This window comes from Furipterus horrens, unplaced genomic scaffold (assembly GCF_987537825.1).
Source record: "Furipterus horrens unplaced genomic scaffold, mFurHor1.1.pri manual_scaffold_2, whole genome shotgun sequence".
Taxonomy (NCBI): domain Eukaryota; kingdom Metazoa; phylum Chordata; class Mammalia; order Chiroptera; family Furipteridae; genus Furipterus; species Furipterus horrens.
In genome coordinates, this window is record NW_028327172.1 from 41,504,728 (window position 1) to 41,575,662 (window position 70,935).

Consider the following 70,935-nt stretch of genomic DNA (forward strand, 5'->3'; position numbering starts at 1 on the left):
CAGGAAACTAATGAACAATATAAACACATGAACAAAATTGAACCAGAGCCATGTAAACAAGGAACAAACTAATAGTTACTAGGGGGGAGGGGGGAGGAAGAAAAGGGGTGGTAAGGAGGGAAAGGGTTTAATAAAGAAACTAGTATAAATAACCCATGGACATATACAATGAGGTGGGGATTGACTGTGGGAGAAGGGGTAGGCTGGGGGAAAAGTGGTACAACTGTAATAGAAAAATAATAAATAAATCAAAATTTTAAAAAAAATTCAAAGCAAGAATAGTAAAAAGAATTCCAGTATGCCTTCAACCAAGTTTCCCAATTGTTAACATCTGATATATTTTTCTCTCTCTCTGTGTGTGTGTGTGTGTGTGTGTGTGTGTGTGTGTGTGTGTAGGCACTGTTTTTGGTTGTTTTTTTTTTTCTAAATTAGTTGAGAATAAGTTTCCAACCTGATGACCCATCACTGCTCTTTCCTAAAGAAAACGATACTCTCCCACATAACTACAAAACTGAGAAAATTAACACTGAGATCATATAATCCAGAAACCCTACTCAAATTTCACAAATTGTCCCAATAATGAACTTTATAGGAAAGGAAAGCACAAAGATCTCTGGCTCAAGATCCATCTGGGGACCAAGTGCTACACTACACTGTCATTTCTATTTTTAGTCTGGAACGCTTTCTCCATTTGTGATCTTGATGTTTTTGAAAAGAACAAGACAGTTATTTTGTAGAATTCCCTTCAATTTGATTTTACTCATATTTCCTCAATATTAGATCCAGGTTATACATTTTGGGCAGGAATGTCACTGAAGTGATGTGCTGTTCTTCTCAGGGTATCTTAGCAAGAACACAATGTTGATCTGCAACATTCCTAGTGATGTTAACTTTTATCACTGCTGTTAAGGTGGTACCTATCAAAGTTCTTCACTATTAAGTTAGCTTTCCCTTTGTAATTATTAAGTATCTGTGTGGAGATCCTTTGAGATTACATTACTATCCTGTTTCTCATCAAATTTTTACACAATAGTTTAATACTCTATTGATGACTCTTGATGAAATAATTACTATGTTTGCGAATGATAACTTCCTAACTCTATCATTCTTTCTACATTTATTCATTAGGATTATACTGTAAGAAACAGCTTTTCCTTTTCCTGTTTATTCACTCATTCATTTATAGGCTCATCGATCCATATTTAATCAATAGGTTCTAATCCATTATAGTCATTACTTATGTTGATGATGAATTCAGTGTGTGATCTATTGAGCCTGAATTGCCTACTGGAAGTAAGATGCTGAACACTAAGATGCTGAGCAATATAGGCTTTGATCATTGAACAAGACTGAAGATAAATCTCTGAGAGTGGAATGGACAATAATAGATCATACAACCTAGGAATGTTTGTTCTATGAAAAGAGATGTCAATGACAGAGCCTGGAAACAAAAACATCCAAGGGCTACTTGGAAGTAGGACTTGTGAAAGGGCCTCTCTGGCCTTTTTATTTCCCTTTTGCTGCCTCTTTCAACCTCATTATATTCTCTGCTCCTTTCTTCTGTCCCACTATGCGTCCTTATATTTACGCTGGTCTTTATCCAATAATGCTACTATCTCCCTCACTTTATTCTTATCCCACCAAAATTTCTATTTGCTCCTTCATTTGGGATCAACTTAACATGAGAAAAGCAAGCTGGGTAAATCAAGCCACACACATGTGTTAGCATCTAAGAGGCAATTTATGCTGGGGTGTTTGTTCATTCAAACTCTTTGGAAAGAGGTTTTCCTTAAATCACACCAACTGGCATCACCATGCAAGACCAGGCTTGTGGGCTAAGTCATGTCCAAGAGGACAGATTACCAAAACCCTCAAACTTCCCCTGAAATAGGAAGGCATTGCTCTTTCTCTCAAATTTCTCCTTCTCTAATCACTTTTTAAAAATCCCAGTCATTCAGAAAGAGGATGTGAGGGTTACAGAGATTGTAGCTTACAGACCCCAAAACTGGACAGTGTCATAATGACACAAAACATTTGAAAATGTGACTCTCTCAGAAAATTCTAGAACTCTGCAATGTGAAAAATTCAACAGAAGTTCAGGCCCAGTTCAGGAATTACCTGCGCATTTATTAAAAAGTTATTCTGTCTTCTTAACATTGGTTTTCTTATCCCATACAAATCTTTCAAAGGGTGACTAGAATAATTAAGTCCTCAAAGTTCCATATAATGTAAAATCCAGATCAACTCCCCAACCCTTTACAAATAGTATTGCGTTAAATGTTTACAAGAATCTATGTGCTAGGTGCTATTTCTTACTACAACTTTATAGATGAGAAAACAGACAGGAAGTTTCAGTAATTTATTCAGGGTCACACAGCTTAGATTTGTAGAACTCAGGCAGTCTGACTGCAGAGCCTGCAATTTTTAACCACTACATAATTCTATTTCCAGTAGAGTATAATATAGTATTCTTTTTGGACCCAATGCAAATGACCATCAATTTTCAGCATGATAAGCATGATCATCTTGAGGGCAGAGCTTACATCAGATTTATCTTTGTATCCTTCCCAACACCACCCAACCTTGTGCTATGATACTCAGTTTATTTTAGTTATACAAATAAAACACGAACTCAATAGTAAGTGGTAAATGGTTTTGAATGGAGAAACGTAGACCTTGGTCACTATAATAATCATTAAAGGCACATGATTTTAAGTAATAAATATGCCAAAAAATAATATTCAAGCTAAATGTTCTGTTCAACTCTTCCATCAAAAGCTCAGAATTCACCAATCTTAAAGCACAGATCCCTAGTAAGACTGGAGTTCAAACTAAGAAAGTCTGTGATTTGCTCTAATTATTCTTTAAAAGCACGGAGCCAATTATAGTGAAATATTTGCTCTTGGCCTCATTCTGTCTTATTATTCTAAAAAAATGGAAGACAATATAAAGGAATTGACACTTTATTTTTATGTAGTTCTAAAAATGTTCCAGGACAACATACAAAGTGTCCTGCCATCAAATCCTGTCTCAGACCTAGGCAGCTTGATGTGTCTCATTCAAAGCAATGCACAGTACCTACATGGTGTTGCAGTTCACAAGAATTAAACTTGCCATCATTCTGTCAGCCACCTGGAGGACATTCTGTGGTGGTGTGGTAACTCTTATTCTGTAGACAGTGTGGAGAAAGTCAGAGGTGACCAATCCATCTATACAGCAGAATTTTGTAATGTGGATTCCATTCCAGAATAGGTATCTACTTTCCCATAAGCCCAGAAGACCAATAAGAACACTAATTTCTGACCTAGAACTTATATTGTAGGACTCAGAAACAGTTATGAGACTTGAAAAGATTACTATGTGTGATAGTTAAACTTGTCTTCTGTTTCCAGAATTATCTTTCCCAAGGGAGTTTTCAGTACGTTCATCTTGGTGATGCTACAGACATTCCTTAAATATCTGATGATTCACAGTTGCCCACTTATATTTAATAATAAGGGAATAAGATTAACTAGAAGCTCTATAGATGTGGGTAGAATTTAACAATTGACAGGCTTCAAATCTCTTCAAATATATTAAATCATTTGTTCATGAGCGAACTTGGGACTCACATAGTGATTTATATTTTATAAATTATATTGCAGTTAATTTAAAAGTGGGTTATTACACAAAAATGATACTCTGGCTTCTTTTGAAAAATAGAGACTATCTAGCAGCAATAGGGCCACATTCCCAAATTCCAGTTGGCCAAGAATTGGTGGTTTTTCTGTTTGCAACCCACTTTACACATGTGTGTGTGACCTATTTGGTTCCTATTCACATTGGAACTTAATTATTTGAGAGTGAGCAGGTAAGAGGAGGCTGGACCTTCTTCTGGAGAATTCTTACGTATTCCAATAAAGAGGATTTTATGATGACATATCAGACCACACTAGCTGCCCCTGCTCTTTCTGGACAGACCATTTGTTTGTTTGTTTCTTTAAGATAAAAAATAAACCCCAGGTGCAGAGAGTTGAGTTAATTATGCTCCACATGTTATTATCATTTTGTGCAAAGCCCTGCTCTTGTTCTAGTTTATTCTATTGTTTGTTTCTTAATATCCTGTCCTCCCTCCCATTCCATTTTCTTTCATGGACACCCAGTCAAATGTCTTCTGTAAGGTCTTGAACAAGTATTGTATGGAAATTATCATATTGCCTGCAAGTAACATGTCAGACTTACAGGAGAATAGGAGAATTATACCAGGCTTACCTAACCCTAACACCTAAACTAGAAAAGAAAAACAAACTACAGACTAGACTCACTTTTTAACACAGACAAAAAATTATAAATAAATATTAGACACTGAATCCAGCAGTGCATTAGAAAAATATAAATCATGACTATGAAGGGTTTATCTGAAGATACTTATACATTAGAAGTTTAAAGGAAAACATACACTTGTTAATGTTCAACAAACATTCCTGGTTAAAACGATCAAATGAAACCCCACTACTTTTTGCAAACTAGGAAAAAAGTAAGCCCCACAGCAAATACTATGTCTCATGTTAAATGTTAGAAGCAAGCCAAACAACTGCAGAAAAGTGAAGGAGGACTCTCATTATCACTGCTACTAGTGGAAAATGTATTGAGTTGTATCCATTTCAATAAGATAAGAAATATAAATAGATACAATATTAGGGGAGAAAGGACAAAAAGTGCTATATTGCAAACTATATAACTCTCTCCTTGGAATATATACCAGAAGCAACAGAAAAACTACTAGAAGTTGTGAGTGTTAAGTTGGTCCTAAATGAGAGAAGTCTACAAAGATCAATAACCTTCTGTACCACCCAGTAATAATAATTAGGAAAGATTGAGAAGGAAAAACATTCACTGAAGGAAGTAAAATTATTAAATACATTGGAATAAACCTAACAAAGTTTATATGAAGAAAATGACTCAATTTTACCTATCTGAAAAAAACTTTCTTAAATAGAAAAGTAAACTACATACATTCTTGGATGAGAAAACTTGTATTATCTGCAAGTAGTTTAAAAATACCAGTTCATACCTAATTTATAATTCAGGTGCATTCTAAATTAAAACAGAAAATAATTTTTTAAGGAATCTGACAAGTTGATTTCCAATTTTATCATTCATGGGACAACCCCACAAGACTTCAGAGATAAGGAAATAAAGACAAATTTGGCTGTGAAGGGAGGGAAAGTCATAGGGTGATAGCTAGAAAAGGTCTGGTGATCAGGAGAGTTTTTCTTTTAGAGACTTGAGCACAGTTAAATGCTGACGGGATAGCCAGTAGAAAGAGAGAACTTGAAATTGAAAAAAATAATAGCACAAAGTTTCCTAAATAGCTGAGAGGTATGGTACATTATCAATAAAATTATAACAAAAGTAAGATTTACACACTGAATTCTTGTTCAGGGTGGCATCATGAACATACTAGTTTAAATTCTATTTCTAATCCCTTCTAAATTCTCATTGAAAGGACCAAAAAGATGTAATGAAGGGAAATCAGTGAAGACACTATGGAACTGTATTTTACCTGTCAGTTACACTGAAAATATATTGAAAGACATTATGGGTATAAGATAAGAAAAAATTTTTACCAAACTGTAATTTCCTGCAAGAGACAGAAAAGCCTTTCTGGGAATAAGTGGAAAGCAATTCCAAAGTAATTCCTAATTAATCACAGCTGTTCCCTAGTCACCTCCCTGTGCTTTGATTTGACGCTGAAAGGAAGGCAAACTGGAGTCTTCACAGGAAAAGAGGCCTATTTATAACTGACTGGAAAATAAAGGGAAATGACATTGTCAAAACAAAGAATCCAGGCCCACCGCACAGATTACCAGCTAATTAAGATGAAGGTTCTGCTGTTGTGATATTTTTAAAAGGCAATCTCAAGTTATCAGAGGAAAAAAGTGTAGCCTTAAGGCTATTTGAACCCACCCAATATGCTCTACAGAGATTAGAGAAAAAAAAAACTCAAACATTTTGATATATATATATATATATATATATATATATATATATATATATATATATAACGAAAATAAACCTTAAATGCATCAAAGGTCTGCCAAAATAGTAAGAAATTACCAGGCCAAAATATAAGTGAAGAAACTTTTCCTAGGACATATACCAAATTCTCTGCACTTTTAACAGTAGTTCCCAAGGCTTGCTTTGTCTTGGGAAACAAGACCAAATCCAGAGTGCGTCTGGATGAGGATTCTACAGGGAGAGCCTCCCTCCAAAGAGCTATACCTCAGTATATGGGCAAGATGGACATAATGCTGCCTCCCCTACCTCACATACCCAGGGGATTGCTTTGGTAGAGTCAAGCAGCCATCAAAATGACTGGTAAGTGAATGTGATCGTATCCAGAGTTGAAAGGAGGTGAAAAAAACAGATATTCACAAACATGACTAGGTAAGCCATATATTGAGGCCATGGCATTTGAAATGCAATTTTGCATTATTTAATCAACACTCTAGATCTGGAGATACAAGGATGTTGAGAGCAGCACTGTTCAAAATTGTCCCAAGATGGGTGAATTATGGCTACTCATACAGCTGAATGAAACTTAAGACAGCAATGAAAATTAACAAACTACTACCTCATTCAAGTACATTGATAAATCTTACAAATATGATAGAAATCTTACAAATACAATATTGAGCCCCGGCTGGGAGGCTCAGTCAGTTGGAGCATTGTCCAGTGCACCAAAAGGTTGTGGGTTCGAGTCCCAGTCGGGACACATACCTAGGTTTCTGGTTCGAACCCTCATTGGGGCATGAACGGAAAGCAACCGACCCATGTTTCTCTCTTACACTGATGTTTCTCTCTGTCTTTCTCTGTCTCTCTCTTCCCCCTTGCCTCTCTTTCTAAAATCAATAAACATATCCCTGGGTGAGAATTCTAAAAATATGATAGTGAGTGAAAGAAGGAAGTAACAAAAGAAAACATACAGTATTAACTCCTTTCATAGAAAATAAAATCAGCCAAAATACACCATATTATTTAAGAATATAGTTAGGTTATTAAAATATAAATAAAATCAAGAATGTAATTATTCAAAAGTCAAGGAAGTGGTTACTGCCAGGAAGGAAGAGGAGTTATATTTGGGGAGATGCGATGGGGGCCTGACCTCTTGTGTGCTGCCTTATCTAGTAATAATGTGTGTGTTCACTTTACAATTTTTCTCTAAACTATACAAATAATTATCACTCTTTTCTGCATGTATATTTTGCAATAGACATTTAAAAAGGAAACCAAGACAAAAAAATAAATAAAACTAAGAGAAGAGGGGAAGGATGACAGCAGAGGAGGAGGAAACAAAGAGGAACAATGAAGGCATGGGCTCTCTAACTGGAAGTGTCAAAATAAACAAGGAATCCTGTCATTTCAGCACGAAGACATGCTCCTTTTTTGGCTGCTCCTAGCTCTATAGTTTTAATTTTCATTATAGGTTTCTGGATCCTTAAAATGGCAAAGTAAAACCTGAGAAAATCTAACATGTCTCCTTCTGTTTGTTGGTGTTTCAAGTATTTGAAAGGAACTAACAGTCTCCCTGCCTCCCTGCCTCCCTGCTGCGAGAACAGAGACATCCGTCAGCAGACAAAATGAAAAAGAACAAAGATAACTGGACTATGAAAATACTTATCAGTGAAAAAGAGGGACCAAGCTGACAAATCCAAACAATGCCACACCTATTGGCCACCCAAGTAAACTGACTTCTTAGTCTAAAAAGGAAAAATCATTAGAAAACCTCCAACTCACATACTCAGCAAGATTTTAGAGTACATTATGATTTATGAAAATAGAATATAAAATTATAAGAGAAGCACAATATAAATTAGGAGATATTTTTCCAGGTCTGAAAACCATAATTGCTGAAATTTTTAAATGGAGTTAGCAAACAAGAGATTTGCCATGAGAAAATAAAACTGAGAGAAAGAAAATGCGTGCTTAAGAGAAGTTCTTAAACTTCAAAAAAAAACAAAGGCCCAATATAGATAGAACTGACTAGAGAAAATATTGAATACATGGAGGACAAATCAAGCAATCACATGAAACATGCATATAAAAAGCATTCTCAAAAGAGCTTGTATCACAAATGGATACTGAAATTTTATTAATGCTTCATGAAACCTATGGATATAATCATGTGACCTTTTCTTTTGATCTACTAATATAAAAAATTATATTAACAGATTTTATAAAGCTACATTCCTATTTGCTCACAGTGTAGTATTCTTAAATGTGTTGTGTGGTTCAAAGTCAATGAAATAAAAGCAAAACATGCCTTGAACTAAAGAACTACTTGAATTTCCAGGCTGAAATATTTCATTTTACTCACAAGTAAATATGGGAAAAAAATGGTAGATCCACATAAAACTTGTGAATTATAAGGATTAAAAAGTAAATTCAAACCAATATTTAAGTAAAAAGAAAAGATAAACCACAATGGAAAAATAGAATCCTGGTGACTTCACGTTTATGTTCCATAACAATAAATGCCAGAAAATTAATTTAGCATTAGCTATAGAATCTTGAAAACCATAGACACACCAACCTTTTCTATCTGGTCCCGCAAGTATTCATTTGACAATTCACTGAAAGACATTCCCAATCATGTAAGAATTCAGAAAATGTACTCACTACATTTCCATCCTTAAAAGCTATTTCAGATTCTACTTTAGCGGACCACAATATAAATTTAAATTTTTTAAAAAGTTAATAAAAGAGAGGATAGTGTAAAAATTGGCAGTTAATATTAAAAACAAATAAAACTTAAACTAAATAATTTTAAAATACCCTAGGGAAGTTAAATGAAATCATCAGTAATTATTTTTGACAGAACAGCTACAAAAACAATAAATTATAAAAATCTAAAATCCCAATAATTTCACTCTAAACTGCAGTGGGAGATAATCAGAAATTAGAGAGGAGAAACATTCTAATTTTCTCTTTTGGAAAAACGGAGGCAGGGACAGTCAAAAATACTGTTTCATTCTTGACATTGAAAGTATTTCTCCTCCCTCACTTATAAACAGTTAATTGTAAAATAATCATGCTATCAGCATGTATTTAATTCCTTTTAATTAGCTTTTTTAAATCTGCTGACATTCTAGACTAATATTGAGTAAAGGCAATGACAGGTAACATCCTCATCTTATTTCTTGCTTCATTGGATTCCTGCAGTTTTAGTGTTAGGAATGTTGTTAGCTGATATCTTGAAGTACATTTTATCACATAATATTTTTGGTTTACTAAGAGATGTATCAAAAATGGATATTGAGTTTTTATTAATGCTTCACTGGAATCTATGGAGACAGTTGTGACTTCTTCTTCTTTTGGTCTACTATATAAAAGATTAATAGATTTTATAAAACTACATTCCTATTTGTTGATTGTGTATTATTCTTTAAATGTTGTGTGGTGCAGTTTACCATTACTGAGAATATGTTTTTATCTACATTTACAGGTAACGATGCCTGTAATTTTTCTATTTTTGTATTTTTGTCACCTTTTGATAGCAAGTTTACACTGGCTAGTAAAATGAACTTAGACACTGCCAACTTTTTAAAATATCCTTTAATGATTTATATAGTATGAGAATTATTTCTTTAATAATTCTGAGCAAAACAAGTGTGCTCTGAGAGTTCATTCTTTCTCAGATTTTAAATTGCTTCCATGCTTATTAGCCTATTTACATATTCTATGTATTTTGAATCTATTTCTATAACATGTTTTTCTATTAAAACACCTATTTTACTGACAGCAGAGAGGGGAATTCAGGCAGAGCCTGGCCTTGACTAAGCCGTAAATTGAGGATACAGAGACAACTGTCCAGAGAAGGGAACAAGGCCACTACGATGTACAGGGCAGAGGAGCAGAAGAAGAGTATGGCACAAAGACCGAACTATGGACATCTGCAGAGCATCTACTTAGAGTATCCACCAAATACTACACAGGTCATTGTGTGTAAAGAAATTGGGGCTGGGGAAAGCACCATCCAAAAGGATTAGGAAGGAACACTACCAGGCCCTCACACCAGGCCAGGAATAGTGTTGCCACTATTGGATTAGCCTTTGACTGAGTACTGCTCCACTGCTATTCTTAATTTTGTAGTTATTGTTCTGGTTAGCAAACAGTTACACCCTACGGAGCTGAGGTCTGGTTAATTTCATCTCTCCTAGGTTGCAGTTTGGGTCTATTAACATGGTTGTTTACAAACATGTATAAAATCTGATGAGTGTTTCAAGACAGCACATCCCTCCCCCAAAGTTCATAAATCTAGTTTTGTTACTAATCCTTACCAGAGCAAATGAATCACAGAGGAATTAATCCAGATATATTAGTTACGTGTACAGTGTTTTCTCCACTGGAAATAATAAAAATAAAAGTGTTATTATTGAGGCCAGAAAACCCATTTGGTGAGAACTAATCTTCTTAGTTTGTTATTTTAGTATTACCAAAATGTTATTAATATTTATGACTTCCTTATATAATAGAAGTGATATTTCTTCAAATCAACTTTAAATTCACTGTTATGATATATTTTTGGTGTTCTGTCAATATTTCACTGGATATAAAAGAGGAAACACATAGCGGCTTTATCCAGACCCTACTTTCCTTTAGCCTTTTATTTAAGTTCATTTCTGGTCTTCATTTTTCCTTCTGTTCCAAAGCAAAAGCTTGTTTTCCATTGCTAGTTTGAAGTGTTTCCATTTGTACTCTAAGCGAGAGTTATGTTGCAATTGCTGCTTTATGTTTTTCTTTTCCATTGGACTGGCTGAGAGATAAATAATCAAAGAAAGAGACCATAATCGGTGTCACATATTGACATTTCCACCTTTCAGAACCATGCTCGGCCAGGAGGAAGTATTGAATTAATCTGTACTACATGAGTGACAGGAATGCTGAGCAAATTGGTTCCTTTTACATGCCCTGTGTCCCTTCATTCTTCTCCAGTGGTTTGGACATCTTCTGGGAAACCACTGAGCATCTAAAAGGTGGAATTGCATTTCCAGGCTGTGTAAATGCCCAGAGTGATTACTATCCAAGATCACCGCCCCACCCCCCAATTAAATAGCATACAAATGGTTCTTTTTCCCAGGTCTCTAACTTTGGTGGAAACAGCCATCATAATATCAACTATGGAAGATACAGAGGTTCACCCAAACACAGAGGTCTGGAGAAAAAGGCTTATAACAAATGTTCAATCTTCCAGTCAGGGCACATCAGAGAAGGAAAACTCTGATTCCAAAAAACCTCTGCTGCCTTGCGGCATACCTCTTCAGGGGAAAGGCTAAGGGAGTAAACCCCGACAGAAAATCCGGAGCCGGAGTCCCTAAGGCGGTTTGACGTTGTAGTCAACACCGGCAACTCCTGCGGCGCACCTGAAGCCAAGCGGTATTGACTCTGTCTTTCCCCTTGGATCCTTCAGCTGCGAAGAGAGGGGGGGGTCTGCTGCATGCGCAACAGCTGGCCCTCCATATCACCCTGCCCAGGCTTTGTAGCTTCACTGGAGAGGACACGCCAGCGTCATTGCAAGATGTCGACTCAACATGGGAGGAGACAGATACCGGTTATAAGCTCATCCGATTGGCGAAGGAAACGAGCGCCAGGGGTCTCCTCTGACAGTGGGAGAGATCATCGCACCTCACTGGACAGCTACCGCCCGCCTCAAGCTGGGCAGCCCCCAGCCAATTAGGTGCCGTCTCACCATGGCTGGCCTGCCCCATTGGGTGCGTGGGGATCAGAGAGGCGTCTCTCGAAAAGTGGGCCACAAAACACTCGCATCAGGCAATTCCAAGCAAAAAACAAGAAAGAAGCCTCCAGCTCTTCGCCTCTCTAGCTGGAACATCAGGACCATGTGTCCCGGACTTACTGCAGACCTTCCGTGGATCAATGATGCCAGGAAAACCGCCGTCATCGACAGGGAACTGGCACGACTAAACATCGACATTGCGGCTCTACAGGAGACCCGGTTGGCCGACAACGGAACTATCAGAGAAACCAACTACACCTTCTACTGGCAAGGGAAGTCTCCGGACCAACCAAGACAGCACGGTGTTGGGTTCGCTGTGAAGAACACGCTTGTTAACTCCATAGAGCCACCCACAGGAGGCACAGAGAGATTACTTACCCTCCGATTGTCAACAACTTTCGGCCCAGTCAGCATTCTTAGCGCGTACGCCCCAACCCTCTGCGCCACCACCGAAGAGAAAGAACAGTTCTACCATGCACTGGACGAAGCGTTATCCAAGATCCCCAGAAGTAACGCTCTTTATCTCCTTGGAGACTTCAACGCAAGAGTAGGAGCCGACCACATGGCCTGGCCCACCTGCCTCAGAAACTTTGGGAGAGGAAAGATCAATGAGAATGGTCAGCGACTGCTTGAGCTTTCGTGTCACCACGGCCTGTGCGTGACAAACACATTCTTCAAGTGCAAAGAGATCCACCAGGTGTCATGGAGGCACCCCCCCTCCCGCCACTGGCCCCAGCTTGACCTTGTCATCACCAGAAGAACGGATATTGGCAGCACCCTCCTCACCCGCAGCTACCACAGTGCAGACTGCGACACGGACCATGCCCTCGTGGTAAGCAAGGTGCGCATAACGTCGAAGAGGTTGCACCACTCCAAGATGAAGGGTCGCCCACGCATCAACACCAGTTGTGCCAGCAACCCAGTTAAGACCCAGCAATTCATCAACAGGATGGAAGATGCACTCGGCGAGGGAATGGCGGCAGATGACATTATCGAATCCAATTGGTCACGTCTCCGCGACGCCATATACAACTCCGCCATTATTGCTTACGGGAAGAAAGAGCGGAAGAACGCTGACTGGTACGAGGCTCACTGGGAAGAAATGGAACCTGTGATCGAGGCTAAGAGGAAGGCCCTACTGGCTTACAAGGCCACGCCCACTCCCAGTACACTTCAAGCTCTACGGGCTGCCAGGAACAAAGTCCAGAAGACCATCCGCCACTGTGCCAACACCTATTGGCTAAACCTGTGCAGAAGCATCCAGGAAGCCGCCAATATAGGCAACGCACGAGGAATGTATGAGGGTATCAAGAAGGCAATAGGCCCAATCCCCTCCAAGATCGCCCCCCTTAAGTCCAAGACAGGTGAGGTCATCACTGACCAGGAACAGCAAATGCGGCGGTGGACCGAGCACTACCTCGAGCTGTACGCGACGAGGAACACCGTAACAGACACTGCTCTTAACGCCATCCCAGACCTACCAGTCATGGAGGAGCTAGACACCCCACCTACTGCGGCAGAGCTCGGCAAAGCCATCGACCGCCTCGCTTGCGGGAAAGCACCAGGAAGCGACGGAATCCCTCCAGAAATCCTAAAGAGCGGGAAACCAGTCCTGCTACAGCCGCTCCACCATCTACTCTGTCTCTGCTGGAAGGAGGGTTACATCCCCCAGGATATGAGAGACGCCAACATTATCACCATGTACAAGAACAAAGGAGACCGCAGCGACTGCAACAACTACCGGGGCATCTCTCTCCTCAGCGTTGTCGGCAAAGTATTCGCCCGGGTCGCTCTTGCCCGCCTGCAGACCCTTGCTTCCCGCGTCTACCCAGAGTCCCAGTGTGGCTTCAGAGCTGACCGATCAACAGTGGACATGATCTTCTCCCTACGCCAGCTGCAGGAGAAGTGTCACGAGCAGCATAAACCACTCTACCTCGCCTTTATCGACCTCATGAAAGCGTTTGATCTGGTCAGTCGAAGCGGACTCTTCAGCTTGCTACGAAAGATTGGCTGTCCACCACATCTGCTTGCTGTGGTCATGTCCTTTCACGACAACATGCACAGCATGGTGTCCTACAACGGCGCAACCTCTGAGGCCTTCCCAGTCAGCAGCGGAGTAAAGCAGGGCTGCGTCCTCGCACCTACGCTGTTCGGAATCTTCTTCTCCATGCTCCTCCAATACGCCTTTAAGGACTGCAGCGAGGGTGTCTTCATTCACACCAGATCCGATGGCAAGCTCTACAACCTGGCCCGTCTACGAGCCAAGACCAAAGTCAAAGAGGTGCTCATCCGTGAGATGCTCTTCGCCGACGCCACAGCCTTGACATCACACTCCGAAGAGGGACTCCAGCAGTTAGTCACTTGCCTTTCCCACGCATGCAAGGAGTTCGGACTAGCCATCAGCCTGACGAAGACGAAAGTTATGGCTCAAGGCACGGGGACTCCCCCATGCATCACCATCGATGGATACACCCTAGAGGTTGTCAATGATTTCACTTACCTCGGGTCCACCATCTCAAGCTCTCTGTCAGTCAACTTGGAGGTCAATCGGAGAATCGCCAGGGCAGCCACAGTTATGGCCAAACTGAACCGGCGAGCGTGGAACAATTCCAGCCTCACTGAGAAAACCAGACTGCGCATCTACCAAGCCTGCGTACTCAGCACTCTCCTCTATGGCAGCGAGACGTGGACCACCTACGCAAGGCACGAAAGGAAACTCAACAGCTTCCACATGAGGTGCCTGCGACGCGTCCTGCATGTCGCCTGGCAGGATAAGGTCCCCAACACCGAGGTGCTGAAGCGAGCCAACATGAGCAGTTTGCATGCAGTTCTTAGTGAGAGACGCCTCAGGTGGCTCGGCCATGTCAAAAGAATGGATGCAGGCCGTATTTCCAAAGACCTCCTCTACGGCGAGCTAGCAGAAGGCCAGAGGATGACAGGGCGCCCAAAACTGCGGTTCAAAGACATCTGCAAAAAGGACATGACACAATGCTCCATCAATCTCAACACATGGGAAGTTCAAGCAGACGACCGCCTAGCCTGGAGGCTCGCGGTCAGGCAAGGTACGTCAAGCGCAGAGGCTGCGCGCAACGAGGAGGCGGTCCAGAAAAGATCGAGGTGGAAGCAGCGTCAACAGCAGCAACAACAGCCATCTGCCTTCACCTGTAACAAGTGCGGCAGGGATTGTCACTCCCGAGTCGGACTGCACAGCCATTCTCGGCGGTGCAGATAGACTCTCAAGAAGCTACGCCATCGTCTCTCGAGACGGACGGCTGCCGACGACATGAGTGACAGGAATGCTGAGCAAATTGGTTCCTTTTACATGCCCTGTGTCCCTTCATTCTTCTCCAGTGGTTTGGACATCTTCTGGGAAACCACTGAGCATCTAAAAGGTGGAATTGCATTTCCAGGCTGTGTAAATGCCCAGAGTGATTACTATCCAAGATCACCGCCCCGCCCCCCAATTAAATAGCATACAAATGGTTCTTTTTCCCAGGTCTCTAACTTTGGTGGAAACAGCCATCATAATATCAACTATGGAAGATACAGAGGTTCACCCAAACACAGAGGTCTGGAGAAAAAGGCTTATAACAAATGTTCATGCTAAAAGGAAGGTTAGAACCATCTGCTACACTACTCTGTGTGGCCTCAATAATAAAATAAAACACTAAGAAAACAAGAATGTTGTAATGGCATTAGAGACAGGAGATAGACTCTTACTATGTAACTTGATGTTATTGGAAAAATAAAGGCAGACAATAACAAAATGTAATGGGGGAAATTAGGCCATCTAAGAGTTTACAATCTCAAACCAAACAAGAGTCAGTGAGTTGCTGTCTCTGAAGTAGCTGGAGAATTTGGGTGAGGGCATGATTGAGGTAAGGAATCAAATACTGAGAATGGTTTATCTCAAGTTACATCCACAGAATTGCCACCAAAAAGCTGTCAAAATGAAAGTAGTATGTGTCCCAAGATTCTAACAAAGCTGCACTTGACTGGATTGGATACCAAAAATAATTATAGGGTTTTAAAATATATACACATTATCAATCCCAATTTAATATTCATTGTGAGATTTCTTAGTTCAAAACAGCTGTCACGAATGAGGAATACAGTGCTAATTGTAAAATGTTAATGATTAAAGGTAATTAAGAATAGGTAGTAGCCAGCAGAATGCCACAGCAGCCAACCAAGATGTCTTCCTGCTCTATCCTTATATTGTTTTCCATGAAGGAAGTGTGACATATGAGTTATAAAATTATATTAACACACTGGGTCAAACTGGGGATTGAGTGGGGCCTTTTATCTTTGTTAAGAAATCTACGTCCTAATTTTTAATATATTTCTTCTCATTAAATATTTTCTATAATTCTGAAGTACAAATGCTTATTAAATAAGAGGTAGAACATTCCCCACTTAGTAATTTTACCTAGAACTTCAGAGGCACTTGGATTGGCAACATAGAGATTTTGGCTCATGCGATGGCCTAACTGGCACAGGTAACTTTTTTTCATGTAGTATACCCTAGAAAGTAAAACCTTGGGCTCTAGAGGCAACTGAATTGGATTAAAAATACTACTCCATCAAGCTTCTATTTCTGTAACCTTCAGCAAATGACTTACCTACTGTAGGCCTCAGTTTCCTTATCTGTAATATGGGCATCTGTAATAAAAAGGCATCTACTTCATAGGGTCATTATAAAGACTAAATGAGGTAAATTAACTCCATGCCTGCTCAAAGAAATCACTCAAAAACATTAGTTATTTCTGTTACTATCATTAAAGCTAGGAAGAAAACTTAGAAATCACATAGGTAAAAATTATCTTAACCTCTCTCAACCCTTTATTTTTGAATTTGAAGACTATTATGCTGAACAAACTAAATGTTTACATAATTTCTACTAATAATATATGTACATGAAAACTCTTTTCTTAACTGTATAGTTTCCTTTTAGCTCTAAGTTCCAACATGAAATTAGACTTTAAGTTTATTTTAAAATAAAATACAATTGTAGTCTAATACATTACTTAACAAAGCCCCACAAACCTCTATTCTCATCCAATTGTTAGTATCTTCTTAAAACCCATATCTCATGTTCCCTCCAAGTGATAAACATATATACGAGGTATTCCTTTGATTAGGTTTCATTATGTGGCAAAGATGATGAAATGTCACCTCCATGGTTATGGAGAAGCTACACAAATATTTCCTAAGGCTAATGTTCTGTTTTGTTTAGTTGTTACAAGAGTCTTCATTAGCAGCCTGGAGAGACTCTCTCTTGCAGGCTTTGAAAAAATAAGCTGCCATGTTAGGCAAGGGCCCATGAGAGGGTCACATGGCAAGGAATCTGGGGATGGTCACGGCGGTCCCTGGCTGACAACCAGCAAGGAAACAGGGACCTCAGTGTTATAGCTCTCTAACCATATGAAAATGAATTCTGCCAGGAGAATAAATGTATGTGTATAAATATATATAATAAATTATTAAGTTTATTTAGTTATTTAGAAATAAAGTTTTTGCCTTTATGGAATCAAATAACTTTTGATAGTCTGCTGCTAGGCCCAAAAAAATCTTCCCAAATTCAAGATTATATATATAAACACATCTATACCTTCTTCTAAGCTTTTTGCAACTTCTGTTTTTTACATTTAAAAGGTTAATCCACTATTTAACAAGATGAAGACAGTTGTGTGGACAGATGGTGATGATAGTAGGACAACAGTGTGAATGTACTTAATGCCACTAAACTCATGGTACTGTTAAAAATCAGTAAGATGGGAAACCTTAAAATTGTATTTCATCACTATTTCAAAAGTTTATAAAACCTTACCCAAAAAAGTTAATCTGGAATTTACTTTGAAGTGTAATAATAAGAATATATATATATATATATATATATATATATATATATATATATATATATATTTTTTTTTTTTTTTTTTTTCCCCCTCAATGGACTTAGCCAGTGAATCAACATTACTCGTTGAATTATTCTTATCTACCAGTCTGAATACTTGTACACACTTGGATATGCTTCTAGTCTTTCCAACTATACACAATTCTCAGCATCTGATTACATGAATATTTCCTCTCGCCTCTATTTCATTTTCATCATATACCAAAGGAATGGCAGGCATGACCTAGCCATAAAACCGGGCCCTGGAGCTCAAGTTCTAGGTGGCAGGTAAACGGCAGGAAACGCGAAGCCACAATCCTTAAGCTTTTGGTGCCATCTAGTGGACATTTTCATAAGTTAACCTCTGTTCAAAGTCAGGAAATTGAATAAAACCTCTGTTCTCAATTATCTCCCATCTTGAACAATTTGGTTCTCGACCAAGTTGTTCATGGAAAAAAATTTCTTGGTTGTCGAACAAAACTTTGGTTCTCAATCTAACAACCCTTTCATGATGATACCTGTATGATCAGTCACATGTCTCTCAGGCGACAAAGGAGAGAATGAGTATGATTGGGTTTTGAATAAATTGCTTCTTCGAACAGCCTTCCAGAATGAATTACGTTCGAAAACTGAGGTTCCACTGTACGTTCCTCCAACCAGGTTCTTACTCGCTAGGGCAATTTTGAATATAAAAAAACGGAAGCTTTATCATGTACAGGATGGCCTTCTACAGAGCTACACCCTTTCTCTGTGGTCTATATTTCAGATGCTAGGGCTATAATAATAGTCAAGTGCAGCTCAGATCACCCCTCCTAAATTCAGAAGTTTAAATGGCTTCTAATTGGCAATGGAATAAAGTACATGTAAATTAATAAAGAGGGAAGTAAAATCAACAAAGATGAGGGCAATCCTAAAATTAATTACAAATATAAACGAAAGGATCTATCTGTATTTAAAATGGATAACAAACACAAACTAAAGATGAGTTTCCTTGTTTGGGAGGAAACCTTGAAATCCACATCCTCTGGAAACCCTTTCTCTAGTCAGAACGCATTTGTTCCCTTAGCACAGTGCACAGGCCTATCTCATGGCACTTATCTCTCCCTGTTTTGCATTATAGGTAGTTTGATGCAGAACAATCTGTCACTCACACTACATACTGAGTGCCTTGAGGATAAAGACAGCATCTGGTTCATCTCAAATAGCTCTGACACCTTTAGGAAGGTGACTCAGGCTTTAAAGGGAGTATCAGTGAATATGCAATTCATTCCAGAACATTAACTCAGACAACTCATGCCTGTTTCTCAGTTTCTACCTTTTACCTAATAATTTTTTCCTATTTGTTTGACCTCATACTGATCTCATATTTTTTCTTATTTATTGATTCACATTTTGGAGTTCCTCATTTTTGCTCTCCTGGTAATCAGCCTCAAGGTCGTCGTCGGCAGCCGTCCGTCTCGAGAGACGATGGTGTAGCTTCTTAAGAGTCTATCTGCACCGCCGAGAATGGCTGTGCAGACCGACTCGGGAGTGACACGGTATCTGTCTCCTCCCGTGTTGAATCAACATCTTGCGATGACGCTGAAGCTACAGAGCCTGGGCAGGGTAATATGGAGGGTCTGCTGTTGCCCATGCAGCAGACCCCCCCTCTCTTCGCAGCTGAAGGCTCCAAGGGAAAGACGGAGTCAATACAGCTTGGCTTCAGGTGCGCCGCAGGAGTTGCCGGTGTTGACTACAACATCAAACCGCCTTAGGGACTCCGGCTCCGGATTTTCTGTCCGGGTTTACTCCCTTAGCCTTTCCCCTGAAGAGGTATGCCGCAAGGCAGCGGAGGTTTTTTGGAGTCAGAGTTTTCCTTCTCTGATGTACCCTGACTGGAAGATCGAACCAGCGACACTTAGCTCGCAGGCCGACGCTCAATCCACTGAGCTAAACCAGCCAGGGTTTCAGCCTCAAGGTATTCCTTCTTTAATTAATATGTTAGTGAGTCACCTATGATCCTTCACCATTATCTATACAGCTTAAACTTCCTGCAAAAACTTTCTTGATGTCAGAAAATAATAGCAATTAAAACACCACAGCCTCTATTTTCTGAATTTACTATGTGCTACATGCTTTAATATATGGCCTCACTTAATTTACACAGCAATCTAGTTTTTACTTATCCTTTAGATCTTAATTCAATCATTACTTCCTTAAAGATGCATTCTCTGACATCCTAAACTATACTACACCTTTATTAATATATAGTATCTCATAGCACTATACTTTTATGCTTTTCTTAAAATTTCACATTTTTAACCAAAATCTAGCTTCTCTTTTGAAAAGTGATCCCTCTGAGGAGTAAGAATGTCTACTTTTGTGCATAACAATTTCTCCACTACTTAACTGAGAGAGAAGAATTAACTTGTCCAAAATTAACCCCCAGCAGAGTGGCCTCTCAGAAAAACACTGGCCTCATACAAAGTTCATAGAAACTGGTTAAAACTCTGTCTTTAAGGCAATCAACTGTGTCAGCTGCACAGTCCAGGCCCTACAGCTATGATGTTAGAACAGGGCTAATGCTTCCCCAGTCATAAATGCTGATGCAGCAAATCCTGCCACCGGTTGGCTATGTCATAGGGCTTCAACTGCAGGACTTTGACCCCAGCCCCCACACCACCTTAAAAGACATGTTATTCAGGGTAACATCTCTGCCACCCCCATTTATATTCTAATTTTACCAATTCTATTGTCTCTGCCTCCTCCAGTTCTTGATAACTGGGCTGGCCAAAAACTTCCACAAGGAGTCTCATTTGTCCCACTCAAACTTGTCCCAGTTTTGATAAGTTTGAAGTATTACAAATTTCATTATCAATGCCTAACTCCTTCAAATACTAACCATGAGCACTGAGTCACAAAACGGTTAGAGCTAAGGCTCAGTTATGATCTACTACTAACCCCTAATAGTTCCGGGGTGGGGCTGGCACTTCCTGTATTATGCAACTCAGAAACCCCATATCCCAAATGCAGTTCTGTCCAAAAGCTGATGTCCGATCCTGCATCTCTGTACGTTTCCCTGGAATGCATCTGGGCCACCACCAACTGCTACTGCTCTGTCTCTGTGAATCTGTCTTAATGAACATGAATTCAGCAGCCAAGTATGTGTGCTACTTTGCAGTTTGCCTTGTTGGCATGGCATCAGCACAGTGCCTGACATACAGTGGGTACTACATATGCTCAACATTGGATCTAATTAGTAAACAGTTAAGTGTACAGCCAACCACATGAGGTGAGCATCCTTGTCTCTATTTTATAAGGGAAACAAAGCAGAGAATGATTAAGTAACCTGACCAAGATCACCAGTGAATTGGTGGTGCAGGATTTGAACTCAGGTCTACCAGATCCCACACTACTTACTCCAGATCACTACACTCTACTGTAACTCAGGGGCTTCCCTAGGTGCAGCAGGCCCTAGTTCAACTGTAAAAAACAATAACAACAGTAGTAGCCTCACTTTTAAAAATCCAGGCACTATATTCAGTACTTTATTTATGGGGTAAAGTGAATTCCCTCTAAGCCAATTATGCCAGAGTAATAATTCTAAACCCTACAAGATTTGAAGGACTCAAGGTCTTGACAATGACATCTATCTACTTCATCTCAGACTCGTTAGGACTGAGGCACTGAGTCTGCTGGTGGAAATTTTGGGTCACCCTAGGTGTCAAGTAGAGAAGGCGGCATCAGCAATAGCAGAATATGAATGAGGGCTGTAAAGAGTCAAATATGTCTCCAAGATTTCAAGCTGGGTGAATACAGATTGAATTAGTGCAGTAAAACTTTCAACTGAACTTTTCCAAGTACATAAGCTATTTTACTGGTAAGTGGGAAAGATAAATTCCAAAGGAAAGTCTCGCTAGTGCTGTGTGTAGAATGCTGTGGTACTACCATTCAATAATCCCACTGCATTCCAGGTACTATGATATGCTCTATATTCTTTATCTTATTTTTAACTTTCGCAAGTTTTAGGAGATGATCATCACCATCACACATGAAAAAACAAGGTCAAAATTTTTAAGAAAATTTCCCAAGCCACATAACAGAATGAGGACTCAAGCACATGACTGAAAGATCACCTTTCTACTATAATAAGCAGCCTTAAACATTATGGGGAAGCCTCAATACTTTTTCATCAATATTTTTTCCTAAAAACTTCATAATACTCATATTTTTAATTCTCCTGGGGTATTTTAATAAATGATAATGGAACACATTCGAAGAGGTCATCATTGCTCTGTACTTCCCCCAGAATTAAGCTTTTGCCCTTGATACTCATGTTCAATGTCACTCACCAAATATTAAGATTCAGAATAATTTTTAAAGAGCTCTTCAGTGTGCTACACTGCAAGAGAAATTAGCTTCAGAAGAAATGTCACCACCAACAGAACACAGGTTCTGAAAGGAATTCCCACTACCACTTGGTTCCAAGCGTGCACAACACAAGCAACATAGTCTGATTCTGCTTGGTGAGTTCTTAAAATATGTCCAAAGAGAAAGACGTAGTAACTGTCCCCAAAAAGGGAATTTTTTGTGGAGGAAGAAGAAAATCATATTACCTTTAAGGTAAAGGCTAAAAGGAAGGCACATGGACCTAACATAATCTAATGGCTGAGAAATTAAGAAGCCCTGGGTACGAGGAATGCAGGCAGAAAAGTCTTCCCATACTACCTGGCCTGAGGCAAGGGAAAAGGGGAAGCTAAGGAAAAAAGGAAGAAAGAAGTCTACCTCCAGCTTTTAAAGAGAGCCCTAGGACCCACAGGTTGCAGTCATAGATAGAAGATGCTCAGGCCTCACCTGGTGGGGAAATATTCAGTAATGCTGTCAGTTGTGTATGGACAGTTTGGATGCTCCTGGAACCCTGTTTTGGATAGAAGGAATGTGAAGACAGTAGTCTCAGGTGTAAGCTGAGTAGGTAAGCTAAAGAACATAAAGGTTTTGATTATAAGATGTACATTTCTTAAATTATACCCAAGGGTTAAGTCCTGCAAAACACCTGATTTGGACTCCACCTCTCTTGCTCATCATTATGAAAGCAATATAAACAAGAGTTCTCAATTAACTAGATCTCTTTAACATTTTCCTACAAAGATAGATTTAATGATTAATATTCAGTAAAGAAATATTGGGGCTGTAATTTATGTACATGATAAATTCACAGCCTCTGTATGCAGTGATCTTTTGAACTCATCTAACCTCTGGGTCTTTATTTCCAAATGTTTACACCTCAGTTATTTTTAAAATTATTAATAGCTACTAGTTTCAATATTCAGATTACTCTTCAGAAATAGCTATTGTTTCAAAAAGAATGTCAAAAAGTACAATTTCTAATATTTCTCTCTTATATTTGTAATTTCTACCCTTGAGGTTATGGTGAGATAAATACAACAGTAGTCTAGGATAGGAAAGTTCTATAAACTGAGTCAAATAGAATAAGGCACCACCCATAACTGATGAGAGAATAAGGCTAGGAGAATCACTGTCAACATTAAGAGTGTTGCAACTGAGAAAGTTGCAGAATAACACTTTTTTGAGTAGTCATTACATACTGGTGCTTTGCTAAGCTCTATTTTTCATATTAAAATTTGTGTTATGAAGTATTTTTAAATTATAGAGTAACAATGAGATGCCAATGTATAGACCACAGAAATTTAAGGTGTTAACATTATCATTTTTGCTTCAAATCCCTTAAGAAACAGAACATTACAGATTCAGCTAAAATCCACTACTCCTCCCATCTTCCCTTCCTCCTTACACAAAATATCCTTGTGTGTCACTCCAATCATATATCTGTACTTTTGTTAATTATACCTGTACTTACGCAACTTGCCTTTTTCCTCCAAACAAATATTTTGATATTTACCTGTGTTGAAGTATTTGGGTCTGGTTGATTCACATTAGCTTCTACATGAAACTCCATTACAAGAATAAACCTCAGTTGATCCTCTCCAGGTAGGCTGTTTCTATTTTTTAAACATTCAAAGAATGCTATAAAGCCCAATCTTGTGTATATCTCCTTGTGTACAGGTGAACATTTCTCTAGATTCTCTCCTTGAAGTGAAATTTCTGGATCATAGGGTATGCACCCTCCAACAATACCAAGGCACTGCCACAATTATTTTTCTTGCTGTTGTTTCTTAAGTTGATTTCTAAGCATTCTTTTGGAAGTTATTTCAATGCAAATAAATTCTCCCAATCTATGGTTTTATATTTCACTTTAAGTGTCTTTTATCATAAAAATCTTAATAAGGTGGAAGAATATAGCAATGTTTTTCTTCGAGGTTTGTGCTTATGTCTTAAACAGAAATTCACTACCCCAGTGTGATACATTTCTTCTTTATTTTCTTCTAAGTATTTAAAAACTTTCCTCTTCATATTTACATGTTCAAACCATCTAGAATATATTATGGTGAATGCTGTAAGTTAGAGAATCTCATTGTATCTTTTTGCAAAGAGATAGGCATTTAAAAGATCCATCCTTTCACCAATACCTTTTAAAGCTATCTCTGTCATATACCATGTTTTCATATCCAAGTGGGCCTGTTTCTAGGCTCACTATTTTGGTCTACTGGTCTTTGTTGATAATACACAGCTTAAATTACTAGAACTTTGCAGCAAATCAAAGGGTATGCATGCTCCAACAGCACTAGACATTGCCAAAATTATTTTTCTTGGTTTTTTTCTTAAACTGATTTCTAAGCATTCTTTTGGAAGAATGAATAAGTAAAGTGAGTCCTTTCTAATTGTTTTTCAGAATTGCTTTGGCTCTTCTTGCTCTCTCTCACCACAGAAGTTTTAGGAATAGCTAAATTTCCCATTAGCCTTTTTTTTTTTTTCTTTACCTGTTTCTTAATAATTTGTTGACAGTGAAATGAAGCTATATATATATGTTTTTTTTAGTTTTGTGCTTGGTTGGCCAAATCTTTTACTTAGTATTCCATCGTTGATCAATAAAAATAAGTGATGTTATTAGGAAAGAGGGGAGGAAGCTGTGTGGAAAAAAAAATCACATAATTTCATTTGAAGTTGTATTGATTTTCCAAATTAATTTTGTGAGGTTGAGAGTAGTTATGATAAAAAGTCTTCCCAACCAAATCATGACATGACTCTCCACTTATTTAGCCTTCTGTTATGTCCTTTAATAAACATTAATTGTTTCCATAAAGGTTTTACCCATTTTTGCTAGATTAACTCCAGGGTTTTGGGGGTTTTTTGTTGTTGTTGTTGTTATTTTTTGTTTGTTTTTTGAGCTATTTCTCACATTTGTCTTCTGGGCCACTAACGCAGCCTTTCCTGTAATTCACCTACTTTATTATTTTGTCAGAAAAATCATGGTTTTATAGTTGTGTATGTCAATGTGTTACATTCAGATCAATAAGTATTTTGTTGTTCAGGTATTCGTCTGTTTCCTCCAGTAATTATGATGCTGAACATGGATCCTAACATTTTAACCTAATCTTTCTTTCTCTGGTTGCTAGAGTCCTTTGACTGTAAAATTACCTTATTTCAGATATATAAGGGGATTCCACAGGTGTTGAGTGGAAAGGTATTTCTTACCCTGAGCTTGAGATGAAAAAAGGAGACTGTTTCTATCACTCCTAAGTTACCCTGGAGGAAGCCTCTCTGATCTTTGCTCAAGCCCTTTCCCCACCTTAAGATATAGAACACTCAACGATCCCCTCCTTGCTTTTGTGGATAGGAAGACCCAAGTCTCACACCAGGTTGCGATCCTCAGACGTTGAATTGCCAGGCTTTCTCAGGGATTCTCTGAGCTTCTGATGCTGCTCACATTTAATTCCTCCACCCTTAGGGGAATAAGCCCAGTTCTTTCCACAGAAGCCTGCAGCTGGCTCTAGAGCCAAGGGCAAGTAGCTTTGGAGTTAGGAATAGAAGACATTAAGGTCTCCAAATCCACCATTGGTATATTTTCTATTTGTTTCTTAATTTGGTGGTGGTGGTGGTGAAGATAAATGCTATTAAATGATGTTGTCTGCTCTTAGTTTTGCACCTTTGTGGTTAGTTGGCCAAATCTTTTATTTAGTATTCCATCCTTGCCCAACACATATGAATGGTATTTGGGGGAGCAAGGAGACAAGAAATTCTGCAAACGCCCCACGACAAGGCCAGCATTATCCATTTGCTTTTTTTGATTTATGGATATAACTTTCTTTACATAAGCCTCTGGTTTAAGTGGTTTTTGTTCTTGCTGGTCGTTTGTTTTTTAATACTGGCAACACTGAGATTCAGTTTCAAAGATCCCCTGAAATCTTAAAGAGTTGCATACACCAATCCCTCCCACCCACCCATCCCACCACCCCCCCAAAACCTAGTTGATTTGGACAGAATGATCCATATTCCACTTAGGTGGGCAGATATTTAGATCTTAGAACTATTTGCCTCATTTACCAGGAAAAATTGAGAAGAGAGGAAGACTTTAGTAGAATTTCTACTTGGAAATATAAGAATACCAGTACGCAGATTCAAGTTATGCTTTTAAACTGAGCTTGTTGAAACAAACGTTAACAATTTCAAAACGAAATTAAATGAATTTTAACTTTTTCCTCTCAAAAGCACAAAAATTACGGGAGAGGGAGTTAACAGAAAGTCTCAAAAGGTGAAAACAACTCTTCCTCGTACTAGTCCTTGGGTAGTTACCATAGAACAGGATCTTCTTTTCATGAAGACGAATTTTGGTCCCAAGTCCAGTCGAGCTTAGTATCTGCTCCGGCCTCCCCCTCTCTCCGGGCGGCTTCCTAGGCGGCCTCCACCTCCGGGAGCCCGGCGGCCCGACCGGCTGTAAGAATCGCGCGGCGGAGGGCACCCCCTTTCCAGGGACTGGGGTAGCCCACGAGCGGCTCGGTCGACTCGGTCGCGGCCCCTCGAATAGCGGTCGCTGCGGCCGCCGCCGTAACTGTCGCGGCCGCCGTAGGCGTCGGGAGAGCAGCCCCTATACTCGTCGTAGCGGCCTCTGCTGCTGTAAGATGGCGGGGGGCCCCGCGCCGGGTTGCTGCTGCGCTGGTCCCCGTAGCTCTCGAAGGGGTCTCGGTAGGAGCCTCCACTCGGGTGATCCCCGTAATCACGGCCGCGACCCCCGTAATCATCTCGGTCGCCATAGCCTCTCGATGGGAAGTCGTCGCGGGAACCGGAGTGGCCGTAATCGCGGTAGGAGTACTCTCGGGGCGAGGGAACGAAATCCCGGGAGTCTCGGGCGCTCGGGTAGTCTCGGCTCGAGTAGCTGTTCCTGGGAGAGTAGCCCTCCTCCCAGGGGCCCGGGTAGGGGTCCCGGCGCGGGGGTGGTGGCTCCCGGCGCGGTGGGACCCCATAGCCATCTCGCCCTCGCGCGGCCGGGGCCCGTCCACGCATTCCGCCACTACTGCCACTGCGAGGCGGGCCCGACGGCGCGGCCCTCTTGGGGGACGGGCCGGCCCTTCGAGGCGGCGGCCCGCGCTTCATAGGCATCGAGACCCTAGAGGACCGCAGGTCGAAATCCCCCGCATAACCGCCATCGTCGGCGGACCCACCCCGGAAGGGGGAACGCCGCGGGCCGACGCCACCTCCGCGAGCCCCGCGCAGGCCCCTCGGACGACCGCGGCTGCGGGGTGGCGGCAGCGGACCCCGCCGGCCGCTCTCAAACGCCGGTTTGGTGGCCTGGGCTACTTTAATGGCCTTACCATCCAGGGACTTGCCGTTCATGTCTCTGATGGCGGCCTTAGCGTCGGCGGGGCTTTCGAAGGTGACGAACGCGAAGCCCCTGGACTTGCTGGTTTCTCGATCTTTCATCAGGAGTACCTCGATGACGCGGCCATACTTGCCGAACTCGGCCTCGAGGGTCTTCTCGTCGATTTCGGGGCTGAGTCCGCCGATGAAGAGCTTCCCGGGACGATCCGCTTCAACCATGTCGTCTGGTGGAGTGGCCAACGGCGGTGGGAGGTGAAGAGGCGGCGTCTGTCGTGGCCTTCGAGCCCACTCGCCTACGGCAGCTCCTACCGGTCGGGCGGTGGGTCGTCGAGCCGAAAACCTCAGTCACCTCCCCCTTCTGCGCAGGCGGAACCTTCCGGATTGTGCTGCTTGGGGCTGGTTCCCTCAGGCTGGCAGGGCTCCTGCTAGCTGTGATTGGTTGGCAGGGTGGCAGGGGTTCTGCTAGCTGTGATTGGTTGGCAGGGTGGCAGGGCTCCTGCTAGTTGTGATTGCTTGGCAGGGTAGCAGGGGTTTTGCTAGCTGTGATTGGTTGGCAGGGTGGCAGGGGTTCTGCTAGCTGTGATTGGTTGGCAGGGTGGCAGGGGTTCTGCTAGCTGTGATTGGTTGGCAGGGTGGCGGGTTCTGCTAGCTGTGATTGGTTGGCAGGGTGGCAGGGGTTCTGCTAGCTGTGATTGGTTGGCAGGGTGGCGGGTTCTGCTAGCTGTGATTGGTTGGCAGTGGCAGGGGTTCTGCTAGTTGCGATTGGTTGGCAGGGATTCTGCTAGTTGTGGTTGGTGGGTTGTCCTAGGACGGCGATCATTCCGTAGGGGAAGGGCTGCAATTACGCGACTTTCTGTACCCCTACTGTAAACTTCATTAACCCGGCCCTTGTTTAAGGTTTTCAAGATTTTCCCCGAAAGGCCTAATGCGAAGTGAAAAGCTGTTAGGCTAAAAAAAATAATTGTTTTTCCTATTACTCTTAATGAAAATTGTAATGCATTACAATCAAAGTTACCCAAACCATTTTTAACAGAAAAAAGTTCTTTGAAAGATGGAATAACAACAATTTTAAAGTTTTTAAGTGCAGTTTGTATGTAAAATATATTTGATTTTTTTGCCAAAGGGTAAGGGATAGCTTGATAGTGGGCCGTTGGTTGGTGATATAGGAAGAGGGAATCGTTCTTTGGATGTACTTTCTTCTTCGGTTTTCGATCTTCGAAGGGCTCCGATAGGCAGTATTGAAACTGCCCTTTAAAATAAAAGTATCATTGCACAGAAAGTCACGTTACAACAAAATAAAGGCAAAACAGGAGAGCACTTTGACATTTATCAAAGGAGCAGCTGAGCAGACATAAGCTGAAGGTTTCACCTCTTCTTCAAAGTTACTCCACATTAAAAAAAAATTATACGATTCAAATTTGTTCCTTACTATATTTTCTTAAGTGTAAAGAACAACTTGGTGAATATATCTTTGCTTGAGACTTTAACGTTTAAAAACACTTTAAAAACTATAGTGACATTTGGGGCTGTTTTTAATAAGGTAGTATAATTTTTCAAACGTTATGGTGAAGTCTGTGTGTGTATATGTGTACATCTGTTACACTGGCTTATTGCAACAGCTGTATAATGTTGAGAGAGGTAGTGAAAGCAGGCGTTTTTATGTCTCTGACTTTACTGGGGATGATTTTAAGGTTTAGTATTACCATTCAAGAATGTAAGTTAAAGCTAAGTGCATTACATCAGTTCATGCAATAAATTGCAGTAACAGATTTTTATTACATCATCATATTCCTAAGGTAAACCTGTGTGAGATATATTCATTTTTAAATAGATGATTTTTACTTGCTCATGCTTAGAAATGTTACAGTTCTGAGCATAAAAGATTGCCTTATGACTCCTCCTACTGTGTTTGGAAGATTTTTGCATCAATTTTAGTTTTTCCAATTTTTAAAAGTTTCTTCACTTGATTTCTGTAGGATACTTTTCCAAATTATGTATTTTTGTTTAACCTGAAAATACTTTATGCATAGTTGTTTTGCTTTCTTATGATCTCATAAGTTTATTTTTTCAAACAAGCCTTTTTCTTTGCTGATCCTCTTTTAAAGTTTTATTAGCTGCTACTGCCTCCCTTCTTTCCACATCATTTGGATTAATAGCTTGTATATTTTTGTTCTAAATTTTTAGGTAAGACAGTGCATTGAGTATTTTTTTAATGTTTCTTCTGATTGTTGTGTCTAAGTTTAAATTTATTCTATATAGATTAATTAATTACATATCCTGAACTAGCATAGTGTTTTTTGTTTTTGTTTTTTTAGTTTTAACTTTCACTTAATTTAGTAAACAGATATGACTTTATTTTGAATTGATTCCATTTTAGTTCAGTTTAGTCATACACAAACCCAAAAATTAATATGTGAATTTGAAGATAAGCAACATGATGTGTTCTAATTTTTTTAAAATTAATGTTTAAATTCCTAGTTGTAACATGACTTCTTCAGTCCAAACCATAGTGCCGTGTTGTATTGCTTACAGCCCCTAAGCTTTTTTAAAATTTGCCAATTAGTTTACATTCAATATTATTTTATACTAGTTTCAGGTGTACAGCATAGTGGTTAGACATTTCTATAATTTATGAAGTGATCCAAGTCTAGTACCCACCTGGCACCATACACAGTTATTACAGTAGTATTGGCTATATTCCCTGTGCTGTACTTTTTATATCCTTGTGATTATTTTGTAACTACCAATTTGTACTTCTTAATCCTTTCACCTTTTTCACCTACCCCATCCCCACTGGCAACCAACCATCAGTCTGTTCCCTATATCCATGAACCTGTTTTAGCTTTGTCTGTATTATTCTTTAGATTCCACATATAATTGAAATCATGTGGTATTTGTCTTTCTCTGACTGATTTCACTTAGCATAATATCCCATCCATGCTATTGCAAAAAGGTTAGATTTCAATTCTTTTTTATGGTTGAGTAAAATGTACCAAGGCTTTTTTATCCACTTGTCTGTTGATGGGCACTTGGGACTATTTTCACATCTTAGCTGTTAACATTGCAGTGAACATAGGAGTGCATATATCTTTTTGAATTAGTGTTTTGGATTTTGTTGGGTAAATACAGTCATACCTCAGTACTTGTTGGCTTCAGAACTCCTCAAGCCCTGTACTCATCGCAATTTAATGAGAAAAAAATGTTTCAGCACTTGGCGCTTGCTCGGGACTCATCACACTTGCTAGAACTTTCATGAGTCATGACACTGCCCCATAAGAGAAAAAGCTTCATCATTTGGTACTCATGCTTCAGCATTCGTCATGAGTTCCAGAACGAATTAGTGAGTACCAAGGTACCACTGTACTCAGAAGTGAAATTGTGGGTCATAAGGCAGTTCCATTTTAATTTTTTTGAGGAAACCCCATACTGTTTTCCATAGTGGCTACACCAATTTGCATTCCCCACTAACAGTGCACAGGGTTATTCCCTTTTCTCTATATCCTCACCAACACTTCTTTGATTTGATAACCATTCTGGCAGGTGTTGAGATACCTCATTGTCGTTTTAATTTCCATTTCTCTTATGATTATTGACATTGAACATATTTTCATGTCTATTGGCCATCCTCTTCGGAGAAATGTCTATTATACTCTGCCAATTTTTTAAATTGGGTTGTTTGGGGTTTGTTTATTTGTTTGGTGTTAGGCTGTGTAAGTTCATTATAAATTTTGGGTATTAATCCCTTATTAGATGTATTATTGGGAAGTATCTTCTCCCAAACGGTAGGCTATTTTTTAGTTTTGTTGATGTTTTCCTTTGCTATGCAAAAGCTTTTTAGTCTGAGATGCAGTCCCATTTCTTTGTTCCTTCTGTTGTTTCCTTTGCCCAAGGAGATATATCAGAAAAAAATATTACTATGAGCAATGTGAAGGAGTTTATTGCCTATGATTTCTTTTGGAGTTTTATGGTTTCAGGTCTTACATTTTGGTCTTTAATCCATTTTGAGTTTAATCTAGTATAGTGTGTAAGAAGATGGTCTAGTTTCATTTTTTAATAACATGGGACTAAATGAATTGATAAGAATGATTATAATTTTTATTAAAAATGTTATTGGTGTTTGATCTTTGTTTTCCAGACATAAGAACTTGTTTTCTCTCCTAAGTTACCTATGACCTATGACAATTTGGTAAGTTATACCTTTGTAAGCAAAATTAAAACATTTATCTCTTCCTTCCTACCTGTTCCCTTGAAAAGTTCAGGTACTCTTAACTAATCCATATATGACCAAGTTTAAAGATGCTAACTCTTGGATTCATGTTTCCCATTTAAAGAAAGCTTTTATACCAAACATATAACAGGACTGCTTAACCAACAGGTTTTTTAAATTTAAAGTTAAAAGAAAATGAAGTAGACAACATCTTTGGTGGACAACTCTTCCAAGATTCCAGACCAGGCCTGTATAACCTATACCTTCGTTTTTCCTTTTTTCCTCACTTCACTTCCTTCCTATGTAACAAATAATATGAGAGGCTAAGCAGTCACGATAATAGTGCTTGTTTCATTTTACCCCTTAATTTCTGTTTGGAAAGATAACACAACACTGGGCATCATCTTTAAACCTACTTCACAGGTCAAAATGTACAACTAGTTAAACACATAGCCAAGGATGTTTAATGCCTACATTTATAAATTCACAAGTGTACTCCTATGTGATATATGGGTCATAGGAAAAAAATATTCAAGTGTAAGTCAGAAACTATTTGGACATAGATGCTAATGAAGATACTCCATATTCAAGTATGGGGATTCAGCTAAAATATACATAAAGGGAAATTTACAGCCTTAATCCTTATGATTAAAGAGCGAAAAGGCTGGAAATCATTAAGGCAAGTATCTTACAAGAAATCAGCATACTGACAAGACAAATTCAAAGATAAAAGAATAAAACAATAATATTCTACAAAATAAATTTAATTTAAAAAATAAAATGTAAAGAATCAACAAAGCTAAGATTTGTTTTGACCACCCTATTTGATTCTTTGACTATGTTATTTGATTCTTAACTACACTATTTAAAATTAAAAACACTACCTAACCCAGGGCTGTGTTTAGGATATGGGGAGTGATTTACCTGATACACAAAATTTAAGAAGATGCCCTTAAAGACTCAGAAACCAAGATAAATAATATTTTAGTACAATATTTTATAAAATCAAAATGCAAAAATATCCATAACCAAATATCAATTTTAATAAAGACAGTATCCAACACTGAACTGACACAGCCCTGAGAATAGTGCCTGACTTGTCTCACCCCAATCCTGGCCCATGAATGATCTGGTAGCGATATCCGGCATGTTTTTAAAATTTAAATGACAGAGCTTCTAGTAAACTGTTGTTAGTTTAGGGTAAACATTCGTCATCATGTTATAAAAGTACCTGACAAAAGACTGAATTTTATTGAATCCCTTTTCAATATATATTAAGGTGGTTATTTGGTCTTTTTCCATCAATAACTGATGTCATAAATTATAACATTTCTCCTAATAATTGTCCTCTCTTGCACTTTTGTTATAAATCCTAATAGTCATGTTATCGTTAAATTGAGTATTGGAATTAATTTTCAAATATTTATATTTGGTCTTTGCATATATATGCATGACATTCACTGGTAAATTGCTAATAGAGCTATCTTTATGAGTTTCCATTATCAGTGTTTTTCTAGCTTTATAAAATAATATGGTAAAGTTATCTTCCTCTATTATGCTCTGAAATGGTTTTAAAAAACAAGAATTTTCCTGTATCTGAAAGTTTGGAAGAAATCACCTCGATAAGCAGCATTTATCAACTCCTTGGAGTTTTGCCTGGAAATACTGGTGTCTGTTGTCTGAAAGATAAGATACCTACTGCAGCCCAAGGCTGCCACGTAAAAGGAGTGCCGCTTCTCTGACGCATACAGTAGTCCCCGCATAGCCACAGTTTTGAATTCTGTGGTTTCAATTACTCAAGGTCATCCATGGTCCAAACATATTACATGGAAAATTCCAGAAATAAACAGTTCATAAGTCATAAATTGTGTGCTGTTTTGAGTGATGAAATCTCAGTCCCGCTCTTTCCTGTACGCAACATGTATCATCCCTTTGTCCACACTTTGTCCTTGGTGTATATACTCCCCATCCATAGTCACTTAGTAGCCTAGCCCTCCAGGTTATCAGGTCATCAACTGTCATGGTACCACAGTGCTTGTGTTCAAGTAACTCTTACTGACCCCAAAGTGCAAAAGAAGTGATGCTGGCAATTCAGATAACCCAGAGAGAAGCCATCAAGCACTTCCTTTAAGTGAAAAGGTATGTATGAATAGGAAAATATAGTGTGGGTATAGGTTCAGTACTATCTGTAGTTTCAGGTGTTCATCCACTGAAGGTCTTGGAAAGTATCCCTTATGGACTAGGCTGACTACTGTACTTACTTTCCTGCATCTGTTCCAACAACTTGAGGCTAGCTTTCTCTGGCCAGCATGACTTTCATCACTGGGCACCAACCTCAGTTAACGACCCCTCTTCTAGGTATCATCTATGACAAATGTCGGCCATGTCCCCTTTCTGTGCAAATGTCAGCTCCAGTAACATTACCTATACATTTTCACATGATTACCATCTGCCCATTTCTAACTGCCATGGTGCACTCTTGTCTCCATCTCTGCCACATTGTCTCAGGGGCTATTATACCAACTAAGAGGCTTTCTTACCTCCTACAGACAGGGAGAAAAAAATGATAAGTTTGTAGTGGACAAAAAAATGTCACTAATTTTTTGACACTACTTCCATCAAGCATCAAGAAGTGACTGTCCTTGAATCTGGCTAGCCTGTATTGTTTTGACCAATGGAGTAAGACAGAGTGACTTTATGCCAGTTCTGAGCCTAGTTTTTAAGAGAACGGGCAACTTCCACTTGGCCTCTTCAAACCCTGAACCCCCATCAAAGAACTTCATTTTTTCTGGAGAGACCATGTGGAGAGGCCCAACCCAACGCAGCCTTCCAGATATCCTCCCCAAGGCACCAGGCATGTGACTTAAAGTCATCTTGAGACTTCCAGAGAAACTTGGCTGTCAGCTGAATGCCACCAAGGGACTCCAGATGATGTTCACATGGAGCATAAGAAATGCTTCGCTGAGCCCTTCCTGAATTCTAATACACCAAGTCATGACATATAATGAAGTGGTTATTGTTTGAAGCCACTAAGTTTGGGGATTGTTTGTTACATAGCAATAAGTTACCAAAACATTATTATTACAGAAATTTTTACTGCATCATGTTTCTATCAAACAGAAAAACCTGTTTTTCACTCTAACCCTAATAATCTTTTGTTTCCTTATATTTTCTCAATAGTCTACAGCATATGTTCACTGCAGAAGTGGACTCCCATTTCTAATGAGACTAGTGATTCTCAAATATTAGTGCACCAAAGAATTGCCTGGCAAGTATTAAAAATGCCAGTTCCTAGGACCCTTGCCCAGATAGTCTGATGCAGTAAGTCTAGCATGCAGCTCAGGAATCTGCATTTTAAGAAACACCCAAGTGATTGCGACACCAGTGGTCCCAAGAATGCACACAGAAAAGCACTGAATAAAACGTAACAGAGACGACGAGGCTGTAACGAAGCCATGGCAGTGGGGATGGAGAGAAAGGACAACACGGTGCTCTTCCCTGACCCCGTCCTCTAGGTGCATTTCTAGGCATCTCACATCTGGCTTCTTAAGCTCTGCATCCAATTAAAAACATCAGGGTACACTTTTCACAGGGCTTTATAGTTTTCATTTTATTTTAACCTCACAAATTCCTATGTGAAGTAGAACAGACATATTACAGAGAAGTGGTTAACCTATATCTAACAGACATCAAATGCAATGTGTCTGGGCAAAGAGTATCTAAAGCTGGGAGCCCCAGGCCTTGTCACTCTGAGGTCTTTCTTTTACTTTTTCAAAGAATATCAGGTTCTTCAAATCAGAAACACTGCCACCAGGAGCCATCTTCTTCGTTATGGTCACTAAAATCATGCTTAATGACTAGGTGTGGATTGCTAACTCCCACAGCTTCCAGCAGCTTCTGGGCTTCCTCATCAAATGCCTCTTTGCACAACCTGAGAAAACAGGGGAACATCTCTTCTTGCATTCAATTTTCCCACAGCCCTTTACTTTCTCCGGGAAATTTATTTCAATGGAGTAGGGGAACTGTTCTGTTAAAGTAGAGAGAGAATATTAACATGGCTGGGGAGTAGAAAAGGAAGAGGAATATGCTGAGTGGAATCATACAGTTGAAGGAAAATGCTATATGGAAGAGAAAGGGAGAAATAGATTAAAATTTAAAAGGATCCTCCAAGAGCCTTTTTTTTTTCCAGTCAAGCAAAATAGTACTACTACTGATGGTGAAAACAGCAAACACATACATTGTTTATTATGTTAGGCACTGTTTTAAAAACCACCTATATTGGCTCAAGTGATCAGTCCTTACAATAAGCCTATGTGTAGATATTATCATTTCACCTATTTTACAGATAAGGTAACTGAAACAGAGAGACTGGAGATCAGCACAAGTTCAAATATGTAGTAACCGGCAAGGCCGTAATTCAAATTCTGGTAGTCTGGTTCTAGAGTTTGTGGCTCTTAACCACTATGCTACAGATGTCTCTAAAAGTTCAGTGTTCTATGGGAGGAAAACAAATAAGGGCCTAGAAGATACCCAAAGATCCACAGTCAGGTTAATCCCAAGGCCTGCAGTATGAGTGCATACTTAAAGTGGCTCCCCCAATCCCTCATTTCAGAAAACTTTCTTCCTGAGAAACCAATGAAGACTTACCCTAGAACTTGTAGTTTACATTCAGTAGACCTCAAGACTTCACATAACTTCATAATTCCTTCACAACCTAAGGTATTCTGTGTCAGGTTCATTTTTATCAGCCTTTGGTTGCTGCTAAGAGTAGAGGAGAGATCCTGACAACAGCGAGAGGTCAAACCACAGTATTCCAGTCTGCAGTGAAGAGAGACTACAGATAAAATTGACTTTATCCCACAACAGAGAGCACGCACACAAGAGATCTGTGAGCTGGGAGTGGAGGATGACTCTAGAAGCTTAAAAAATAAGAGCACAACTGGGGGAAATTTAAGAAATAATATAAGTACTTATAATAGTCATTATTCTAGACACTTACGGGCTGAATACATCCCTTCCAATATCATGAATTACAAATTCATAATTACAGTCCAGGGAATAAATAAAATATGGAGGCACATTAACCCTTTGAGTACCATGCATAATCGAAATTTGGATCAAAATGAGAAAAAATGATATCAATATATAACCTGAGGTACAAAAAAAGAGAACAAAATATGAATTATTCCATTGTTATTTACATTTATGGCATAGAAAAAAAAGTTGCTGGGAGCGACACTGGCACTTTTGGGAAAATTGGTCAGCGTCGCTCACAGTGATGTTGGCACTCAAAGGGTTAAGAAAAACTATAAAGTAGTTGAATCCTTGAACAGCATTAAAAATACAGATTTTAGAAATATGGTATTGTTTAAAAAGCAAGGTATATAATAAGGTCTCCTGCACCATGCCATTCATGCAAATAAAAATGCATGCACCAAGAAACAACATCACATCTTTTACAAGGATACACACAATTCTGTGGCAAATTTCAAACACATTAGGTCAGTTGCCTACAGGTGTGAATGAGAATGTTTAGTGGAGATAAATTAACCAACTAACCAACCAATAATCAATGGGCCTGTGCATAAACCAATGACAATACAATACCATGAACTAAGGAAATATGGTAAACTCAGTCTTTGTACCTGATGATTCCCCCTAACCAACTAATTTAAATTTAATTTTCACCTTAATGTTTACATTGTCTTTCAATAACTGAGTGCATATATACCTACTTAGTATACAAAATATTTTTTAAGTTGCTACTCACATGGAGCACACATTAACACAGTGGATCAATAGTCCCACAATATCACACAAAATAAACCTTAGGGAAAAAAGTATTATAAAACATAAAAGATTATCAAGAATTCATCAGGAAACAATCATTCTAAATTTGTGGTCACTAATAACAGTCAAATAAGCTGTGCTACATTTGTACAATGGAATACCACATGGCTGTAAAAAAGAAGGAAATCTTACCTTTTGCCACAGCGTGGAGATTATTATGCTAAGTGAAATTAGCCAATCAGAGAAAGACAAATACCATATTATCTCACTTATATGTGGAATCTAATGAACAAAATAAACTGATGAACAAAACAGAAACAGAGGCAGGGATACATAGAACAGACAGGCAGCTGTGTGGGAGAGGGAGGACTGGATGAAGGAAGGTGGAGGGATTAGCCAAAAAACATATATATGTACATAACCCATAGACACAGACAATCATGTGGTGATGGCCAGAGGGAAAAAGGGTGGAGACTGGGTGAAGGTAGACAAAAGTGGGGAAAATAGAGATGGAAAGAGACTTTGCTTGGGGCGATGGGCCCACAATGCAGTGGGCAGATGATGTTTTACTGAGTTGTACACTTGAAACCTGTAAGGTTTTGAGAACCAATGTCACCCCAATAAATTCAATTAAAAATACAGGAAACAAAAACTAACCACTACAAAATGAAAAACAAATCTACGATTATAAAGGAGATTTTAAACATTTTTCACAGTAATTCAATTATCTGCGAAAAAAAAATATCACTAAAAATATAGATGATTCAAAAAACAGGAACAACAATTTTAACTGATGTGAAATACTACAACCAACAGCTCTTCATATTCTTTTCAAGCACACTATTAAGCCCTTATAAAAACTGACTACATACTAGGCCATGGACAAATGTCATCATGTTTCAAAGAACTGAAACCATGTATGTTCTCAGGCCACAATGCTAGAGAGTAAATATAAAAGGGTAACAAGAAACTGCTCTTGTATTTGAAAATCAAGGAATACACTTTCAAACAATCCATGGGTTAAAGAAAAAATCATAAAGGCAGTTAAATATTATAGACTCAAAAATAATGACAACACTTCACATAATATCGAAACTTGTAAGATGAAGTTAATGCAATGATTTAAAGGAAAATCATAATCTTTATGTAGGTCTGTGTTGGAAAAGAAGAAATATTTATGAGCTAAGAATCCAGTTCAATGATTTAGAAAAACAATGGTAAAATAAACTCAACCAAAATAGAAGAAAAGTATTAAGATAGAAACAATAACTATTGAAACATCACTGGATATCTAAATCACTAGAGATGATTCAGAAATTAAGGATATAATAATATTAGACACTTCCCAATACATTTTATAATTTAGATGAATAAATAAAAGCACAGGAATACTATTACTTACCAAAATTACTCAGTAAGAGAAAACTTACATAAATGTTTAATTATTTTAAAAATTGAATCAGTAGTCAAAAATGTCACCACACAAAGGAAACTTCAGATCATATAACTTCACCAGAAATTTCTACTAAGCTCAAAAAAGAAATAATTCTAATCTTACACAATCATATGCCAAAACACACACCTGACTGGCTAAAATTTTAACAATTAAGTCTGACTAAATTGCCAAGATTAGAGAACAATAGGAACTCTTACACACTGGCAGTGGTTAGAATAAACTGGTACCATCCTTTTGACAGTATCTGATACATTTGAAGACATATATTCCCCCAACACATAACAAGTCCACTCCTAATTATTTACCCTAGATAAGTGTGTATGCATGTGCGTCAGAATTCATGCATTAAAGTCTTTATAGCATCACTAAATCATAAAGGAAAGGAAATGAAAACAACCCCAAAGTCCACCAACAACATAATGATTATTCTAGTTTTTGGTGTGGTCATTTGTCAAAATTTTTTACAGAAATAAAAATGAATTAACAATAGCTACATGAAGCAACTGGATAACACATTTACATTTTTTTTAGTACTCACCCAAGGACCTGTTTATTGACTAAAGAGAGAGATACAGAGAAACATTGATCTGAGAGAGAAACATCGATTGGTTGCCTCCCATGTGTGCCCTGACGAGGGATCGAACCTACAATCCAGATGATGTGCCCTGACCAGGAAATGAACCCACAACATCCTGTTGTATGGGAGGATGCTCCAACAAAATTAGCCACCCAGCCAGGGCAGCAACTGGGTGACTTGTACGATCTTAACAATTAAGCATCTTCATTGCTGTGATAAACATATATGGAAAGTCAATGAAAACATAGGAAAAAGCAACACTTTCTTGGAAGATTCAGAGAAACATATCATAGTGTCTGGGCTTTCCAAAGGTAAAGCAAAAATTTTGCCCAGAAGTCAATAATTCATGCTGTATGACTAAAAATGTATTCTCCAATATTAGTTCAAGATTTAAAAAGAAAATAAAAATCCAAGCAATATCCGACTGAACATAAGTATTCAGAACATAGGATAAGATTTTATTAGATTGCAAACTCCTTAAAGAGCATTGATAGCGTTTTTCTAGATAGAAGACGATTAGTAAAATCTCAGATTTAATAAAAATTATTAATACAAGGCCAGACGGGATATATATGAAGGATGATAGTATGTGGAAGACCAAATTAAGTACCATTTATTTAATACATACCCTGTTTAAGGTACTAAAAAGGATACTGAAAAGGATACAAAGAAATGTGAATTATGGCTTTACACTAACAACGTACATTACACATTGATCCATATATCTGAAATTCAGATTCTCATGTATGAGAGTAACTTACCTTATAACCCCATCTATTTTCCATTCTCTCTCCATATACTAAATTTCTTCCAGCTATACTAGCCACCAAATAGCTATCATTTTCCTAATGGAAATTTGAACTCACCCAAGCCTCTGAATATTACAGTTCGGATGTCTCAAAGCTTCACATAGAATTTTGACTCCATCGTCCTGCAAATCATTGTTCCCAACATCCAGGTTCTGCAGGTTTGGGTTGTTCACAATAGCAGAAGCCAGATCCAGACAACATGCACTAGTGAGAACACAACCCATCAGTCTGCAAGAAATACAAAAGAAAAGTAAGACCTTTAGTTGTGAAGCTTAGTTTATTCCTGGGAGAGATGCTCAGGTATTTGAGCCTTTTTTCTGACCCTTTTCTATCTGTAGTCCAGGATGGACACAGGAAGGTCTAACATTACCAGTAGGAACACATGGGATTTCTTAATAAGCAGAAAAAGACAGTAGGTGAAAAAAACTGTTTTCTCCCACAAACAGGATGCTATCTATCAAGCTTCCTTAATCAAGGATATAAACACTTATTCCCACCAATACTAAACAATATTATAAGCTTTCCCAAGGAACTGGTGTCTATACTTTCAGTTTCTAATATATTTTTGTTATAAAAACGCTTTTCAGGAATCTATCTCAAAATGTTATCTCCAAAGAATCAATAAGCTGCATATAAAAAGATATTTCTTTCAAGTCTTTTGTAGGACATTCAAGAGCATTTACAATCTGGCCTCAAGCGTTCCCTTTCCCTCTTTTGTCCTCACCCTATTCTCCAACCATACAACCTATTGTTTTCCAAATATACTACATCTATCCTCATCCTCCTTCTTTTCTCTATTCTTTCCTTCTGCCTAGGATATCTATAATAACAAAATCCTCTTCATCTTTCAAGCCTACACTGACTCACGTCTCCTCCATCCCATTCCTTGCTCCTTGACACTTGTCATACCCTCAAAACAAAATATGGAATGGATTAGAGTTGGCATTAAGTTCCCTACTATCAGCATTTTGTGAGCTACTTGAGGACAAGAGCATCACCTTAGTAATAACCTTTAGCCACCTCAGCAGCTAGCTCATATTTGTTGTAAACACTGGCTGAGAGAATTGGCATGGCCTACAGAGACTATGAAGGTAGCTAAGAAAGCACAAACTAATTTATGTGTTTACAGCAATGCTAATGAGAGAAACTGGGCTAAACAAATATCTTGTGCATATAGGTCACTTAGAAATTATGTTTCTGGAACTGAAATAAAGGCATTAGAGTAAAATTTTATCTTCCAATTGAATAATAATCAAGGAAACTTCAGAGAATCACATTGTAACCCGTATCATATATATTTTCCTAAAGGAAGGACAGATGTTTATTGGACCCAATAATTTAATCACTTCAGTGTTTATAGATGTGACAAGTAAACTCATTTGGAAATTTTGTTATCATGAGTCAGTTCAGTCAAACCAAACACTCTAGGTATACTAACAATCTTGAATTTATAGTTCTAAAAAACAACACTGGGATTAGACCCTTAATGACTCATCCAGGCTACTAGCCGTGGGAGGCCCTAGTGGGAAAGTGAGCTGAGATTGCTAAGTGACACCTATATCTTGCTTCACTCTAGCTACAATATTTATATAATGAAATCGTAAATATTTTTCTTAAACGATTAATAAAGTAATTACAATCGACTTCCCTCAGGCAGGGAGGACCAGAGCCGTAAGGCTTAACATAGACACTTTATTTTTACCTTGGTTGTGCCCGAGTGACTCTACTGTGTCCTTTATCTTACATCCATGAAGCTGCAATTGGGCTCTACTAGCTTTTTTTTGGGGGGGGGGGAGTATCTTGGCAGGAGAGGTCCCCCCTGAGGAGCAAGGGGTCCAAGTCCCAAACCAGGACCCCAGCCTAGGGTTCCAGTACCAGGAAGAGAAGTCCCCATAACTTCTGACTCTGAATACTGAGGACTGAGGCTGAAGGAAATGAAGAGCTTCTGAAGTCCTAGGAAGTTCCTCTTAAAGGGCCTGTGAATTAACTTACTCAAACTCACTCCCTCTGAGCTAGTATGTCTACTTTCTTGACCAGGTTAGGGAAGTTTTCCACCTTTTATAAAAAATTCATTTTCAATTTCTTGCCATCTCTCTTCTGGCATACTCATGATGCGGATCTTCGTACATTTGACATTGTCTCAGAGGCTCCTTACTATCTTCATTCTTTTTGGATTCTTTTTTCTTTTTGCTGTTCTGATAGAATAATTTTTGCTTCCATATATTACAGATTGCTGATTTGAGTCTTGGCTTCATCTATTCTACTGTTGATTCCCTGTAAATTATTCTTCATTTTAATTAGTGTATCCTTCACTTCCGACTGGTCCTTTTTAATACTGTTGAAGTTTTCACTAAGTTTGTTACGTATCCTTATAAACGGTGTTTTGAACTCTGCATCTAGTTGATTGCTCATCTCCATTTCGTTTAGTTCTCTTTCTGGAGTTTTGTTCTGTTCTTTTATTTGGGACATGTTTCTTTGTCTCTTCATGTGGCATCCTCCCTGTGTTTGTTTCTATTTATTAGGTAGAGTGGCTATATCTTCCGGGCTTGGTAGAGTGGCTTCATGGAGTAGGTGTTCTGTAAGGTCTAGTGGCATAGCCTCCTAGGTCATCCAAGCTGGGCACTTGATATGTGCCCCCTGTGTAGACTGTGTATACCCTCTTCTCATAGTTGAGATTGATTACTGTTGGCATGTCAATGGGAGGGATTTACCCCCAAGCCAATTAGCTGCAAGGATTGGCTGAGACTACCAACTTCTGATCACCATGGAGGATCAGCTGTGCAGGGGACCCCCTATAGAGTAGGGGCTCTAGTGTCCACGAGTCTGTCTCTTGAGTGTGTCATTTGTGGAGGTGATTGGCTGGTGGTGATTCAACCTGGTCTGAAGCTGTCCACTGGCTGTGCTGGCTCTGGGGCCTTTTGGGAGGTGCAGACCAAGGTTAGCCACCACCTGCGTTCTGCCTGGGGCTACCCAACATGAAATACTAAGCAATCTGCAGATGGTTGCTACTTTTGCTGGTCTTGGAGTTGCCCAGGAGTGGCCTGAGCTGTTTCCAGTGGTTTTTCCATACAAATATCCTGTTTTTGCTCATGCTTCACATTTTCTTAAAATCCCTGAAATAAGCAGAATCTGACTTCAGTATGCCTTATACCTCTCACTAACTAGCCCAGGCCCATTAAAATAATAAGGTAATTGTATGTAAGTATTTAAATGTGTTTCTGAAATACTGTCATGTGAAAAGGAAACCTCAAAGTCACATCTACACAGTAATCGCAATTATACATACATATATCATGTGTAAGTGTGCATACCTATTGACAGAGTAAGAGAGAACAGAACAAGAATAAACACAGTGGCTGTTAAAGAATGACCGGATTGTTGAATATTTAAAAAAATTCCCTTCCCAATTTAAAAGTTAACCCAATTACAAAACTTAATTTTAGAAAGAAAAGCTAGTAGAGCCCAATTGCAGCTTCATGGATGTAAGATAAAGGACACAGTAGAGTCACTGGGGCACAACCAAGGTAAAAATAAAGTGTCTATGTTAAGCCTTATGGCTCTGGTCCCCCCTGCCTGAGGGAAGTTGATTGTAATTACTCTATTAATCGTTTAAGAAAAATAGGATGAATAGACTTCCTGGCTAGACTTAGAATGAAAGAGAGGGATCAATGGTATATTCTTTTTTTCTGTTAGATACTCGGCCTTTCTTTCCATACCTCACAGTAGTAATTAAAGCTACACAAAACTAAGGTCAAAGAAGACCTACTCCAGGTCCTGAAGGTTAGAGCTTGGATGCCGAAAGACATCACACAGAAGCTTTACTCCATCATCCTGTAGCCAGTTTGACCCGAGATCCAGATGTGTCAGGCTCTTGTTGCTTAGGAGAGCAAGTGACAGATGTTCACTGCTAACTGAAGTGAAATGGCAACGTCTCAGCCTACAGGAAGGACAATGTGAGAAAAAAAAATTGAATTATTGCTCTACTGCCTGAATATACCTTTGAAAAGGTTTCACGTTATTATCTTTATCTACTTGCCAATACTCCATCTCAGGTCAAATAGCCTCTTCCCTCATTGCCTCTTTGGCTGTCTCCCTTGGGAACCATAGGTTTGCACCAAACTGGCCTACAAACTGGATTCACATTCTTCGGAATTTTTATTACTATAAATAAAATGTTAATCTCTTTACATTGCGATAAATATAGTACCCTGTTGCAGAGGTAGCTACCTGGAGCAGAGGAGCAGGCATATGGAGTAGAATGGGAGTAATTATAATAAAATAAGTACTTTTTGTACATAATAAAAGTGACATTTCCAATCCGTAGGGAAAAGATATATTACGCCATAAATGATTTGGGGACAAGGAACTTGACATGGAGGAAAAACAGTTTAAGTCTTATAACAAATTTAATTTGGAATAATTTAACACTTAAATGTTAAAAATTAAACCATAAAGAGTATGAAAAAGGTGACATAAGTACATTCTTTTTAAAGAAAGATATTTCCATTTTGACAAAACTTCTAGAAGTCATGAGAGGGAAGACAATTAGACTTCACAAAAATTTTAAACTTCTATATTCTAAAAATGACCATAAAGAAAATTAAAAATACAGTAACATGCTACATAAATTAGTTACAATACATAAAATGTAATAGTAATAGTGTATATGTGATATTAGTAACTATAATATATAACAGATAAAGAAAACATCCAGAAGAACATTGGGCCTATGAAGAGACAATTCCTAGAATATTAAAGACCAAAAACATTAGAAAAGATGCTCAATATCAAATCCTTTTTTAGTTATTTTCAATTATCTAATTAACATTGATCAAAAAGATTCCAAATACCCAATAAGGATATCAAAATGCAGGCCCCTAAACTACTGAGGGAATATAAACTATCTATCTGGAGACAATTTAACCATATCTGACAAAATAAGTTTTGATTCATCAATTCCATGTCTATGAAAGTATCTAATGGCAACTAACAGAATAATCACAGTGTGATCCAGCCATTCCATGGAATGCTATACTTCTGTTCAATGGTACTCTTACATATTTACCTGTTCTGAGCCCAGAATATGGAGCTGGATAGATGGACTTTAGTCCTGAATCCATCTTTTTCTTGTGAGCATTAGGGAAGATGCATAAACTTTCTAAGCCTCACATTCCTCACCTGGACAATGAGGCACTTAGAACTCAGGCTGCCAGTTTGACAGCATCAGGTGCTTTTGTACAGGTTTAAAAAAAATAGCACAGGGCCCAGCATACAGGGAGGACACAATAAATGGCAATTATTAATATCACCATCCTCATCATTTTCATTATCATTAAGGCCAACAGTAGGGAAAAAGCGACAGAATGTGTTCATATTATCTTCCCATTTTAAATATATTTCAAAATGTAGATTATAGTGGAAGACACTTACACAAGGCTCTGTAGAGTACACTGTGGGTGTTTCAAGACATCACTCAAAAGCTTTACTCCACCATCTCCCAAGAGGTTGTCTGCCAAGCACAAATGTGTCAGCCTTTTATTGCTGATGAGAGCGACAGAGAGATCTTTGCAACCAGCTACTGTGAGGCCACAGCTTTCTAAGCTGAAGGAGAAAACACAGATGGGAAGGGATCAGTCAAATCCCAAAGTTCATGCTTCTCTTCTCCTTCACAGGGAAGTTAGCTGGTACTTACAACCCCTACACCTCAACTACAGACTCAGCCTCATCAAAGTTACTTAAATGAGATTCCATGTCAGCTATGTACAGGGTATAATGCCACACCAAATAGGATGGGAAAGGAAAAGCCTGGAACAAATGAAAATGAAGTCAATCATGAAGAGAAGCAGTGTCTAAAAGTCAAGGAAAAGAGTAAGAGCAGGAGAGGGAGGAAAGGAGCTGCTCTTCCACGGTCAGTGTCAAGGCCCAGGCAGTTTGCCCACCCACATCATAACTAAGCTATCCAAGACTGAACAAGAAACAAAACAAAGCAAAAAGACTCACGACAGTCTCTCTAGGTGACACTTTGGATGTCTTAAGGCCTCACACAACAGCTCCACTCCATCATCCAATAGATTATTGGTCGACAGATTCAGAAATATCAGGCTCTGGCTTCTGACAAGAGCCTTAGAGATATTCAGACAACAAAGTGTAGTTAGGTCACAGGATTCCAAGCTGGAAAACAATACAGAGAAATAGGAATAATCCTCCTTAGAGAAGAATTTTAACTACTGCTCACCCAGCCAGATCATTTGGTCACACGGATCTGGGCCTGTGGGACCCTTTCTGAAAATCTAGCTTACCTACGTAGACTGAGAGTTGTTTAACTCAATCATGAGGCTCTGAAAGAGACTCAGGAAGGAGAGGGTGGGAAGCTTGCCTTTTCCATCCCCATGTCCCCAGTGCCCTATGAAAATATTCAAAACTATTTTTAAATATTATCATTTTTTGATCCAGAGGCATGTCCTCCAACTACAACATGGGTGAAGGTGGACTGAAGGAGAGCTGCATACTTTTAACTCTTCAGCCTCTGAAACAGATGGGTGGGAAACCAGGAGCCAAAGCTGGGACTGCCACTACTGTCTGCCAAAGCTCATTTACAAATGGGACTCAACCCACACTTTCTGAAGAACCCAATCTTTAAGAGTGAAAACAAGAAGTAAGTCAGAAGTTCAAGTTTCTAAAAAATGAAGTAAAAGAAGGGAAGCAGAAGAAAAGAGTGCATGTAGAGCCCCTATATTTGGAGACATATTAGAGACCACCTGTGTGCTCGGTTGGCTGGGCCTGATACCAGCCAGCTATTTGTAAGAAGAGTCCGGCAGCTGAAGTGTTCCTGGAACATGAAGTTGTTCTGGTTATTCCTTTCAATGAAGGACTTATTAACTCAAGTCCCTCAGGAATTGGTTCTATTCATCAAAATCAGGGCATATAGAGATAGGAATGGGACTAGACCTCAATGGATAACCTAGAACATGGCGTAAGGCTGAAAATCTCAACTTGCTCTGAAAGGTACTATGGACTGAATAGTGGTCCCCAAAATTTCTATGTTGAACCCCTAATTCCCAATGTACTGTATTTGGAGACAGGGCCTTTAATGAAGTAATTCAATTAAATGAGGTCAACAGGACTGGTATCCTTACAAGAGGACAGTACACCAGGAATGTGCAAACACAAAAAATGGCCATGTGAGGACACAGTGAGAAGGCACCCATTTGCAAGCCAAGGAGAGAAGCCTTACCTGAAACTACCCTGCCAACACCCTGAGTTTGAACTTCCAGCCTCCACAACTGTGAGGAATAAATTTCTGCAGCCTAAGCTACCTAGTCTGTGGCATTCCCTTATGGCAGCCTGAGTAGACAAACACTAAAGGGTATTATATCAGCAACCAAGCAGGCAGTTAGGGAAACACAGGAAATCTCATACACTGTGTTTGGAGAGAGCTCTTCCAGACAGAAAAATAACCCAATATTATGGGGCCTATAGATAAATTATTAAAGTTTAACAGAAAGAAAACATTAATGGGACAGAAAATAAGCACATGTATAACATGGCCAGCCAACTGTCCATGGTTCTTAAAACATGGGGTCTAAAACAAACATAAAACTGGAAACTCTCCCACATGAAATGTCAATACGAGATCCACAGGACTCTTGATTACACTTTAGTGGACACTCATAATAGGGATATAGCCAATCCTACATAATGTAGTGTTTTATTATTACAAAGCTCTGATGACTACTGCTACCAAAACATTCTATTCACTGGTGCAAGGAGCCCTATTAGTTCACCCAGAGAGATGGTTTCCTGTCTAAAAGCCTAGCAACTGGGCCTGTATGAAGGTTTATCAAACCTCAAACGATGAGAGAGATCTTAGGAAGTCCAGCTGCTCTGTTAAGTACTAAGGCATTTTGTCTTGGATCCACAGCTACTGATGTAAGAAAATATCTTTCCCTCCGCTTAATAGCTTTGTGCCGCTAATATGTTTTACTTTTAGAAAGAGGAACCAATGACCTACTTCTCACTTGGGTTCCAGACCAGAGGCTGCAGGTTACAGAAAATTTCTCAAAATGTCCTACTATTTCATAGATGGTAAAAACTAATACCCTAACCCGGCTTGCTGATAACTGAACTCAATACCTGTTCAAGAATTATCCAACAACTTCTCAGCCATACTGAAAGTGAACTGCATCCTGTAAAAACTAGTGAGACCTAAAAAATTCCCAGTGGTAATAATTCATATCTCTATTGTCAAAAAGAAGGTCTTGTCTCAGATTTTACTTGTTTTTTTCTACACACAAATTATCACTTGCTTCCCACAAATACACACCTATCTTGGCCTTTCATACATCAAGCTTCATTCTTGCACTCCTCCACCCCCAACTGAATCCAGGGATAATAAATACCTCTAAGGCAATACTTACTGCAATGAAGTTTTTTATTTTGCTTTTATTTGTTAGAAACTGGATGAACTATCTTTCTTTGGAAAGTAAGATCTTCCTTGAAACCTGTCACACAATGTGCAGACCAAGTATGACTGCTAAGCCTCTTGCTTTCATAAAGAAAATCAGGCCTATCAGGAAGATCAATAGTGTGTTACCGCCAAGAGGGCACAGTGGCCACACTTATTCCTCAATGTTCTGTACTGGTCACTGAACTCAATTATAAGATGAGGGGGATTCATTATCAAAAATTAAGCAAAACTAAGCCTGCCCCAGCACTGCCCCCAGTTACCATCAGTGCATTCTTTTCTGAGTATTCAAAGATACAATGAAAATATACATTCCTTCATTTAAATATGAAAAAAACATAAATCTTTATAAATTCTGGGTCTACTCTTTTTTCAGGTTAAGGAGATGGATACACAGAGAACTATACAATGATGGGGCCTTTGCAGGGAGGGGGGCCGCAGGGGGGAGGAGTTAGAAGTCCTAGCTGGAGGAAATCAGCCTGAATCTACTGATTCCCCACTATTCCATAGCATAAAACTAGACTTCAGCTAGCCCTATGAACAGCAATTCCTGGCTGGACAAAATTCTCAATTGTAATTTTAAAAAATCACAACTTACCTCAGATTCTGTAGTTTACAATTTGGGTGTCTCAAGGCTTCGCATAATGACTTTACTCCATTGTCCCCTATATCACTTCCTTTCAGGTCTAGATGACACAGATTCTGGTTGTGAGTCAAAGAACTAGCAATATTCCAACAACCATCAGGGAAAGAAAAAAATCTCAACCTTCAGAAGAAAAATATGCAGGAGGGATTACAAAATCATTTCTGTCCCTGGCTACAGCACCTCCTCCTTTTCAAACCCAACTCTTAGATATTATCTAAATATTCTTGCCATCTCTTATCCTGCTCTAGGTTTCTTGTATTCCAGGACTGGTCATAAACCCCCGTTTCAGAATGCTGCTTAGAAAAACATTTGGGTTACAGCTTAGGTCACCATTATTTCCTGACAACTCATACTCTCAATTTGGGGGGGTTTTGTGTATGTGTGACCTTGAAGGAAAAGAAGGTAATAACATCAGGAAAAACAGAAGAGGAGTTTTCAAACTCTTAACCCCAGGAATGACTATCAAAAATAATTGGAACTATTCCAAATACTGCAATTACAACATTAATTCATATTTAATCCTTTAAATAACCCAAGGTAAATTCACTGTTAATATCAACTGTTTAATGTGCATAATTAGCAAAATATATTATTGCAAAATATGCCCTGTCATCTCATGGACCTGCCTAGAATGCCTTACCTCTGTGTTCTTCCTCATCTAGAAAATCCCTCAAAAACCCATGTCAATAGCTACTACGTTCTGTGCAAACTTTCCCAGAAAAGGTTAGTTATGCTTCTACATTCCCAGAGCTTTCCACTGTTTATGTTCTTAAAGTATTTTACATAGTGAATTTTAAGTATTTGTTTACTGTTGGTCTCCCCTAATAAGTAGGAGTAGGAAGTGGGACAAAGAAATTGGAACAACTCTATTAAATTTTCTCATGCCAGACTTACAGTAGTTTTTGTAGTTTACAGTTTGGGTGCCTTAGTTCTTGATAAAAAATCTTCATTGCTAATTCATCAAGGTTGCTATGACACAGGTCCAATTCTCTCAAGTGTTCATTTGTATGTAGCACAGAGCAGAGATCTTGCCAGCAATAATAAGCATCCCTTTGCCTACATAATTGGGAAAAGAAAAGACCGATGAATCTATTTCAGTCCAGTAACTCTCAGAAGTTGGTAATGGGTGGCGGTAAGTGGACTTTTGGAAATGGCGAGAGCATGCAGTGCAGGTCGGGTATAGGCACAGTCCACCAGGAAGTCTTCCTCTTGGTGCTCCAGAGGCTTTCTTTGCCCAACAGCTTCCCCCCACACACAACACACTCCTTCAATGCACAAAATAAAAACTAGAGAGATTTCACTTGGGAGGAAGAGACTCAGGAAGGACAAGAGAGAAGTCTTCAAATATCAGAAGAGCCAATATCAAGAGGAAAAAATAATATATGACCACAAAGAGGAAGATTAGGAACACTGACTACACATTAGGAATCTACAGGTTTGAGCCCCAGTCCTACCATTTACTAGCTAATAGTACTATAAGCAAGTCTCATTCATTCTATGAGCTCATAGTTTTCTTCATCTATAAAATGGAAATGCCATCCCTCTCACAAGGTTGTGAAGATTTAATAGTCAATTTTAGTTGGGACACAAAAGTACTTTGTAAATTTAAAAATGTTATATAATTTAATTATTAGGCATACTATCAAGAAAGCCATTATAAACAAATAAAAGGTAATAAGAAATAAAAAAGAAGATAATCTAGTGATTATAAGCATAAGCTCTAGAACGAAACAGTCCTGAGTCCCAACTGCCATTCACTAAACTGGGTGATTCTGGCAACACTACTAACCTATGTGAGCCTCACCTTCTTAATCTTAGAAAATGAATGCAATACTTCTTAGTATCACTGTGAAGATTCAGTAAGAAAAGCTATAGGGAATGCTTAGCAAATGTTACACCTTGTAAAGGCTCCTACCAATTAGTATCTATTTATATTAAAATATATATAAGTCCAGCATGTTGCCTTGAACATCATAGCTACTACAGGACAAGAAAAGAGTATCTTTTTTTCCCTCTGTCCTCCTAGGTTCCCTGGCTTGCACCCTGTAAAATTAGACTGACAAGAGACAGATCAACAAGAGAAAAGCACACAAATTTTATTAGCATGTGCATCTCAGATACATATGGGAAAAAATCAGTTATGGGTAAGTCAAGAGGGTAGTTAGAACTTGGGGTCAACAGCCTGGCTGGTGTGGCTCAGTTGGTTGGAGTGCTGTCTTGTAACTGGAAGGCTGTGGGTTCAATTCCTGGTTAGGCACATGCCTAGGTTTTGTGCGACTCCCAGTCCAGACCTGTACAGGAGGCACCAATCAATGCTTCTCTCTTGCATCGCTATTTCTCTCTCTCCCTTCCTCTCTCTCTCTAAAAGCAGTGGGGGAAAAATGTTCTTGGGTGAGGATTAAAAAAAAAAGACTCTGGGATCTACATACCTAATTTATTTAGTAGGGCAATGGAAGAGGGGAAAAGGGTGCTTATGGAAAAACAAATGACTTTTTGGAAAGATAAGTGGGCCCCTAGGAAACTATAGTTTATGACAATGTCTGTCTGGCTGTAGTGCCAACTTCTGTCTCCAAGAAGAGATGAGAGCTACTCTCAGGAAGAGTTGAAGACAGTTGAGTACTTTTGGGAAGCTCTGCTTTGAAGCAGGTAAGGGATTCCAGGAACTCAAATATTTTCAATTCAAAATAATTCTTACAAAAGTGGCACATTTTGGAGTGGCATATCCTGATCTCTCTTCACTATTCAATGAACATTGGATCCCCCCCATACCTTACTTAAATTGGGGTGATGTTGCAGAGCAGTGGTCCCTACATCACCTGAGGTGTTAAATTTGAGAAAACTAGGCAGTAATTCATTCAAACATTCAAGTGCTTACAATGCACAAATATTACAGAAAAAATGGTGAACAAGATAGAAATTCTGCTCTTAAGTTTACAATGCAGTTACACTGTAGAAGAGACCAAGGTTACCTATAATGTTCCTTTTAAAACACTGGGTTCTCAGACATTTTTGATTTTGGCAGCAATGCCAACTCTAGTATTAGATAACGCTACAACAGGTGAAGGTAGCACAAAGACTGGCTATATAGCAGCCAGAATGTCTTCCTAAGATTTATCACTAGGCATAAAATACATTCTAAATGCCCCAGGTTCAATTACATCTTCTTTAAATAGAACTATGAAATCAGAATCAAGAAAACTGACTGAAGGAGATCATTTATAACTTTCTCAGGACAGTAAAGTGAGGGTCAGAGCATTCCAGCCTATAACTCTTACTCCCACAGTTCAGACAGAAGTGAAATGTATTCTTATAAGAGGAATGCTGCAATTGTAGTAGCAGCAACGAGAGAGTTCGGTAGCTGCAAAACCAAGAAGTTATAACCAGATGTGTGACCTCCTTCATGGTACACACCTACTTGGTACCTCAGTGTTTGAGAAGTAAAATGGCAATAGGAATGCCCCCTAGGATTTTTAGGAGGCTAAATGAGTTGGGACTTAGAAGACTATAAGGTATGTGTGAAGCAAATCTTAGCCAATATTTCATGTGTGCTTAAATCAATGATTATACACTTAAGTTTCTAGGTGAATGTCCCTGAATCTCAAGTTTTCCAGTCTTAAAAATAAATTGAAATATGGTATTGACCAGACTTAAATTGGATTATGTTCAATATCCTGTGCACTCTATGTGCCATATAGTAAGTCCTCAATGAATTTTAGTTAAATCTATAACTAATTCCATAGTTTAAATCTTCCCCCAGACTTAGATGGGTAGAGTCACAAAAGGCAGCTTGAAGAAGAGGAAAGAGTATAATAATAAGCATAAAACGCTGAAGATTCATTTATTCTTTCAAAATACTTATTCAGCACCTATTATTTCTTACCTACATCTGATTCTCTCCATTAAGGTGTTACAGGGCTGAGACTTTTCATACAAAGGCTGACCTATGTCCAGGCAACAGGGAAAGGGAGCTAGGTCAGCAGAGGACAGTGGACCATAGTCCAGAGAGATGACCTATGTACACTAGTTCCTGCAAGAAACTCCTGGTCCCTGTTCTCTGGGGGCACTGCTTTTGCAAGTTCAATAGATGTAGGGGAGTGGATGTAAGTCTGTGCTGTGCCCCAGCCCTCCCTGAGGACTGAAGACTCATTCCCTGGTTGTTGGGCGTGTTCACAGCTGACAGCTCTCAGTCAAGTCCCTCTATTGGGATTATTCTCAAGCCAAGGAGCCATTTCAGGCAAGTAGCCATGATCGGTTAATAGGGGGTTTCCATGCCTGGTATCTTTTTCTCAAGATGGGACAACTCTGAAAGGTTATCCTGGCTCTGGGACCTCAGCTAAACAACTCCTCCCGTCCCCCTGACAAAATCTACTTACTGCCTTCACTCCCTGACAGGGCACTTTGGGGCAATGACCGACCGTGCTTACCAAGATTCAGCTGGGTGGCTTGATTTTAACATCTTCTTCTCAAATACCTCAGTTACACACAGTTTAATGGTCCGTAAACACTGGCAATGCTTAACGCAGAATGCAGATGCAAGCAAATGGATTTTCCCACAAATATTAATGACAACCTTTTGGAAATATCTCATTGCCTGGCTTATAAATGCTTCATCTTGAGTCTCATACAGACAGTGAAGCAACTCCAGACATCCCACCTGCAGTGGGAAATAGCCAATGTTTCCTAATATTTCCAACCCCTGAAGTATCTTCTCTTTTATCTCCAGTGACATTTTACAGTTAAAAGTTTCCTCCAGTTGTTTCACTCGATCTTCATTCAAAAGGCCAAACAAAAAGCATTTCATCTGTGTCAAATGAGGGTCATTAGAACCGGCGCTTGCAAGTAACAGCTTCAAGTCTGCAAAAGACTGAGAGGAAAGGTCCGCGGGTCCCCAGCTGTCTTTCAGTATATACAACATAGCTGCAAAAAACTCCTGAATGTGTAGGTGGGTGAACTCATAGCAGTTTTCATAATCTGTGTCCTTCTGAAGAATATTCATGGCCAGGAAAACTGAGACATCAGATTTAGTTAACCCATGCTTTCTGAGGTTTTCCCTGTAGAACACATGTGTCATAGTGCATACTCCTTTGGCAGCCAGGAGGCACAGGCTCCTCAGTTGGGTTTGGTTGGGTAGACTAGCACAGCTTCCATCTACCCGTGTGAACAAGCCAGACACATAGGAGGTAAACAGAGCTGTGGTGGTTTTGCAGGTCAATGTGACATCACCACCTATCTCCATTTGCTGCTGCAGACAGGTACAAGTGACCCAGCACACCAAGGGCACTTTGCACATGCTGAAAAGTGTCTCATTGTTTCTTAGTAAACTCAGTACTTGCGAGGCCCACTTCTTGTCTTCAAAAAACTGGTAAATATACTTTTCTCTTGCATCCTCAGACATACCTAGTAGCTCCACAGAATGCTGACTTTTCAACAAGGGCTTTAGTTTCTTGCAAGCTGTGAGTCTCGTTGTCACCAATAAGGATGACTCAGGAAGCATCACTCTCCTCAGCAAACTACTCATGAGAAAGGACACTGGGTGTACCTGGGTCCAGTCTTCACACAGCGCAAACTCGGGTTCCTCAAAGGCGAAGTTCAGTTCGTCGAAACTATCAATGATAAAAAGGAGACTCTTTGGCTGGGACATAATCCTTTCAATGGGGCCCTCTGTGCTGGGCCAGTCCTGTGATATCATTTGAACAAAGCTTCTTTCTCTCCACTGGTTAATTTCTCTTGCGTTAAGATAGAAAATATAGGCAAACTTGTGCTGATAGAGAGTGCCCTGGGACCAGTCTAACATTGCCTTTCTCACCAGGGTGGTTTTCCCGACTCCAGCAGCCCCCTGAAGCACCACTGTCTGTGGCTGCTCACTGGTGTTGACATCCGCGTCAAACAGATGTTCCAACAGTTCTCTACCTTCCTCAGCAATTTCATGACGGAAATCTTTAGGTTCTCCAAGTAAATACTTCTTGTCCCACATGAGGCAAAATTTATCCTGTATTTGAATTCTGTATTCTGTTCCATCACCTAAATCAGAATAGAGCAGGAACAAAACAAAGATATACATGATCAAAACATATTCTATTATTTGTAATGTTCAGAATACTGGACTTGAACTTAGAAACAAGAAGTGATAGAGGCTGAAATCAAAGCTGGCTGGTTTAGGTAAGAAAAATGTAAACAAAACAAAAATGTTCTTATAGATTTAAAACATACATTCGAAATTTAAAAAAAATAGAACTGATGATGTAGAAAAATGAATTTGGGATGGCAAATAAAAATTAAATCTGATCTAGAAATATTTTCTCTCCTTTATACTTTTCTCCACAGAGAAAAAAGATTGTATGTGCATAGAACAGAGTCTCATTCAGATTTGAAAGGAACACAGGCCACAATTAACAATGATAGCCAGAGAGGACCTGAAGACAGAGCTGAAACTACAGATCAAAGTAATCCATCCACTTTATATAAGTAAAACATTAATAGAAATGAACACTGAAACATAGCCTGAAGAATAATTTTTATTTCATTTTATTTAGTTTTTATTGAATTTATTGGAGTGACACTGGTTAACAGAATTATACAAAGAAAGGAAAAAAATTCCTAAGTGTCCAAGTAGAATGAAACTATAATTTCATCTTTTCTTAGTTAAGTCCGATTCCATCTTTAAATCTCAATTAAATGTCACTAGCTCAGGAAGGAAGTTTTCTCTGAACCTCAATGCTAGAAGTTCTCTCTTTCATATATTCTCAAAACACAGTATATTTTTTTATTCATAGCACATATCATAAGCTGCAATTATTTAATTTTTTTAAAGTAAATACAGCTGACCATTGAACAACACAGGTTTGAACTATGCAGGTCCATTTATATGTGTATAGCTGGCCCTCCATATCCTGGGTTTTGCATCCACAGAGACAACCAATGGAGAACTGAAAACAGTATTCTTGACATACCGTTGGGAATCTGTGGATGTGGAGGGCTGACCGTATGCACTGTTCTACATCATTTTATATAAGTGACTTGAGCATCCACCAAAGAGTCCTGGAACCAATTCTCTTCAGATATAAGGCTAACTTTTTGTCTGTTCTACTAGGGCACTCAGTACAAACATCTAACATATTTTATATCCCACTAAATTATGCTCACTTCTCCTCCAAGAGAAGTTATGGTTCTAGGCACTCTTTACGGTATAATATATAGTAGAGTGCAATACTTAAAAGAAATAAGGATAATTTTTACTTTCCTTGTTTAGTTTTACTGTATTCCAATTTTTCTAACAGTAAATTGCTATGGAGATAAGACCCTGATTTCTTAAATTTGTGGCCAGTTATATACCACAAAAATAAATGTCCTTATACTGAATCAGAAATTAAGGTCAAAGTGGGAAGCCATCTTCAAGATCATGTAATACAATAAGCAATTTTTATTTATTAGCCCTTGGAATGAAGCAGGTATTTGATTATTTCATGAGTAAAAGAGTGTGGCCTGTTAGAAACCAGCATAGCTGAGTTAAGAATAAAGCTTCTTCACCTGCTTCAGTTTTCTCTGTACTGTAATTCTATTTACATAAGCAGAAATTCAACTACATAGGATTCAAAACAAAGTAAGGATAATGGAAATGAGATTGAACTAAGACTGAGAAGACCTGGTTCTAGAAATTACATTTTATATGGACTAGTCAGTCACCACCCTGGGAACTCAATTACAGCATCACTTCTAAAGAAAGAATAGATATGGTAAGCCAAACAGTCCCTGCCAGCTCAAGGACTCGTTAGCCCATAAAACAGACACAAATATACCTCTGTTCATTAGACTTTCATCTCTGATTGGGCGTTCCCAAATACCATTCTCTTGAGGCCCTGAATCAACATGGCTCTACACTCTGACTTTGGCCAGAGAGCCAGTTTTGCTGAGTCTTTTTGAACGATAATCAGCAAATAGGTAGGATCTTAGAAGTTGTTAACAAGAGTTGAACAGAAGTGCCCTGGCAGATAAACCCTATCATGCTTCAAAAGCTTCAACTCCACCCAAGTCTGATAAAAGCCCATTTACTTACCCAGCACTGCCTCCTGGTCACCTTCTGCCTCTCTGGCTCTGGTGTCCTCTGGTTCCATGGTCTGGGCTGCCCCTACAACATAACAGAATTATGAGATTACCAAAAACAAGGAGAGCTTTGGTAATGGCCAGAACAGGGGCCAGAATTATCCTCAGTGGTCCAATTCTATGGCCATCTGGGCTTAAGAAAACTAGTCAACAGAGCCTCAGACTACACCAGTTTAGCTGAGGGAAAACAACACTGAAGTAGGAGGCTTCTTGCCATGCCCCCCACCCTCTAACAGGGCAGGTGGTCTAGCATAAGCCTAAGTTTCCTTGTCTGTATGGACCTCACAACAATATAAGGCTCAAAGGAAATATGAGTAAGGAATTTCAGATGTCTAAAATACTTCATACTTGGGAATGACTAAAATACTGACCTGACTTACATCCCTTAATAATTTTTTTGTCCATTCTTTGTATTTCAGCAAAGATTTAAATCATATTTGCCATTTCTTAAAGTTTAACCTAGCATATGACTTTATTTGTAGGTACATTAAATGAGATAATTCTTATCACTCAGTTGCTTTAACCATGCTAATTGATACCAAATGAATGCATTACTCCCAAATTAACAAGCCAGGCTGATAATAGTACTCAAAACCTTCCAGTCTGTTCAGTGTTTCTCAAATGATCCCACAAGCTCCCAATGTACTTGACTATCACGGAACTTGTATCCCACAGAATGGTTTAATCTCTAAGTCCCATATACAGAATCATCCCAGCAGGCTCCAGGAAGTACTTCTTTCTCCCTCCCCCCAAGTATGTTCTTAGAATCACTCACTATTGATCTCTGGTTTTATTCTCTTACACAGATCCTTCAGGTTCATCTTCTCAAAGATTTTGAGAGCCACGTCCAAGGCCTGCTCTCCTGGATAATGCTTGTTCATCAGGTTAGCCAGGTCCTCCCGCTTGGCCTTCTTCACTTCAGCCCAGGGTATCATGCAGTTCCCAAGTCCCAAGGTCTCATTCTTTAGAAGGAACTTGAATTTATGTAATTCCTCTTTATTTAGCTCCTCCAAGCACAGTAGCAGCCCAAACTCAGAAAAGAAGGAAGATGACGATGAATCTGTCATCTTGTCCATGAGTCAATATTCAGGCTTCAGTAGGGAAAAATAATTGGAATACATGGAACCAATGGAAAAGATTAGGAAACGAAATATCTATAAAAATATAGATTGATTCAACAAAAACATGTTGAAGCTTACTATATTCTGCTCACTGCTGACCTAGTGTTCTCTGTGATCCACTTTCTATCATAAAAACACTCCTCTAATACAGATCACTGTATATTTCTTCCACCTTCCTAAGAGTTACTGCTCCAAGTCCCATCATATATGAGCTGTAAGAAATAAAGACAACTCATCTCTCAGAGCCTGGGTTTACTCCTCTGCAAAGCAAGGATATCTGAGGCAACTGCAGAGACCCACAGTATAAATTAAATCAGGTGGACTGCATGCATCACCTGGCACAGAACAAGACCCTTCTAAGTACTGGCAAATTTCCTCATCCCTTTCTCCCTCACCAACATTTAACGTGTATCTCAGCCTATAAAATATTGTTATTGTACCCCAACCATACACATTAGTCCTGAAGAACATGCAACTGGAATACGCCACCAGCTTCCTCCTATTGTCATGTCATCTCTGATCACGAACCCCCATGCAGTTACTGTGGGTCTGTATTCCTGGCTCAGAAGCTGCTTTCACCTCTACTCCCCATCACAGTTCTAGGTGAGTTCAGAATTAAAGCCCATCTGAAACATCACTCTCTCACGTCCTTGACCTTAACTCCCATGACCTTATTTTACTCCAGCATTTCACTCTGAGGCTCTCACTCCAGATGTTATCAACAACAACTACTCAAAATCTTAAACTCCGAAGTCCCATAACCCATTCTCTACTAGTATCTTCCAGCGTACTGATTAGTTTCATGCCCTCACCCCCATTGTGACAGTTCTTCAAACACTATCAAATCCTAGTCTTTTGAGCCCTGTGTTTCCCTCGTATTTATTGGCCATCTTTAGAACTTTATAGTCACCATGGGTACTCCAGTTAATCACTTAAACCATATCTTCAAGTTCCTCATCTCCTTTTCAGTGATTTGCCTAAAGAGACAGAGCTAGTAAGTGGTACAGCTGGACCTTGACTTAGATCTTTCTCTAAACCCCTTTCCAGCCTTCCTTAATGCCTCCCTCTATACTTGCCAAGGAGATTGGAAAAGTTGCATGGGGAAATAAAAAATGGAGCAAATGGAAATTTTACTTCTCAAACAGAAGGTGAGTTATCTCAAAATATATAGTAATTGGTGAGTTATCACTTGTTTGGGGGAAGTTGTGGGTGGAGGGCTTGGTTTCTTTTTTTGTTTTAACTGCACCATGGAATTATTCTAGATTACAGACTAGGATATAACCAAAACAGGTTTCACAGTAATTTTTTAAAAAGAAGCAAACCTAGTAAATTTGAGGAAACTTCAAAGGAACACTGACATTTCTCCAGGACATACAGACTACGGAGGGGGTTTAAAGAGACACAGAACACAACACCCTCAACTTCCTGCCTAGAAATGTACAGATATCGCTGTGTGGGGCTTTTTTCTTCTTCCTCCCTATAACAAAGGAAGGGGGCTCCTTCCTCTCTTGTATAGCTCATTCCTCCACCTGTGACCTGAATCTCCCTAGGACCCAATTAGTAAGGGACTTAATCCATTAGTGATCTCTCTTCTCTACCTTCAACTTCTCCCAGTCCTGTAAGTCCTTCTCATTAACATTTAAACCTCCCAAGTCTACTTTAGTCTTTTACAAATGTGCCCTTTACTCCATTCCCTTCATTTTCACAAACTTCTTCAGTTTTCTATATTTTACTAATTATACCTTCTTATCCACTACAATCTAACTTTCATTACCAAACTACCACTGAGATAAATCATACGATTGCCACCTTGTCGTGAAACCCAATAGCCATTTTTGGATTCAATTTTCACGTCTGTAAGCAGGAAAAATAACAGTACCTACTTCTGTAAGGATTAGGAGCTAATGCATGCACCTAATTTACACAGTGCCATACATATAATAATACTATTTTGACAACGGCTTAATTCTTGATATTGTCTCTTCCCTTGACTCTCATAATCCCCTGCTTTCTTCATTTTCCTCCTGCCTTTCTGTGTGTCCCTTTGAGCCAATATCTATATGGTTCTTAATCCTACTGGGTTTCTACTTCGTGATAGCCACAATTCTGACAGAAAGTACAATATACTCTGTCCTCCTTCCAAAGGTCTTATGCTGTACTTGAGGGGATTTGTTTTGTTTTGTGGTGTTTCTTTGTTTATATTTTTTGGAGGAGAGTAACAGATGTATAGTATGCTTCTCTTATGTGAAGACATTCATAAATTCCAAAATGTCCTAAACTAAAATGGGAACTCATCGTCTAAAAGGATGGATTTCAATTCACAAGTTTATTAATGTCAATTTTTACCACCTATAATAATTAAAGCATGTTTGTCAAACTAAACTAGTCATTTAGCACATGTTAATGTGGAGGATCAGTGGTTAGAAGTTCTTCATGAAAAATTTTTTTAGTCTTAAAAATAGTCCTGAAAGTTGGTTTTATCCACATTTTACAGATATAAGGACCTGGAAATTAAAATAGTTACCCAGAGTTGACAAGTAGTCAATAAAACTACAAAGCTCCTCTTCCTACTTTTAATTTCCTAGGCACTGAGAATTCGGAGTTAAATGAAACCTGTGTGACCATGACCTGTGATACCTGAGTCTGTGCTGAACACTGGGCTAAGTAAGAGAAACACCTCCATTATATTGGATTGGCCAAAAAGTTGGTTTATTTTTTTCTGTAAAATAAAAGACATTTTTTATTTTCACCAATCACTTTATTAATTTGGATATTTTGAGTATGTTGGCTATCTCCCACTATTGACTTCTAGTGGGTAGACCAGGAGTGCTGCTAAACATCTTCCAATGCATAAGACAGCCCCACAGTGAAGAATTACAGTATTTGGCCAAAATGTCAATAGCACCAAGAAACTTCACAAACCACTTTTGACATGTTCGAACAGTCACAGCACCTTCTCCATACACTGCACAAATCTTTTTTTTTCTTTGCATTTCAGTTGTGTTTTTACCTTTCTTGACATAATAAAGTATAGTATGCTGAAAATGTGTATCTTCTACCATTTTCAATATTAAAATGGCTGCACAAAAATCCACAAATTTCTGTGTTTTTTTAAATGCACACTGATATGACAGCTGTCACAATACAATCGAACAAAATTGTTTCAAATGAAGTAAAAAACAACTAAGCACTACTAGAGCCATCATATGTGAAAGAAGTCAAACCCCAAAAGATATACCATATATAATTCCACTTAATAAAAGATCAAAACTAAAAATTATAAAACTAAGCTATACTGTTTATGGATGCAAGTATAGGTGTTAAAACCATATTTTAGAGGGGGAGGGAGAGAAGGGGGATAAGTAAGGGAAGGGTCTAGTCAAGGAACATGTATAAATGGCTCATGGACATGGACAACGGGGAGGGATATGATTGTGGGAGAAGGGGTGGGCTGGGTGGAGGGAGGCAATGGAGAAAATATGGGACAACTGTAATTGAAAAACCAAAAAATAAAATAAAAACAAAACATATTTTAAAAATGGGCTAGGAGTAAGGCAGTAAGTACCATGAAAGTCAGTTTAATATTACCTCTGTAGGGAAGGAGGCATTTTTGTGATCAGGGAGGTGCTCCTAGGGCTTTTGGATGCTGGTAATGTTCTGTTCATTGATCTAGTCAATGGTTTACATGCATGATCATTTGGTAATCATTCTCTAATCTGCACACTTATGTTTAATACACTCTTCTATGTGAATCATAGTTTACACTAAAATATGGTTTAAAAAATATTTACAGAAAGACAAAATGTACAAAGAGATAAGCAAACTACTAAAAGAAAATTGTTGCAAATAACCTATTCATAGAGGAAAAAAGGTAAATAGCTAACAAGTATTTCAGGAAAAGTTCAAACTTGAGAAGATATAAAAACTATTACAAACCAGTTGATGGCACTTCGGATTAATCAAAATGGCAAAAATAAGCTTTAAAAACAATACCATAGGAGGGTGAGAATGGTATGGAGCTGATATGGTTAGTATAAATATTAATTGCTACACCTTTGGAAAGCTGCATGTCCACAGCTAGGGAGAGCTTTAAAACCATGCATGACTTTTCAACCAGTAACCTCTTCTTTGGGAAATTATTCAATGGAATGTATTCCAAATACAGAAAGGAAAGTTCTGTGCATTGAGTGTTTATTTAGAATAGTAAATAACTGTCAACAAATGAAAATTCAATGATGATTAATTAAATACGTGCATAAAATATGGCACACTTGATTTTTCTGTCATAATGACCTCTCCGTGCAACAACATGCAACACGTGCGCGGTTAAGAGCATAAGGATTATAACCACGGAATTAAAACCAAACTTCTCCATTAAAAAAAAAAAAAAGGACTAAGGAAATATACCAAAATATTAACCTAGATTGTGTTTGGGGTTTAGGACAGTTTGTGACAACTTTCTTTAATGGCAATACATTCCTTAAATAAGCAGAACAATAAAAAGGTACACGGGAGGCAATATCAATTTGTCGAGGCCCGAAGCGACATAGAAATGAATGCCTGCCGCTGCGCTTGAATTTGGCGGGGCGGGAGCCCTTTAGTAACCTCTGCAGGGAAAGCAATTTCAGGTCACCGCTGGAGGAGAGCGTGAGGGTGATAAAGCCTCCCTTCTATGAGAGTGACTCCATGCAGGGAGCAAGCAAGCATCTGTCTTTCTAGAACTATGATAAGGAGAGAAACTGGTTGCGTGGAGCACAGGGACTGTAAAGTTTTAGGCTGTTTTGTCTTCAATGAGAGAGTGGCTTGGAGGATGGCCAGGTGGAGGGAATATTCTCGCACTGGATGACCCACACCTGCTCCTGGCACGGAATTCATCAGAACTAGTGAAAGTGGGAATAACCATAACACCTGAACTCAGGCCACACCAGTACCCCACCCGAAGTGGACACTTTACGTCCTCGTCCTCACCCCAGTCCTGGGCCCCCCTGCCTTAACAGGTGACAGCGGCCTCACCCAGGGAAAGTGGCCTCTCCTGCCTGTCTTCGCCCGCGCCCACACCCGCAAGCCGCCAGCGTTCTCCACCCCGGGGGTCCTGGGATCCCTTCCTTGTGGGCCTTGGGCCCGGGGTCCACCTCCCCATGCTTGTCTCCCACACATTGTGTGGGCGCTCTAAGACTCTCACGGAATCTAACTTCCTATTTAGGAGCTGGCAAAACACACCTAGAGAAGAGGAGAGTCATTCCATACCTGGGGTCACAAAGGGCGCTGGTGACGAAGGTTAATTCCCAGCACTGAAAGTCACGAACCAAAAAGGGAAAGAAAAAAGTTAAAAGAAGGGCTCAACTGGCACCTGCCGGTGATGCCAAACTGGAATCACTCTTTGGTCCTTTCCGCCTGATATCCCTCCTCCGTGGCGCGCTGAGCCAACGTGTTAAGAGCCTTGTGTGGGCAGCGGATGCTGAAGACCTTCCAGGGCGGCCCAGGAGGCTCTCTTCCCATTGGCTGGCCTGGCAAGGGGCTGCTCCCAAGCCCTACATCCGGTCTGCCTGCACTCAATCTAACGAGCACTTGCTTCTGTAAAAGATACATTGTTCAATATCGGATCCTATGTGTGCCACACAGCTGGGGGCGCCCAGCCTTCTCCCTTCCCTGTCAACCTATAACATGTGGGGAAGAGGGGATCTAGGAGTTCCACCCTAGCTTCCGATGACCTTTCCCAGGCAGGCTGATTCGCAATAAAGAGCATTCCTTTATTCATCCATCCATGTAATTATTGAACACTTACTTCATGTCTGGCAGTTTTCTGGGCCCTCCCTAGCAATGAACAAAACTTCCAAAGTTTTGCTTCCCACCTCCCCCGCACCCCCACTTCCCGTGGAGCTTACATTGTACTGAATGATAGCAAATAATGAACCATGAACGGTAGTATACCAGATGGTGATTGCTGTTATGAAGAAAATCGGAGTGGGTTAAGGGACTTAGTGCAGGGGCTGCAGGCCAGGAAGTGGACCCTACTTCTCTTTCGGTGGAAAAGGAACACACTCTACTAAGGTAACATTTGTAGAAAGCAAGGACATGCGCCATGCAGTTACCTGGGAGACGGAGAATTGCAGGAGGAAATAGCAAGTGCAAAGGCCCTCGGATAAGAGCCTGCTTGATATATTTGAGGAACATTTGAGTCAAATGAAGCGCCATGGTCACCATGACTCTGTGTTACTCCATGATTAGTGCAATTTCTTCCAAATGCCACATGATTAGAACTGCTCTTGTGTGAATTTATGGGATTTCAAAGATGGCTTAGGTTCAGCAGCTTCAGGAGTTAGAATTGTCTCTCAGATGAGAGGACTCTAGACCAAATGTGCAAAAGTGTGTTCTCGTTAAGACAGCTTCCTTTTTAAAATCCGGGTTATCCATTCCAAAGACCTTTCCCAACTGACATAGCTGCAAGATTTGGGAGATTCTAGAGTTGTCCATAACCTTGTTTAAAGTAGCATTTCTCCACCTGGAATCTTCATAGAAAGCTTTACACCCTATTGGCAAAGTAGAAGCTAGTATTCATTGGCATTAAACAACTGTACCCTCTAGACAATTGATACTAAGGCCTCAGGCATGCTAATTAGCAAGATGGATCTAGCAACCTCAATCACAGTTGGAAATTAGAACCCTAGATTATAAGATTCATATAAAAACTAACTCAAGAATAACCAATAGCATAGAAGATAAAACAAGGTCAACTCCCTTGGTTTGGGCTCCAGATGACTATATTAATTGCTTATATAATAGCCGTTCAAGTGATGTACTGAGTATTATATTCACAAGTACATACATACATCTTAAGAAAGTTATAAATGTTACAGGTTTTGGTTCTAAAACCATTTCTAACATGCTTATAAAACCATGGATTAGAACATACTTATTCCTTGAAAAATAAAAAAACGGAGACTATTAAAATAACACAATTTTAGAAGCTGAAAATCCCAAACTGTACCTTAAAGAAATGAATATTTTTCATTTTAACTTATATATACATGACCATATTTAATTTTACATAAATATTTAACTTTTACAATATCATGCATTTTAGTGCAATTTTTTTGTTTCTCTTCCCTTTTGATTTAGCTCTTCCATGGTAAGCAGCCCTTGTAAGCAAGAATATTTCTTGCTCCTAATTGCATTATTCTTAAAGAAAATTGTTTTGTCTCTTCTCTATTACTTTTGCTAAAAGTTCTATTTAGACTTTCTTTTTCTCCAAATGCTAAATAATAAAATGGAAAATGCAAGTCTTTTAAATTAACAGTTACTAGCTAAAAGCATCTCAGAAGAATCCTAAAGATGTCTCCTCATAAAAATAAACTAATACGGTACAAAGTTAATAAGGGCAACTACAAGCACATTCATCAGCTGAGGATGAGGATGGCAAAGCTTCTAATTAGTTTTTGTTAATTTTCTATGCACACAGAAATGTGTTCTCTGTTCTTAGGATATATGTTTCTATATACCTCTTAAATTAAGATTTTTAATTCTATTATTTGACTTCTGTATGGCCTTATTTTTTGTCTCCTAGATCTAACTCTGACACAAATGTATTAAATTTTCCCACAGAACTATACTTTTTAAATCAAGTTCTCAATTTATACAATTTTGCCCTATGTATTTAGTAGGTTTAATACTATTATACTTCATAAATTGTGTCTTTTATCAATATATAAAGTTCACTTCTTTCTTGATTCTTAAATTAATTTTTAATTTGTTTTATACAGTATTAAAATTTCTGCTCTTTTTGTTTTAATGGTAGATTTTTAACTAACCTCGTAGGTCGTTCTTATAAACAGCATATGGCTGGATTTTATTGCTTGACTCCATCTCTGCCTTTAAATAAGAAAATTCAGTCTGTTCACCTTTGGTGCAATAACTGGTAATTTATTGCATTCTTTATATATTACCTTATGTTTCTTATTTATTTTATATCATGACTTTCTCTGTTTCCTTTTTCGTGATTTTTCTGAATTATTTCTGTTTTTAGTTTATTTGCTATTTATTTAGTCCTTTCTTGAATTGTTTCTTTAGCTGGGAGAGACCTAAATGATGCAGACTGAATTCTTGCAAAACCTCAGGTATTTATTTCACTAGGACAGGTGACTATATTTTAGCTGATAAATTACTGCTCCATAGTTTTACTAGTCTGTAGCTGTTATTTCACCGTCTTCTAGCTTCCAATATTATAAATGAGAAGTCTAATGCCATTTTTCTTTTTAGTTTTCTTGGACTTTCTGTCTGAAAGTTTCAGTTTCCTTTTCATTCTTAGTATGTAGGAATTATATCTGTATATGCCTAGTGTGCGTCTTTACTATTAATCAAGACTGAAATGTCATGAGTTCTTTAGATCTGCAGATTCAGGTCTTTAAAATTTTTTCCATCGAGAGAACGTTCTATTATTTTGTTTTACATTTATTTCTTCACTTCTATCTACTCCTTTCTTTTTTCCTTCTGGAATTTTCGTGTTTTCATACTAGTTCTCATAAATCTATCCTTTAAGTCTTATTATCATTTTTTATTCAAGATTTCCATCTCTATATTTTTTCCTCTGTGCTTTGGGGTATTTAAGTTATCTAGTATTTGAGTCTCAAAAGTGACCATCTCCAATTCAATTGCTAAATTGCTTAATTAGAAGATACATATAGATATAAGTATAGATGTCTTTAAATCTTTAATTTTATTTTTAAAAGTATATCTATTTAAATTCCAAAGTCTTCATGCTATACTTGATGCTCTTCTTCGTTATTAATACTGCAATCAGCTGTTCTAGCTTTTACATTTCCCTAGATGCACGTTCTGTTTGTTTCTATTCATCATTTTCTATCTGGCAACTGGATCCCTTAGTTGTTTTGTTTTTGTCAGCTCATTGAGGTTCAGGTGTGCTTAATGGAATATTTTAAGTGGCAGCGGACCCACAGTTTGGGGAAGACAAAGAAGCAAGGGGTTTTTACCACTGCTGACTACTAAATACAAGCATGAAGCCTGCCATTTTCCAAATGAGGCACCTGGATAAAACAGTCCTGTCAGAACATGGCCGCCGCTGGACTGCCCGTGGGACTTTTGATATATGCAAATGAACCATATGCAAATTAACCTGGTCCCAGCTTCCCCCATAAGAAAGAAATGAAAATGGACTTTGCTCGTTCCCAGAAGAAATCTTGACGGATCTAGCACCATATAGTGACTGGCCTGGTGGGGGAAAAGCAAGAAGATGTAAATAACCTGCTCAATGTATAAACTCACTCTAACTGAAATGTATGTTCAGGAAAGTGTGGAGCCCGCGCCTGCAAACACATAAATAGTAGCGTCTTATGGACTCCTGAGGTGGGAACGGGTTTGTCTTTTTATCTTCACTTTTTTAAATTAAGTTTAATGTAGTAGTTAATAGTTTCTTCTCTTGGTGACTTATCAGAGCAAAAGTAACCTGACAAGTTCTACTCCCCAGTCACCTTGTAACATCAATGCATGATTTTCCTGGTGTTTTGAGAATCACAGAATCTCAGAAAGTGTATAGTTTTCTGTTGTGTTAAATGTGGTTGAGGGCGCGGAAGTAATTCCAGCAAGGAGAATGGGTCGGGTGGAGGGCTGCCGCATGCTCTGGCAGGTCAGCGAAGAGCTGTGCAGAGACCTCTCCTTTTATTGAGTTTTGCAAGTATAGAAATCAGTAGGGAGGGTAAGGAATGAGCTCACAGGCACATTCCAATATTGATTACAATATGCAATTACTTGGGATTAAAACAAAAGGAGGTTAATATATAAACTATAAAGAGTGATTCCTATCAAAAACAAAAAACAGGAATTCATCTATTCTTTTAAGACTATGGGAACAAATACACTGTTCCTTAAACATTAACAGAAAGCACGCAAGGTTAAGCACTACCTGTGCTCGGCTTTGTTTGGTTTCCTTGTCAACATCAGGGAGGATGGAGTACTCAGCAAGATTTCTTTTAAGTCACAGAATGTTTTGAAACCCTGAGGTCTGATCAGTCAAAGCGCTAGAGAGTCCAGCTCGCCAGCTCGGGTCATAGGACACCTGGACCGAGAGGTATGAGAACATGCCTCAGTTTAGGAACCTTGATTTCCAGCATCAGTTTTCTAAGTGGCTCAAAGACCTGAGGTCAAGACTTTTCAGAAAGGCGTTTCTTGAAGTGGCAATTTTCAAGTTCTCACTCTGAGGCTGTTCTCTACGTTCTTATCTAGCCCAAGTTTTCACTCCATAAACACCAGTTCTTTGTTTAGGAGAAGCAGGCAGCTAAAACAGGAAATGAAAGGGCTCATTAGGGACCCATTTCTGAGAGTCTCCTCTAGGATCCACATCTCACTTTAACAGAGAACTACTGCCTTGTTCTGTGAATGACCTTATGAAACGGAAGACCCATTCACTTTCTTTTACTTGAAAAAGCCCCCTTTTCCCCCAATATATCCCCAACCTTGGCATAGAGACATTATCAATGTGCCTGGGGTGAAAGTCCTTAAGACTCAGTGTTTTTAATTAATTAGCAATCAGTTGTTTGAAACAAAACCCTGGGTTCTGGTGACCATCTCAAAATGAGTTCACAAAGCTCAAAAGTCCAGGGGACTCAGTCACTCATCTGAGATCCTCTGATAAACCATAATTTAGTCTCTAAGCACACTTTTAAAATAAGACTATATTGTAAGTCCTGTCTGAGTGGGTATGGAGTGTGGTCCCATACACCAAAGTGCTGTGGATTTGATAACCAGTCAGAACATATACCTAGAAACACTCAAGGCTTCTCTCTCCCATGTATGTTGCTTTCGTTCTCTATCCCTTCCACTCTCTCTAAAATTAATAAACATATCCTCAGGTGAGGATTAAAAAATAAATGAAAATGAGACTATAAGTAAATAATGACAACATAATGACAACTAACACTTAATAGTTTTATGTGCCAGGAATGCTGATTATCTCCTTTATTTTTTAACAATCAAGACTGACATTCTACTAGTTGGAAGCAGCGTGGCAGAGCAGTGTTTGTTCTTACTGTCAATGTCTGTGCTTTCAGGATTTTCTCAACTCTGTTTACAAACATTGAAATCTTCATCTTACATATGAGAAAACTGAGAGCAAAAGATTAAATTACCCAACATCACCTAATGGGTAACAATGATGGGTTTTAAAGTAAATTCTGTTTGACAGCAAAGCCCAAGCTCTAAAACTCTATGCTAGATGGCCACGGAATGTTTAAGGCAAGGACCAGTCCATGCACAATGATTTTTAAATTGTAGTCTTGGTAAGAAATTCAGGGACTCACTTTGTGGTGGGGACCAGAGGGATAGGCCCAGGACCACCCACTGCTGCTAAATATTGAACTGTATATATATAGTTAACATTTATAGAATATTTCCTGTGTGCCAGGGACTAGATTAAGCATTTTCAGTACACTCAGTTCATTCTAAAAGCAAGCCTGTGAAATGGTTAGTGTTTTTTTATTTGTACTTTTTTTTTAATGTGTTTTATTGATTACAGTGTTACATTTGTTCCAATTTCCCTTCCCTCTGCTCCCCTCCACCCGATGGCCCCCCTCGCTCCCCTTGTCCCCCCCTTTTAGTCCATGTCCATTGGTTGTACATATAGTTCTTCTCAACCTCTCTCTGTCTATTCCATTCCCTCCTACGATGTTTCTTAATTCCTATACCATTTCCCTCCCTCTCCCCCTTCCCCTTCCCTGCTGACCTCCCCCCAATATGCTCCCCATACCTATAGTTCTTTTTCCACTCTCATTGCCTATTTAGTTTGCCTTTGCTTCAATTCCCTAGCTTCTGTTGTTGTTTCTTGTGATGCAGTTTTCATTTTAGTGTTCATAGTTTTGATCCTCCTTTTTCTAAACCAGTTCCTTTAACATCTCATATAACAGTGGTTTGGATCTAATGAACTCTTTCAGTTTTATTTTGTCCTGGAAACACTTTCTCTGCCCTTCTATTCTGAATGACAGCTTCGCTGGATAAAGTATTTGTGGTTGTAGGTTTTGGATTTTCATTACTTTGAATATTTCTTGCCAGTCCCTTCTTGCCTGCAGGGTCTCCCTTGAGAAGTCAGCTGATAGTCTAATTGGGACCCCTTTGTACATGATTCTTTTCTTCTCTCTTGCTGCTTTTAGGATTCTCTATCTTTAACTTTTGACATTTTGATTATAATGTGTCTTGGAGTGGTTCTCCCTGGGTCCAGTTGTTTTGGAACTCTCTGTGCTTCCTGGACCTGTAAGTCTATTTCCTTCCCCAAGTTTGGGAAGTTCTGCTTTATTATATTTTCACTTAATTTTTCAATTTCTAGTTCTTCTTCTTCGCCCTCTGGCAATCCGATAACCTGTATATTCGATCTCTT

At 39.0% G+C, this 70,935-nt stretch overlaps 2 protein-coding genes across 2 annotated transcripts; both read right to left on the reverse strand.

The window, feature by feature from the left end:
* Window positions 1-26,420: 26,420 nt before the first annotated feature.
* Window positions 26,421-27,605, reverse strand: RBMXL2 (RBMX like 2). Its single transcript, XM_090267671.1, has one exon. It carries the CDS (start codon window positions 27,603-27,605, stop codon window positions 26,421-26,423), a length of 1,185 nt encoding a protein of 394 aa, XP_090123797.1.
* A 7,660-nt stretch (window positions 27,606-35,265) lies between these two features.
* Window positions 35,266-58,511, reverse strand: NLRP14 (NLR family pyrin domain containing 14). The gene is made up of 11 exons (XM_090267672.1): window positions 58,211-58,511; window positions 57,389-57,460; window positions 53,760-55,356; window positions 50,230-50,391; window positions 49,288-49,455; window positions 46,226-46,396; window positions 45,656-45,826; window positions 43,992-44,162; window positions 40,283-40,453; window positions 36,241-36,411; window positions 35,266-35,524 (listed from the first exon to the last, which is right to left on the reverse strand). Exons 1-11 carry the CDS (start codon window positions 58,509-58,511, stop codon window positions 35,389-35,391), a joined length of 3,291 nt encoding a protein of 1,096 aa, XP_090123798.1. The 3' UTR covers window positions 35,266-35,388.
* Window positions 58,512-70,935: the final 12,424 nt, after the last annotated feature.

What these genes read in the sequence shown, in the direction of transcription:
- NLRP14 (XM_090267672.1), bottom strand. Translation starts at nt 58,511, where the DNA reads ATGGACAAGATGACAGATTCATCGTCATCTTCCTTCTTTTCTGAGTTT. An exon ending in TGACCAGGAGGCAGTGCTGG is followed by an intron (nt 55,357 to 57,388) that starts GTAAGTAAATGG and finishes ATTCTGATTTAG; the next exon opens with GTGATGGAACAGAATACAGA. An exon ending in TGTCACCTAGAGAGACTGTC is followed by an intron (nt 45,827 to 46,225) that starts GTGAGTCTTTTT and finishes TTTCTCCTTCAG; the next exon opens with CTTAGAAAGCTGTGGCCTCA.
- RBMXL2 (XM_090267671.1), bottom strand. Translation starts at nt 27,605, where the DNA reads ATGGTTGAAGCGGATCGTCCCGGGAAGCTCTTCATCGGCGGACTCAGC.